The sequence below is a fragment of the Salmo salar genome, chromosome ssa02 (genome assembly GCF_905237065.1).
Source record: "Salmo salar chromosome ssa02, Ssal_v3.1, whole genome shotgun sequence".
In the NCBI taxonomy this organism is placed as follows: domain Eukaryota; kingdom Metazoa; phylum Chordata; class Actinopteri; order Salmoniformes; family Salmonidae; genus Salmo; species Salmo salar.
In genome coordinates this window covers 2,983,869-3,055,000 of record NC_059443.1, presented here as the reverse complement: position 1 = coordinate 3,055,000, position 71,132 = coordinate 2,983,869, and the positions used below count along the sequence as shown (strand labels likewise).

The 71,132-nt window shown below is 44.8% G+C and overlaps 1 protein-coding gene across 1 annotated transcript; it reads left to right on the top strand.

The window, feature by feature from the left end:
- Positions 1–23,885: 23,885 nt before the first annotated feature.
- Positions 23,886–27,617, top strand: LOC123727472 (transcription factor SOX-4-like). The gene has a single exon (XM_045696606.1). It carries the CDS (start codon positions 24,405–24,407, stop codon positions 25,533–25,535), a length of 1,131 nt encoding a protein of 376 aa, XP_045552562.1. The 5' UTR covers positions 23,886–24,404; the 3' UTR covers positions 25,536–27,617.
- Positions 27,618–71,132: the final 43,515 nt, after the last annotated feature.

Below are 71,132 nucleotides of genomic sequence, written 5' to 3'. Positions count from 1 at the left end.
AAGGGAAAAAAGCAGTTGGTACCAAAAAGGATGCTGTATTGTCTGTCCTTAGCTGACTAAGAAGCTGCAGACTGAAAGTCTCGCCGCTCTGCGCTGCAATCCCCAGGACTCTCCACACGATGGCTGGTTGGCTGCTACAGTAGATGCTGGTTTCTGGACTGGAAGTGAAGTGAAGACAAGGCACTGATCTCTCTCTCTCCTCCTCTCACTCTCTCTCTCTCTCTCTCCAAGCCTGTCTGCCCTGCCTCTCTCTCCACCCAGACATGACTGGGGATTGATTTAGGTCAGCAAGTCTGGGGCTCTGCTGCACTCTGTCTCCGCTCGCCATTCATTCGCTCATCTGAAAAGGTCGGTGATGGTGATCGTCGCAGGGACTTGCCAGATGGGTGGTAGCAACAGTGCCCTGGTGGTCTAGCCAGAGCCGAAGTGAGAGGATAGGACGCCAGGACACCGGGCCCGAGTTGATTGGCACCTGAACGACGAAAGAGGAGGAGAGATGAAGACAGGAGGAGAGGAAAGGTTATTTTGTCTACAAGCAGACAAGTGCCATCCAGCCAGAGGGGTCGTCGCCTGTCAGTAGGACTGTGTGTTATTGCTTTAAGGCACCATGGATTTGGCAACCATCTGTCCACCGTCAAAAAACAGTGGGCAAATGCCACATTCTCTCTCTTCCAACCCAGAATATAGATCCACGTTTATTTGTACTTTTCTCTCTCTCTTTCTCTCTCTGGTTCGAATATTCCTTCTTGCAGTCGCACAGGGTATGTCCTCCCAGGTACACGAAGGGAAGTCGACACATCGGGTATGTCCTCCCAGGAACACGAAGGGAAGACGACACATCGGGTATGTCCTCCCAGGAACACGAAGGGAAGACGACACATCGGGTATGTCCTCCCAGGAACACGAAGGGAAGTCGACACATCGGGTATGTCCTCCCAGGAACACGAAGGGAAGACGACTGAGTAAAATAACATTTTGGATTTACGAGAGTCGCTTCACTTTGGCTTTTTCTCCCCCTTTCCCCCAAAAAATCATTTTTCAGCTGTGTTTCTTCCTCTCTTCCTCCCAGCGTCTGTCTGGCTTGGCGCACTGCGACTGGGAAACTGTAGTTTGTAGCACACAGAGCTCTCTCCCTCTCTGCCAGTTGCAAACTGTGGAAGGCAGGCAGCGGCAGCTTCGTGACACAGCAATCAGCTGACATGGTGCTGTCCCTCAATGTCCTGAGCAAGCTGTGGCGGGGGGGGGGGGGCTGGCTAAGACCCAGACTACACCTCCTAGACCAGAGCTGATGATCGACACACCGCGTTCAGACTGGCTCGCTCTGCCACACTGCTGACCAGACTAGACGCCACACACACACACACCACCGCTGACCTGACCACACCGCTCCAGACAACATCGACCACAGTAGAGACAGGATGGAGGGAGGGAGAGGAGTGTGCTCTGTCCGACTTGGCCCCTACCCTCTCTCTCTCTCTTTCTCTCCCTTGCTCTCTCTTTCTCCTCCCAAATCCTCCTCCCTTTTCTCTTACTCCCTCACCAGTGTTCATCTCACCACAGAGACATGTTTCCTCCATCCTTCACCAGTGTTTATCTCACCACAGAGACATGTTTCCTCCCTCCTTACTCCCTCACCAGTGTTCATCTCACCACAGAGACGTTTCCTCCATCCTTACTTCCTCACCACTGTTCATCTCACCACAGAGACATGTTTCCTACATCCTTACTTCCTCACCACTGTTCATCTCACCACAGAGACATGTTTCCTCCATCTTTACTCCCTCACCAGTGTTCACCTCACCACAGAGACATGTTTCCTCCATCTTTACTCCCTCACCAGTGTTCACCTCACCACAGAGACATGTTTCCTCCATCTTTACTCCATCACCAGTGTTCACCTCACCACAGAGACATGTTTCCTCCCTCCTTACTCCCTCACCACTGTTCATCTCACCACAGAGACATGACTCCTTATGCCGGTTAATTTGGGTGAGTTGAGGAGAGGAGTAGAGACGATGAGAAGGACAATACGTGGAGGTCTGAAGCAATTGCATTGCCTTGTGAGTTCAGCTCTGAGGTTCTAGTCTATAAAACCTGCACTCTAGTCTATAACACCTGCTCTAGTCTATAACACCTGGTCTAGTCTATAACACCTACTCTCTAGTCTTTAACACCTACTCTAGTCTATAACACCTGGTCTAGTCTATAACACCTGGTCTAGTCTATAACACCTGTTCTAGTCTATAACAACTACTCTCTAGTCTATAACACCTGCTCTCTAGTCTATAACACCTGGACTCTAGTCTATAACACCCACACTAGTCTATAACACCTGTTCTAGTCTATAACACCTACTCTAGTCTATAACACCTACTCTAGTCTATAACACCTGGACTCTAGTCTATAACACCCACACTAGTCTATAACACCTGGTCTAGTCTATAACACCTACTCTAGTCTATACCACCTGGTCTAGTCTATAACACCTACTCTAGTCTATAACACCTACTCTCTAGTCTATAACACCTGCTCTAGTCTATAACACCTGCTCTAGTCTATAACACCTACTCTAGTCTATAACACCTGGACTCTAGTCTATAACACCCACACTAGTCTATAACACCTACTCTAGTCTATAACACCTACTGTAGTCTATAACACTTGCTCTAGTCTATAACACCTACTCTAGTCTATAACACCTGGTCTAGTCTATAACACCTGGTCTAGTCTATAACACCTGGTCTCTAGTCTATAACACCTACTCTCTAGTCTATAACACCTACTCTAGTCTATAACACCTGCTCTCTAGTCTATAACACCTGCTCTCTAGTCTATAACACCTACTCTAGTCTATAACATCTGGTCTAGTCTATAACACCTACTCTAGTCTATAACACCTGGTCTAGTCTATAACACCTACTCTCTAGTCTATAACACCTGCTCTCTAGTCTATAACACCTGCTCTAGTCTATAACACCTACTCTAGTCTATAACACCTGGTCTAGTCTATAACACCTGGTCTAGTCTATAACACCTACTCTCTAGTCTATAACACTTGCTCTAGTCTATAACACCTGCTCTGGTCTATAACACCTACTCTAGTCTATAACACCTGGTCTAGTCTATAACACCTACTCTAGTCTATAACACCTGGTCTAGTCTATAACACCTACTCTAGTCTATAACACCTGGTCTAGTCTATAACACCTACTCTAGTCTATAACACCTACTCTCTAGTCTATAACACCTGCTCTAGTCTATAACACCTGCTCTAGTCTATAACACCTACTCTAGTCTATAACACCTGGACTCTAGTCTATAACACCCACACTAGTCTATAACACCTACTCTAGTCTATAACACCTACTGTAGTCTATAACACCTGCTCTCTAGTCTATAACACCTACTCTAGTCTATAACACCTGCTCTCTAGTCTATAACACCTGGTCTAGTCTATAACACCTGGTCTAGTCTATAACACCTGGTCTAGTCTATAACACCTGGTCTAGTCTATAACACCCACACTAGTCTATAACACCTGGTCTAGTCTATAACACCTGGTCTAGTCTATAACACCTGGTCTAGTCTAACACCTGCTCTCTAGTCTATAACACCTTCTTTAGTCTTTAACACCTACTCTAGTCTATAACACCTGCTCTCTAGTCTATAACACCTACTCTAGTCTATAACACCTGCTCTAGTCTATAACACCTACTCTAGTCTATAACACCTGGTCTCTAGTCTATAACACCTACTCTGGTCTATAACACCTGGTCTAGTCTATAACACCTGGTCTAGTCTATAACACCTGGTCTAGTCTATAACACCTACTCTCTAGTCTATAACACCTGCTCTCTAGTCTATAACACCTGCTCTAGTCTATAACACCTGCTCTAGTCTATAACACCTACTCTAGTCTATAACACCTGCTCTAGTCTATAACACCTGGTCTAGTCTATAACACTTGCTCTAGTCTATAACACCTGCTCTGGTCTATAACACCTACTCTAGTCTATAACACCTGGTCTAGTCTATAACACCTACTCTAGTCTATAACACCTGGTCTAGTCTATAACACCTACTCTAGTCTATAACACCTGCTCTCTAGTCTACAACACCCACTCTAGTCTATAACACCTACTCTCTAGTCTATAACACCTGCTCTCTAGTCTATAACACCTGCTCTAGTCTATAACACCTGGTCTAGTCTATAACACCTGCTTTACATTGTCTTCATTAGAGTGTGTCTCTCCTACGTGTCGCTCGTCTTGTAGGATTTTTTGTAAATTAATAATTTTTGGGAAGATTAACTCTGACTCTTTTGAGGATGAAAGGGGATTCAGTGGGCGATGTCACCTTGGTAACATTTTCCAAAGTTAGGACAGCATATTGTAGCCAGACTTCTTTCTAGCTATCCCATGAGTGTTTACGAGTTATCAGCTCAGTGCTGACGGCCATCGCGCTGAAGTAAGACAATGAACTGCTCTTTAGTCTAAATATAAATGATGTCATCCCTAAAGAGCACGGATATGAATGATGTCATCCCTGAAGAGCACAGATATGAATGATGTCATCCCTGAAGAGCACAGATATGAATGATGTCATCTCTCTGTTTTCCCCAGTGCTGTACAGTCTGAGGAAAACATAAATCAGTGATGTCGTCGCTCTGTTTTTTTATTGACAATAATGGACAGCAAATAGCATTGTACAGTTTACATTCACCTATAGGTGTTCAATAGCAGTGTACAGTATACATTCACCTATAGGTGTTCAATAGCATTGTACAGTTTACATTCACCTATAGGTGTTCAATAGCAGTGTACAGTATACATTCACCTATAGGTGTTCAATAGCATTGTACAGTATACATTCACCTATAGGTGTTCAATAGCATTGTACAGTTTACATTCACCTATAGGTGTTCAATAGCAGTGTACAGTTTACATTCACCTATAGGTGTTCAATAGCAGTGTACAGTATACATTCACCTATAGGTGTTCAATAGCAGTGTACAGTATACATTCACCTATAGGTGTTCAATAGCAGTGTACAGTATACATTCACCTATAGGTGTTCAATAGCAGTGTACAGTATACATTCACCTATAGGTGTGCAATAGCAGTGTACAGTATACATTCACCTATAGGTGTTCAATAGCAGTGTACAGTATACATTCACCTATAGGTGTTCAATAGCAGTGTACAGTATACATTCACCTATAGGTGTTCAATAGCAGTGTATAGTATACATTCACCTATAGGTGTTCAATAGCAGTGTACATTTCACACACATGCCATTACATGAATTACATTTTTATGTAAAGGCATCTGAAAATATGTAAAGATTCTGGCTACTTTCACAAGGTAATTTTTACCTCCATCTTCTGAAAAAAAAAGAAACCCTTTACCTAGCTTCCTTTCCATCTATCTCCACATTAGATCCATATCACCAGAACCAGAATAGACTCCAGTATGAGCCAGTCCTCTGGGGGCTCTAAATTACATTGACTACTTTCAGAATGGTCTTGTTTTATTGCATATTCTGTCATTAAGTTTAATGTCAAAGTGATCATGGTTATATTTATCATATAGGGTGGGGAATAAGACTGGTGTCAGAGCAATAAAAAAGTAGGAGAACTAGCATATTGATGGATGGAAGAGAGAAGGAGAGAGAGAGAGAGCGAGAGGGGGGGAGAGACAGAGAGAGAAAGAAAGAGAGAGAGAAAGGGGGGGAGAGAGAGAGAGAGACAGAGAGAGAGAGACAGAGAGAAAGACAGAGAGGCAGAGAGAGAGACAGAGAGAAAGAAAGAGAGAGACAGAGAGAGAGAGAGAAAGAGAGACAGGTGCATTGGTGCATAGGTGCATTGTTTATTTCACTTTTGTATATTATCTACCTCACTTGCTTTGGCAATGTTAACATATGTTTCCCATGCCAATAAAGCCCCTTGAATTGAATTGACAGAGCGAGAGAGAGAGAGACAGAGAGACAGAGAGAGAGAGAGAGAGAGAGAGGAGACTGACTAACCCCATTAATTTACTCTGACTTAATGCCTTCTTTATTGTTTAATTTCAACTGTCTTTGATGTAATTATAACGTAATCATGTTTCTAAAGGATTTAGTCTTTGTACCTCCTGTGCCACATATGAAACACGCTAAAACTCATATCTTATACAATACTTGTAACAACAGCATCAAGAAAGCACCGAATTTGTTCACCTGATGAACACTTGAGAAAGTTTGAAAATCGCATGACACCCTCCCCCCTCCTCTTTACAATGACAAACACTTGTTCACATCTCTAGAATCTTTCTCAATGCTTTCTGCTGTCTGACAGGTGTGAGAACAGACTGCTGTTAGCCTGTAATTGGTGTGGCAGCAGTTTGTCAGCTCCATGGATAAATTGGATCCAATGTACTTTTGTCTTTCACATGTTTCCAGTAGAAGGAAGGGATTCTCTAGGGGCATTGCAATCCCTCATGCTCGGAGATGGGCGATGCCTGAAAGCTGTTCACCTAACACCAATCTTTGAAAGAAAAATGTGGACGTTTTCACCTCCATGTACAAAATTAGAACCTGTGGAGTCAATTCGTTTGGGAGATAAAGTGGGAGATAAAGTGGGAGGCCCTGTCAACTGAATTCTACAGTAAAGACAAAAGGATCATTTAACCAAATTGGTATTTTATTCTCAAGTTCTTTAATACTTAAAAGTCAAAAGCACCTCACACCACCTTTAGACTACGCATCACCTAACCCTTATCCTACAATCTAACCATTATCCCATAATCTAACCCTTACCCTACAATCTAACCTTTATCCTACAATCTAACCCTTACCTTACAATCTAGCCCTTATCCTACAATCTAACCCTTATCCCATAATCTAACCCTTACCCTATAATCTAAACCTTTACCCTACAATCTAACCCTTATCCCTACAATCTAACATTTACCCTACAATCTAACCCTTACCCTACAATCTAACCCTTACCCCATCATCTAACCCTTATCCTACAATCTAACCCTTACCCTACAATCTAACCCTTACGCTACAATCTAACCCTTACCCTACAATCTAACCCTTACCCCATCATCTAACCCTTACCCTACAATCTAACCCTTATCCCATCATCTAACCCTTACCCTACAATCTAACCCTTACCCCTACAATCTAACCCTTACACTTCAATCTAACCCTTATCCCTACAATCTAACCTTTACCCTACAATCTAACCTTTACCCTACAATCTAACCCTCACCCTACAATCTAACCCTTATCCTACAATCTAACCTTTACCCTACATTCTAACCTTTACCCTACAATCTAACCCTTACCCTACAATCTAACCCTTACCCTACAATCTAACCCTTACCCTACAATCTAACCCTTACCCTACAATCTAACCCTTATCCTACAATCTAACCCTTACCCCTACAATTTACATTTACATTTACATTTAAGTCATTTAGCAGACGCTCTTATCCAGAGCGACTTACAAATTGGTGCATTCACCTTATGATATCCAGTGGAACAACCACTTTACAATAGTGCATCTAAATCTTTTAAGGGGGGGTTAGAAGGATTACTTTATCCTATCCTAGGTATTCCTTAAAGAGGTGGGGTTTCAGGTGTCTCCGGAAGGTGGTGATTGACTCCGCTGTCCTGGCGTCGTGAGGGAGCTTGTTCCACCATTGGGGTGCCAGAGCAGCGAACAGTTTTGACTGGGCTGAGCGGGAACTGTGCTTCCTCAGAGGTAGGGGGGCCAGCAGGCCAGAGGTGGATGAACGCAGTGCCCTTGTTTGGGTGTAGGGCCTGATCAGAGCCTGAAGGTATGGAGGTGCCGTTCCCTTCACAGCTCCGTAGGCAATCACCATGGTCTTGTAGAGGATGCGAGCTTCAACTGGAAGCCAGTGGAGAGAGCGGAGGAGCGGGGTGACGTGAGAGAACTTGGGAAGGTTGAACACCAGACGGGCTGCGGCGTTCTGGATGAGTTGTAGGGGTTTAATGGCACAGGCAGGGAGCCCAGCCAACAGCGAGTTGCAGTAATCCAGACGGGAGATGACAAGTGCCTGGATTAGGACCTGCGCCGCTTCCTGTGTGAGGCAGGGTCGTACTCTGCGAATGTTGTAGAGCATGAACCTACAGGATCGGGTCACCGCCTTGATGTTAGTGGAGAACGACAGGGTGTTGTCCAGGATCACGCCAAGGTTCTTAGCACTCTGGGAGGAGGACACAAGGGAGTTGTCAACTGTGATGGCGAGATCATGGAACGGGCAGTCCTTCCCCGGGAGGAAGAGCAGCTCCGTCTTGCCGAGGTTCAGCTTGAGGTGGTGATCCGTCATCCACACTGATATGTCTGACAGACATGCAGAGATGCGATTCGCCGCCTGGTTATCAGAAGGGGGAAAGGAGAAGATTAATTGTGTGTCGTCTGCATAGCAATGATAGGAGAGACCATGTGAGGATATGACAGAGCCAAGTGACTTGGTGTATAGCGAGAATAGGAGAGGGCCTAGAACAGAGCCCTGGGGGACACCAGTGGTGAGAGCGCATGGTGCGGAGACAGATTCTCGCCACGCCACCTGGTAGGAGCGACCTGTCAGGTAGGACGCAATCCAAGCGTGGGCCGCGCCGGGAGATGCCCAACCCGGAGAGGATGGAGAGGAGGATCTGATGGTTCACAGTATCAAAGGCAGCAGATAGGTCTAGAAGGATGAGAGCAGAGGAGAGAGAGTTAGCTTTAGCAGTGCGGAGAGCCTCCGTGACACAGAGAAGAGCAGTCTCAGTTGAATGCCCAGTCTTGAAACCTGACTGATTAGGATCAAGAAGGTCATTCTGAGAGAGATAGCAGGAGAGCTGGCCAAGGACGGCACGTTCAAGAGTTTTGGAGAGAAAAGAAAGAAGGGATACTGGTCTGTAGTTGTTGACAATCTAACCCTTACCCTACAATCTAACCCTTAACTTACAATCTAAACCTTAACTTTACAATCTAACCCTTACCCTTCAATCTAACCCTTACCCTACAATCTAACCCTTACCCTACAATCTAACCCGTATCCCATCATATAACCCTTACCCTACAATCTAACCCTTATCCTACAATCTAACCCTCACCCTACAATCTAACCCTTACCCTACAATCTAACCCTTACCCTACAATCTAACCCTTATCCTACAATCTAACCCTTATCCTACAATCTAACCCTTACCTTACAATCTAACCCTTACCCTACGATCTAACCCTTACCCTACGATCTAACCCTTACCCTGCAATCTAATCCTTACCCTATCATCTAACCCTTACCCTATAATCCAACCCTTGCCCCATCCTCTAGCCCTTACCTACAATCTAAACCTTACCCTACACATCTAACCCTTACACTACAATCTAACCCTTATCCCATCATCTAACCCTTACCCTACAATCTAACCCTTACCCTACAATCTAACCCTTACCCTACAATCTAACCCTTATCCCATAATCTAACCCTTACCCTACAATCTAACCCTTACCTTACAATCTAGCCTTTACCCTACAATCTACCCCTTATCCTACAATCTAGCCCTTACCCTACAATATAACCCTTACCCTACAATCTACCCCTTACCCTACAATCTAACCCTTATCCTACAATCTAACCCTTACCCCATCATCTAACCCTTACCAATACAATCTAACCGTTACCTTACAATCCTAACCCTTATCCCATCATCTAACCCTTACCCTACAATCTAACCCGCCTACCCTACAATCTAACCCTTACCCTACAATCTAACCCTTACCCTACAATCTAACCCTTATCCCGTCATCTAACCCTTACCCTACAATCTAACCCTAACCCTACAATCTAACCCTTACCCTACAATCTAACCCTTACCCTACAATCTAACCCTTACCCTACATCTAACCCTTATCCTATCATCTAACCCTTACCCTACAATCCTAACCCTTACCCTACAATCTAACCCTTGCCTTACAATCTAGCCTTTACCCTACAATCCAAACCTTATCCTACAATCTAGCCCTTACCCTACAATATAAACCTTACCCTACAATCTACCACTTATCCTACAATCTAACCCTTATCCCAGCATCTAACCCTTACCCTACAATCTAACCCTTACCCTACAATCTAACCCTTACCCCATCATCTAACCCTTATCCCATCATCTACCCCTTACCCTACAATCTAACCCTTACCCTACAATCTAACCCTTACCCCATCATCTAACCCTTAACCCATCATCTAACCCTTATCCCATCACATCTAACCCTTACCCTACAATCTAACCCTTACGGCTACAATCCTAACCCTTACCCTACAATCTAACCCTTACCCCTACAATCTAAACCTTACACTTCAATCTAACCCTTATCCCTACAATCTAACCTTTACCCTACAATCTAACCTTTACCCTACAATCTAACCCTCACCCTACAATCTAACCCTTATCCTACAATCTAACCTTTACCCTACATTCTAACCTTTACCCTACAATCTAACCCTTACCCTACAATCTAACCCTTACCCCATCATCTAACCCTTATCCCATCATCTACCCCTTACCCTACAATCTAACCCTTACCCTACAATCTAACCCTTACCCCATCATCTAACCCTTATCCCATCATCTAACCCATATCCTGCAATCTAACCCTTACCCTACAATCCAACCCTTACGCTACAATCTAACCCTTACCCTACAATCTAACCCTTACCCCTACAATCTAACCCTTACACTTCAATCTAACCCTTATCCCTACAATCTAACCCTTATCCTACAATCTAACCCTTACACTACAATCTAACCCTTATCCTACAATCTAACCCTTACCCCATCATCTAACCCTTGCCCATCATCTAACCCTTACCTACAATCTAACCCTTGTCCCTACAATCTAACCCTTACCCCATCATCTAACCCTTACCCTACAATCCAACCCTTATCCTACAATCTAACCCTTGCCCCATATCTAACCCTTACACCATCATCTAACCCTTATCCCATCATCTAACCCTTACCCTACAATCTAACCCTTACCCTACAATCTAACCCTTACCCTACAATCTAACCCTTACCCCATCATCTAACCCTAACCCTACAATCTAACCCTTACCCTACAATCCTAACCCTTACCCTGACAATCTAACCTTTACCCTACAATCTAAACCTTACCCTACAATCTAGCCCTTACCCTACAATATAACCCTTACCCCACAATCTACCACTTATCCTACAATCTAACCCTTACCCCAGCATCTAACCCTTACCCTACAATCTAACCCTTACCCCATCATCTAACCCTTACCCCTTCATCTAACCCTTATCCTACAATCTAACCCTTATCCCATCATCTAACCCTTACCCTACAATCTAACCCTTACGCTACAATCTAACCCTTACCCTACAATCTAACCCTTACCCCTACAATCTAAACCTTACACTTCAATCTAACCCTTATCCCTACAATCTAACCTTTACCCTACAATCTAACCTTTACCCTACAATCTAACCCTCACCCTACAATCTAACCCTTATCCTACAATCTAACCTTTACCCTACATTCTAACCTTTACCCTACAATCTAACCCTTACCCTACAATCTAACCCTTACCCCATCATCTAACCCTTATCCCATCATCTACCCCTTACCCTACAATCTAACCCCTTACCCTACAATCTAACCCTTACCCCATCATCTAACCCTTGTCCCATCATCTAACCCATATCCTGCAATCTAACCCTTACCCTACAATCTAACCCTTACGCTACAATCTAACCCTTACCCTACAATCTAACCCTTACCCCTACAATCTAACCCTTACACTTCAATCTAACCCTTATCCCTACAATCTAACCCTTATCCTACAATCTAACCCCTTACACTACAATCTAACCCTTATCCTACAATCTAACCCTTACCCCATCATCTAACCCTTACCCTTACAATCTAACCGTTACCTTACAATCTAACCCTTATCCCATCATCTAACCCTTACCCTACAATCTAACCCTTACCCTACAATCTAACCCTTACCCTACAATCTAACCCTTACCCCATCATCTAACCCTTATCCCATCATCTAACCCTTACCCTACAATCTAACCCTAACCCTACAATCCCAACCCTTACCCTACAATCCAACCCTTACCCCATCATCTAACCCTAACCCTACAATCTAACCCTTACCCTACAATCTAACCCTTACCCTACAATCTAACCCTTACCCTACAATCTAACCCTTACCCTACAATCTAACCCTTATCCCATAATCTAACCCTTATCCCATAATCTAACCCTTACCCTACAATCTAACCTTTACCCTACAATCGAACCTTTACCCTACAATCTAACCCGTACCCCTTCATCTAACCCTTATCCTACAATCTAACCCTTACCCTACAATTTAACCCTTACCCCTACAATCTAACCCTTACCCTACAATCAAACCCTTATCCTTACAATCTAATCTTTACCCTACAATCTAACCCTAATCCTAGAATCTAACCCTTACCCCTACAATCTAACCCTTACCCTACAATCTAACCTTTACCCTGCAATCTAACCTTTACCCTACAATCTAACCCTTACCCTACAATCTAACCCTTATCCCTACAATCTAACATTTACCCTACAATCTAACCCTTATCCTACAATCTAACCCTTATCCTACAATCTAACCCTTACCCTACAATTTAACCATTACCCCATCATCTAACACTTACCCCATCATCTAACCCTTACCCTACAATCTAACCCTTACCCTATCATCTAACCCTTACCCTATAATCCAACCCTTATTCTACAATCTAACCCTTTCCCCATCATCTAACCCTTACACTACAATCTAACCCTTATCCCATCATCTAACCCTTACCTTACAATCTAACCCTGAACTTACAATCGAACCCTTAACTTACAATCTAACCCTTACCCTACAATCTAACCCTTACCCTACAATCTAACCCTTACCCTACAATCCAACCCTTATCCTATCATCTAACCCTTACCCTACAATCTAACCCTTACCCTACAATCTAACCCTTACCATAAAATCTAGCCTTTACCCTACAATCTAAACCTTATCCTACAATCTAGCCCTTACCCTACAATATAAACCTTACCCTACAATCTACCACTTATCCTACAATCCAACCCTTATCCCAGCATCTAACCCTTACCCTACAATCTAACCCCTTACCCTACAATCTAACCCTTACCCCATCATCTAACCCTTATCCCATCATCTACCCCTTACCCTACAATCTAACCCTTACCCTACAATCTAACCCTTACCCCATCATCTAACCCTTATCCCATCATCTAACCCTTATCCTACAATCTAACCCTTACCCTACAATCTAACCCTTACGCTACAATCTAACCCTTACCCTACAATCTAACCCTTACCCTACAATCTAACCCTTACCCCTACAATCTAACCCTTACACTTCAATCTAACCCTTATCCCTACAATCTAACCTTTACCCTACAATCTAACCTTTACCCTACAATCTAACCCTCACCCTACAATCTAACCCTTATCCTACAATCTAACCTTTACCCTACATTCTAACCTTTACCCTACAATCTAACCTCTTGAGCATCTGATCCCGTTAGCGGGATCAAAATCCAAGCGAAAAAATCATATCGCCAATTAGCATTAAAAAATTATCATAATTTTTTACAAAAATAAAAAATATATATTTTTTTTTTATAGATACACCTCTCCTGAATCGACCCACGTCGTCCGATTTCAAAAAGGTTTTACAGGAAAAGCAAATCATTAGATTATATTAGATGAGTCCATCGTAAAAAGCAGCTTCATAGCCATTTTCCGACCAACCACTTCCATCACATATTATCAATAAACAGCTAAATGTAGCACTAACCTTTTACAAACTTCATCAGATGGCACCCCTAGGACATCATGTTATACAATGCATGCATTCTTTTGTTCAATAAAGGTCATATTTATATATAAAAACAGCATTTTACATCTCTGTCTGACGTTGACTACCTAATTTCCCCTTAAAAGCGTCCCGGTAAACAATGCTACGTTTCAATAAATTGCTATACTATAACGATTTTTTAAATGTATATTGTCAATCTAACATTTATAGATGAATATCTCTTGAGAACACCCGTCATACCAGATTTTAAATTAACTTTACTGGGTAATCACACTTTGCGATAAAAGGAGATGCGATACTCAGAAAATCAGCTAATATACAGTGCTCGGCGCCATCTTGGAAGCAACAGTATGAACCATCTCATCTTCTATAATATTGTCAATAATCGCCTACCTTTAGTTGTCTTCATCAGAAAGCATCCCAGGTCCACAACAGATGTATTTTTCGGTCAAAAAGTCCATACTTCACGTTCCATTAGCCTGATGTTGGTAGCGCGTCCTATGGCTCTCTCCAAACGCAGCTCTGCACTTCATAATGAAAGCAATCCTCGCGCATGTAGGTTCGTTCAAACATGTCAAACGTTGTATAAAATAAATGTTCAGGGCCTCTAACACCAAGAGAGCCAATAAGATTCGAGGGGATGATGTCATGGCCTTTAAAACCGTTTCCAAAGGTGGGGGCAGACATGCCGCCGGCGTCATAATGGTGATGGCCCATCCCCTGTGACCAATTTCAAACTCCTGTCATTCACTGAGTTTTGACTCTATAAGGCTCAAACCACTGTGAAAGGACTGGCGACATCTAGTGGAAGCAATAGGAAGTGCCAAAATATTCCTAAACCCCTGTGTTTTTCAATGGGATAGGTTTAAAGTCAATACAACACATCAGGTATCCACTTCCTGTCAGAAAATGTCTCAGGGTTTTGCCTGCCAAATGAGTTCTGTTATACTCACAGACACCATTCAAACAGTTTTAGAAACTTTAGAGTGTTTTCTATCCATATATAATAAGTATATGCATGCCCTATCTTCTGAGTTTGATTAGTAGGCCGTTGAAAATGGGAACGATTTTTTCAAAATGCGCTGTGGCGCCCCTATCCTAGGGTATCCTCAAGAGGCCCTTACCCTACAATCTAACCCTTTACCCCATCATCTAACCCTTATCCCATCATCTACCCCTTACCCTACAATCTAACCCTTACCCTACAATCTAACCCTTACCCTACAATCTAACCCTTACCCCATCATCTAACCCTTATCCCATCATCTAACCCATATCCTGCAATCTAACCCTTACCCTACAATCTAACCCTTACGCTACAATCTAACCCTTACGCTACAATCTAACCCTTACCCCTACAATCTAACCCTTACACTTCAATCTAACCCTTATCCCTACAATCTAACCCTTATCCTACAATCTAACCCTTACACTACAATCTAACCCTTATCCTACAATCTAACCCTTACCCCATCATCTAACCCTTACCCTTACAATCTAACCGTTACCTTACAATCTAACCCTTATCCCATCATCTAACCCTTACCCTACAATCTAACCCTTACCCTACAATCTAACCCTTACCCTACAATCTAACCCTTACCCCATCATCTAACCTTTATCCCATCATCTAACCCTTACCCTACAATCTAACCCTAACCCTACAATCTAACCCTTACCCTACAATCTAACCCTTACCCCATCATCTAACCCTAACCCTACAATCTAACCCTTACCCTACAATCTAACCCTTACCCTACAATCTAACCCTTACCCTACAATCTAACCCTTATCCCATAATCTAACCCTTACCCTACAATCTAACCTTTACCCTACAATCCTAACCCTTACCCTATAATCTAACCCGTACCCTTCATCTAACCCTTATCCTACAATCTAACCTTTACCCTACAATCTAACCCTTACCCTACAATTTAACCCTTACCCCTACAATCTAACCCTTACCCTACAATCAAACCCCTATCCCTACAATCTAATCTTTACCCTACAATCTAACCCTAATCCTACAATCTAACCCTTACCCCTACAATCTAACCCTTACCCTACAATCTAACCTTTACCCTGCAATCTAACCTTTACCCTACAATCTAACCCTTACCCTACAATCTAACCATTATCCCTACAATCTAACCTTTACCCTATATTCTAACATTTACCCTACAATCTAACCCTTATCCTACAATCTAACCCTTACCCTACAATTTAACCATTACCCCATCATCTAACACTTACCCCATCATCTAACCCTTACCCTTAAATCTAACCCTTACCCTATCATCTAACCCTTACCCTATAATCCAACCCTTATTCTACAATCTAACCCTTTCCCCATCATCTAACCCTTACACTACAATCTAACCCTCATCCCATCATCTAACCCTTACCTTACAATCTAACCCTGAACTTACAATCTAACCCTTAACTTACAATCTAACCCTTACCCTACAATCTAACCCTTATCCCATCATCTAACCCTTACCCTACAATCTAACCCTTACCCTACAATCTAACCCTTACCTTACAATCTAGCCTTTAGCCTACAATCTAAACCTTATCCTACAATCTAGCCCTTACCCTACAATATAACCCTTATCCTACAATCTAACCCTTACCCTACAATCTACCCCTTATCCTACAATCTAACCCTTATCCCAGCATCTAACCCTTACCCTACAATCTAACCCTTACCCTACAATCTAACCCTTACCCCATCATCTAACCCTTATCCCATCATCTACCCCTTACCCTACAATCTAACCCTTACACTACAATCTAACCCTTACCCCATCATCTAACCCTTATCCCATCATCTAACCCTTACCCTACAATCTAACCCTAACCCTACAATCTAACCCTTACTCTACAATCTAACCCCTTACCCCATAATCTAAACCCTGAGCCTACAATCTAACCCTTACCCCGTAATCCAACCCTTACCCTACAATCTAACCCTTACCCTACAATCTAACCCCTTACCCTACAATCGAACCCTTATCCTACAATCTAACCCTTACCCTACAATCTAACCCTTATCCCATCATCTAACCCTTACCCTACAATCTAACCCTTACCCTACAATCTAACCCTTATCCCATCATCTAACCCTTACACTACAATCTAACCCTTACCCTACAATCTAACCCTTACCCCTACAATCTCACCCTTACCCTACAATCTAACCCTTACCTTACAATCTAACCCTTATCCCATCATCTAACCCTTACCATACAATCTAACCCTTACCTTACAATCTAACCCTTACCCTACAATCTAACCCTTACTCTACAATCTAACCCTTACCCTACAATCTAACCCTTATTCCATCATCTAACCCTTACCCTACAATCTAACCCTTACCTTACAATCTAACCCTTACCTTACAATCTAACACTTACCCCATCATCTAACCCTTACCCTACAATCTAACCCTTATCCCATCATCTAACCCTTATCCCATCATCTAACCCTTATCCCATCATCTAACCCTTACCCTACAATCGAACCCTTATCCCATCATCTAACCCTTACCCTACAATCTAACCCTTACCCTACAATCTAACCCTTATCCTACAATCTAACCCTTACCCTACAATCTAACCCTTACCCTACAATCTAACCCTTACCCGACAATCTAACCTTTACCTTACAATCTAACCCTACCTACAATCTAACCTACCTACAATCTAACCCTTATCCTTCAATCTAACCCTTACCCGTACAATCTAACCCTTACCCTACAATCTAACCCCTTACCCTACAATCTAACCCTTACCCTACAATCTAACCCTTAGCCTACCATCTAACCCTTATCCTTCAATCCTAACCCTTACCCTACAATCTTAACCCTTACCCTACAATCTAACCCTTACCTTACAATCTAACCCTTACCCTACAATCTAACCCTTACCCTACAATCTAACCCTTACCCTACAATCTAACCCTTACCCCCGTCATCCTAACCCTTGTCCGACAATCTAACCCTTACCCCTTACAATCTAACCCTTACCCTTACAATCTAACCCTTGCCCTACAATCCAACCCTTACCCTACAATCTAACTCTTACCCTACAATCTAACCCTTACCCTACAATCCTAACCATTACCCTACAATCTAACCCTTACCCTACAATCTAACCCTTACCCCATAATCTAACCCTTACCCTACAATCCTAACCCTTACCCTACAATCTAACCCTTACCCTACTATCGAACCCTTATCCTACAATCTAACCCTTACCCTACAATCTAACCCTTATCCCATCATCTAACCCTTACCCTACAATTTAACCCTTACCCTACAATCCTAACCCTTATCCCATCATCTAACCCTTACCCTACAATCTAACCCTTACCCTACAATCTAACCCTTACCCCTACAATCTCACCCTTACCCTACAATCTAACCCTTACCTTACAATCTAACCCTTATCCCATCATCTAACCCTTACCATACAATCTCACCCTTACCTTACAATCTAACCCTTACCCTACAATCTAACCCTTACTCTACAATCTTACCCTTACCCTACAATCTAACCCTTATCCCATCATCTAACCCTTATCCCATCATCTAACCCTTACCCTACAATCTAACCCTTATCCCATCATCTAACCCTTATCCCATCATCTAACCCTTAGCCTACCATCTAACCCTTAGCCTACCATCTAACCCTTAGCCTACCATCTAACCCTTACCCTACAATCTAACCCTTACCCTACAATCTAACCCTTACCCTACAATCTAACCCTTACCCTACAATCTAACCCTTACCCTACAATCTAACCCTTACCCTACAATCTAACCCTTACCTTACAATCTAACCCTTACCCTACAATCTAACCCTTACCCTACAATCTAACCCTTACCCCTACAATCTAACCCTTACCCCGTCATCTAACCCTTGTCCGACAATCTAACCCTTACCCTTACAATCTAACCCTTACCCTTACAATCTAATCCTTACCCTACAATCTAACCCCTTACCCTACAATCTAACCCTTACCCTACAATCTAACCATTACCCTACAATCTAACCCTTACCCCACAATCTAACTCTTACCCCTACAATCTAACCCTTAGCCTACCATCTAACCCTTACCCCATCATCTAACCCTTATCCTACAATCTAACCCTTACCCTACAATCTAACCCTAACCCCATCATCTCTGGCCCCTCATCTTGTTCCCTATACCCCCCAATCTGGTCTCTTAATCATTGCCATCTGAACCTTGATATTGACTAGGACCCATCAAGCCCCTGAGAGGGAGCATTTTGGGACCTATGCCACATTCCCCTTCTGTGTCAGCTCTGCTCTGTGGTGTCAGCCCTGAGCCCTCAGCCTTAAGCCCTATGCTCCTGGGGGGACGACAGGGGTCCCTACTCTTGTCTGGTCTGTGGTCTGAGCCCTCAGCCCCCAGCCAGGAGGCAGTGGACATCAAGTCCCAGAGAGGGAGCAGCTTGTCATTTAAGTCACAGCCTCTGGTCTCCTATCCCCAGCCAGGAGGCAGTGGACCTCGGTGACGACAGGGTCTCTGCTCTTGTCTCTGCCTGGTCTTTGGCCCCAGCCCCCAGCTCTCAGAGCCCAGCCAAGAGGCAGGCGACCTCAGGGACGACAGGGTCTCTGCCTGGTCTATGGCCCCAGCCCCCAGCCTGTAGGCTGCAGACATACAGGCCTCAGGGAGGACAGAGGGCCCTGTGATGCCTCTCTGCTGTCAGACCAAGCGACACAGGTGACATGGTGGTCCCCAAGGCAGTCACTTCTCACTGTTTATGTATGGTTCTCTGTAATGGTGACAGGGTGACACACACACACACACACACACAAAGAAACAGCAGAAACCGATGGTCACCTCTCAGTGCTCTGGTTACCCCGGCCACGACACCGTGACCCAGACATGATATATCTCCCAGGGTGTCACTGTGACTGGACCCTGAAGGTCAACTTCAGTCCCGCTGTTCAATATGGATGTACCACATGATGCGTGTGACGCATGTTAAAATGTTCCACAGTGGAACTAAACGTCCCTCAAACAGGTTGATGTAAGGATGAGGAATTTTTGAAAGTTAACATTTTCTTTTGTATTTATCTGGGTTAGATACACAGGCTTATAAAGGCCCTTTTTCGTTAGCAGAATTAGGAGACAGTCAGTCTTAATTGTATATTTATTTCTAAGTAAACAACAATGTCCTAGAATTGACTAATATATCTTGTGTTTATACTCTGAGAACCTGATCTAATCTCTCTGTGTGTATGACAACACCTCCAACCCCTATCCCAGGTGTCTCGGTGTAGTCCTGTAAAAAGCCCTACAACCTTGAAAACGGACAGATGTTCAAACTAACTCAGCTCAACTTCAGGAATCAGAGTTTGACACTAAACAATGATCTGTTGTCAATGGGCTGCAGGGTAAAGTGTTGACACTGGGGAATCATTAACGGTGCTCTGCTGCCTGGCGGCGGCTCCCTGGATAAGATAAGGCTCATCGGGAACACCTGGTTAAACATGCATATGAATCAATACATTTCATATATGACATGCTGAATGGTGAATGTAGGCGACCATCTGTCCCTTTGCAATGAATAACACAAAGTTGTAAATGATTAAGAGTAATGGTTTTAATGAAAATGTAACAGTTTTTTTATTTTTTTAAACAAAATATAAGAATGTTTTCTATACTCTCTGAGGTGAATCCTAACTTAACATCCATGGGTAAAGGCCTAAAATATATAAATAATTGTTTTGTATCCCAAATACATCAATACAATGCATGAATTTTGCATATGTTAAGTCTGTATATGCTTTAGGATAGGACTTGTTATTTTTCCAATCAATGCTCATCATGACAAAGGTCTCTCTGTATGTGTGGAGACTTGCACAAAATGAGCAGTGGCATTTCCATGCAATATAACCATCTGGTGATATAGATAACATATCAGAAATCATCAAGCGTGTATCTGGCCAATCACATGGCTACACATTCCATGTATATGTCATCAATACGGGAAGTGACGTCGCTGATTGGCTACACATGCCGAGCTTAACTTTTCTCAGTGTATTGTACAAATTCAAAGCAGGTGAAGAGTATATTATTGAATCCGGGCTACACTGGTCAGGATTAATAAAAAAATAAAGATTAATAAAAATATAAAATAAAAGATTAATGGTCAAGAATTTATTTTTTTAAGTAAGCTAATTAATAAAATAATTGACTATGAAATCATAAATATGAATAATAAAAGTGACTAATAAGTCAATGTTCATATACTGTCATTGCTTTGACTACATGTTCATGTTTCTAAAGACATTGGAAACGTTGAGGTTTATTGTTGGAAGAACTGACCGTTTCCAGAACAGAGAATCCGAGCAGCTCGAGGCGCCGAACACCTGTTGCGATTAGACTGGCACGCGACCCATTCTAAGCACTCGCGTGGCAGCTGCGCAAACGTTAAACAAAAGTTGTAAAAGAAAGTTTGAATTGCATTGAAGATTTCTATTCAAATACACACGCACGGACGCGAGCATTGACGCTCGCTCTCTCTCTTTCTCTCTCTATCACATACGCTCACACACACACGCACACACGTTAAAATGAGAGGCTTTTATCCACGACACTACAGTCCACCCACCCCCCCAACGTGTGCTCAATGAAGCACCATAAAAAAAAGTGCAATCAACATACAAAAATATGCTCTTAAAACTGGTAAACTATTGAAACAGGATCTCTGCTTTTCAAGAGAAATACAAAAAGTCGTAATAGTCTTTTCTTTCCCTCTGATGGTGAATGGAACAATGCTGCCACAAGCCATCTGGTCAAGGAGTGGATAAAACACCCGACACCCCCTCAGCCAGGTGCAGGGCTGTAGCCCTGGTCCGACCTCGTCTGAACTGTCTCCATCTATTACTGTTATTATGTTCTATTAAGAGCAGAGAATAGGCTTAGGTTTCGTGGTTTGGGGGCCGGGTTAACCCATAGAAACAACATCTATAGAACAGTGTCGATTGCGAGTGTATAGGCTGCCACCCATGAGTTCACCAGTCAAATTGCCAGGGTTCGAGGTTTCAAGCCCTTTTCTAAATTCTATCGGTTCTATTTCTATGGGTAAGCGTCGAGCTCTTTGGTTTATGAGTTGCCACTCCATTTATATTCCAGTCATGCTCAATGAACCCACAAAACTGGAGCGCAATTACAGCTGCTTTAACTCGCTTTACTTGGATGCTGACAGATATCAGACCATATTAAGCACAATTGTGCTCAGTGACATGCGTATATCTACGTCTAATGTTGCTACTGGGTTGAACTATTACAATCGCTTTTTGTTTCTTCATCTGTAACGCCTCATTCCCTTGATTGGCTGTATCGGTACGTGTGTACTAGGCCTGCCTGTAATGAACAGCACAGTATGCTAAGGTTGATAGCCTACCTGTAATAATAATACCTTGAATGAATTTCACTTTATTGGCCTTTGGCAAAGTCGGACTGGTGATCAGAATTACAAAACACTCTCAGTAGTTACTGACTGTGCAGCAAAACAATGTTCGACAGACTGGCTGAGTGTCTGACTGAGTAACATTATGTAATTCATCTCTCCCACATATGTAAAGTCTGGGAGCGGAGCTGTGTCTGAATCGTTTCATAGGAGCTAACGCTGTCATTTAGCTCCGCGCTGCCATCTAGTGACACACACAAAACGCATCGCTGTTCCTCAGAAGTGGACTTGGCTGTTGTGTGATATTCGCCGTCTGCTTAATACCTGTGTAATATCCAAAACATTGTCAACAAAGGCTACTGGGGGTGATGTTTTAAGTCATTATAATATCTCTCTATTCTAGGGGTAAATGTGAGAACTCAGAATATTGTGTGTTCATGAAATGTTGTGTTTTGTTCCACTCAATGTTCGTGCGCTAAAGCGCTCATGCCATGCGTAAAAGCGCTTTCTCCAGTGTGTCTTATCACCACTCTCTCCGGTCTACCTTGGCCATTTCTATCTACAAAATAAAGTGTACTGTGTAGTCTCAGCTTGTACCTCCACTGCCTCTACCTCTCTTCTTTCTCCTCTCTCCTTTCTCCTCTCCGCCAGCTACAGCAGTGAGCGCGGGGCGTGCGTAATGTGACAAAGGAACGCCCGTGTTGTCCACGGCTCCACCCTCTCTCGGAGTCAGCCTGGTGAAAGTGGAGCCTGCTGAAGAATCTCTTCTCACCAGTACAACAACTAAACTGAGGGAGTCCGCATGCATGTGTCTAGACATTTCCCGTGTTTGCGAGCCGAGCTTGCACTGAATGCACTCGCGCTGGAAATAAAATGAGACTCACTGAACTGTTGAGTGACATTATGCCATGTTTGTTATTGTTATGAACCCGACGAACCTGTAGGGGCTATAAAAAAAATATAAGTATATCATTAAATACAAATGACTATGTTATAAACATCATATTACACCTCTGTATTATAGCAGGGTAAACCAGGATATGTTATTATACATTTGTATAATTACTCATATATAAATATATGCTAGAACCTATTTATATATTCTCTCAAACATTAGCCCGATATCATAATAGATCATTATAGTCCAAACAGGGTTAACAAGTTGTTCCACGCTTCCCTTTATGCAACAGTAGACCTATACTACTCTGAATGATATGATACATTAGACTGGTCTCCATACATACAGCAATACCTTAATGATATAGGTATGGCTGGTTGGTGTAGAAAAAGTCCAAAACATAAGTATGTCTCTTTAAAGCGAAGTTTGTCGTGTAAACTGGAATGAGGTCAGACATAAAGCTCCTCACTGCACGCGCTGATTATTATTAGATTCCTTTTTTTTGGACCAATGAGGAGAAAGTGGGCGTGGTTTTGGCACTAGACAGGGTAGAGACAGCCTCGGATTGGCTGAACTGGATCGCCGTTATATCTCTGGAAAAGGATAAAGCTGAACGGGGGAGAAATTAGAGGCTGCTGAAAGTTACCGAGTGCGCAGAAGAAAGGTGGATCCTAGTTCTAGTGAAACAAGCTTCTTCCCGCATGGTGCTCGGAAGGAAAAGCTATGCAGAAAAAGAGTTACCTTACTTTAGAAACTTTGAACATTTTCAGTGTCAGTGCGCTCACACAGCCACTCAGTTTGCTTTCCGCTGCTTACACGGCACATGTTTAAGTCCTACACGACTGCTAGGGTTGAATAGCTTAGGCTACATAAAGCATTGTCGGAGGAAAGAGAGTGGAAACGGGGGACACTTTTACACCGTTTGTTCTGTATCATATTACAGAGACTCGAAAAAGAACTTTTAACAAATCCAGCATTTTTAACGGCTACCAACGGATTCCTGTTGTTCCGGTTCGGCACATCTCAGGACTGACTTCTATTCACACAGCCAGCTAGAATTGTAAAATTAAATTAAAAAATAAACCTACTGTGTGGAACTGAACTGGAGAGCAAGCAGGCGCACTCTCATTGACATTTATAATCATGGTACAGAAGACAAGTAATGTGGAGAGCTCCGAGGCTGTGTTCGCGGGAGAGTCGTCGGATTCTGGAGCTATGGACCTGGACATGGCTTCCTCCCCGAGCCCCGGCTCCACGGCTTCTTCCGCGGGGGACGGCAAACTGAACCCCGCCTGGTGCAAAACACCCACCGGTCACATCAAGAGGCCGATGAACGCTTTCATGGTGTGGTCACAGATTGAAAGACGTAAAATTATGGAGCAGTCGCCGGACATGCACAACGCGGAAATATCCAAGAGACTGGGCAAGCGCTGGAAGCTGCTGAAAGACTGCGACAAGATCCCCTTCATACGAGAGGCGGAGCGGCTCAGACTCAAGCACATGGCGGACTACCCAGACTACAAGTACCGGCCCAGAAAGAAGGTCAAGTCCAGTAGCTCCAAACCGGGTGAGAAGGAGGGAAAGATCAGCGGTAGCAACTGTAACACCAGCATGAAACCATCTTCTAAAAAGAGTGGCTCAAAATCATCCAGCAAACCTCATAAAATAGTTTTTGGGAACAGCACCAAAACACCATCATTCCCAGAACAAGTAATCGGCACAGATCACCATTCTCTTTACAAATCCAAGTCTGTTTCTGCTGCCAAACAAATACCTGACAAGAAGAAGCGTATGTATGTGTTCGGGGGCAGCAGCCTGAGCCACAGTGTGAGCCCGTCTTCAGCAGCGGTGCCCGCCAGTCCCACGCTCAGCAGCTCGGCGGATTCCAGCGAACTACTCAGCCTGTACGAGGACGCCACAGCCAGCAGCAGGGAGGGCGGCGAGTCTCCCTCCAGCGCCTCGGAAGACTATACAAGCATGCGGGCGTCCTCCCCTACTCCCTCCGCTTCTCACTCCTCGTCCTCCTCCCAATCCTCTTCATCAGATGAGGAGTTTGAGGATGATCTACTGGACATTAACCCTAGCCCTGGTTTTGATAGCATGTCGCTGGGAAGCTTTGGGACCTCGGTTTTGGACAGAGACTTGGATTTTAATTTCGAGTCGGGCTCCGGTTCTCACTTTGAGTTTCCCGACTACTGCACCCCAGAGGTGAGCGAGATGATTTCAGGAGACTGGCTAGAGTCGACCATTTCTAATTTGGTGTTCACGTATTGAGCGAGAGAAATAGAGAACGAGAAAACCACAAGCAGGAAATGTTGTCTTACTATTCTGAGAAAAAAAAGGGATTCCGGTAAAGTGATTTTGTGTCATACCGTAACCTACCAAGGGTCCCTCCCGCCGAGAAAGAGACTGCAAGCCCCAAGCGCTGACTGTTGAACAAAGCGAAAGAATAACTTGCTTTTTATTTCAAGGATCAACTGTCGACTGTTATTATGAGACATGGCTACAAGTAAGCTGAAGTGTTGCCTCGACTGGACAGGAAGAGGAAGATATTGTTGCGCCCTGACTAGGAGTGATCGGGTCCTATTGAAAGAAACACTCGATCAGAACTGGAAAACTGTGATTGATTTGCACGATTATAATGATGGCGGGTTTAGGTCAGCTGTACTTTATTAATCAATGTTAGTTACTTAAAAGGGACATTTTGAGAAACGTTTTATGATCGCCAAGTGAACTTCATAAGACTCACAGAGGTACAGAAATAGGCTGGCTGTCGGGACAGTTTTTTGTTGTCATCGAGACAGATGGATTTATGAACCAGGTGGGTTGTTGACCTAAAAGTCAAACCTTTTTTTTTAAAGATAAACGCATGATGTTACCTGTCCTCTCTTTTACTGAGATGTATGTTAGACTGTCGAACAGTTGAAACTAGTGTTAGGGTTATTTAAATGGATAGATGGCGCTATGTTTGATTCCTTTCTACCTAAAAGGAACAAAAAAAAATCACCAGCTGTTTTAATTCTTAACTTCAGGATTCAAACGCAACTGAAATCTGTGCTGAACTTTATACACTTCTCTACGATTCAGGACCAAAATTATTTTATGTTTTTCTGATGTTATGTATAGAGAAATTCTCACCGATGTTTTTTCATCCTCGAATTTTTTTGTTGTTCATTTTTTCAGAGGACATTTTTATATGATGTATTTATATACTGGCCAAAACATTTTCAACGTAATTATGTTTTGGTTTTCTTGTACTGGTCTTGTTATGATGTTTTCCCTCACCGTCTGTTTCCTTCGCTGAAAGAAGGGCTAGACTTTTCACTTTTGATTTTTTATATTTAAATGTAGACTTTTGACACTTAAAGAGAGGAAACATTTGTTTATTTTGTCAGTGTATTTTTGTACAGATATATATCAAGGGGGTGTCAATCGGTGTATATCGCTGTTTGGATTTCCTAATTTTAAAGATCCAGGTGGCCGGTTATCTCATGAATCGGCCTTCTGTCCATGTTTACAGTATCAATCTGCAGGCTTCTTAAAGACACAGTACCACATTTCAATACCCCTTGTGAACATGCGCTTCAACACACACAGTATTTTGAGCAGCCACACTTCTGCATTTCGTTTTAGAATCTTGCCTAATAAAGAAAGATTGTAGCTTTAAATTACCAATTTCTTGGCGTTTTTATATCGACATTCGGGTTTAAAACCACTGGATGGAACAATATAAAATCATATAAAGCATATTCAAATTGCGTATTTGAGTTCCGCAAACAACAATTATGTAGACCTACTGCTTTTCTCATTGTATTTGAATACGTAATATTTTCTACTTGTTCGCTAACTCTAGTTAATTGTTTTAGTATCTTATGGCATGGTGAATGAATAGTATTTGTATATCAGATTCAGGTTATAGTGTTGTGTTTAAAAATAAAAAATAAAAAAAGAGAAGAAAAATTTGGAAAAAACGTGAAAACATCTTTGTACATTTGACTGTGTATCATAAGCAAAAAGATTGTGTGTTTTATGTGTAGTTAAGCTATACCATGACAGGCACTAGGACTGATCGCTTTCTACTATCTTTACTTACGTTTAAGGTGGTTGTTCAGGATTTTTTTTATATATATATATACAGTTTTAAATATATTAACTTTATTTTCATCCCATTTCTGTGCAATATGCTGTGTAGAATATTGTTTTTGTCTAATCATTGCCATAACAAAAGTTTTGAAAGGGGGGAAAAACTCATGCCAGCTAATCGTGTCAATTCACTGCCTGTCAGATTGTTGATAATCCTGTACATAACTTTTTTTTTTCAAGAAGGAAATAAAAATCAGCTGGAACTGAAACATATCCCTCGTCTCTGTCGACTCATTCTGTCTGATCTATAGACGATTCCTTTTAAATCAAAACACAACTTTAATGTATACATTGTTGTTTACAGTATACAGTCATTGTTATACTGTACTCCTCTCTGTTGATGCATTCTTGACTGATGTTTGTACATGTATAGAAATGCTGCTTTTAAAACCATGAAAACAGGGTGTACATTACTGCACACGCACATAATGTACACGTATACAAAACCTACTAGTGCATTAGAAGTGCTCCTTTAGGTAATGAAAATGGTGTACTGTACACTAGTCAGTGTAGGGCATTAGTGTGAAGGCTACAAGACCTTATTGGTAAGCTGTGCTTGTTTGTGATAGTTTATATGGGGAGTGATAACATGGAAGACCACACTTCACGCATTCTCACAGACATACTGTATAAGAAATAGAATTACCTTTATATGGTCTATAACATCAGTCCATGTATGAATATTTATTTTCATTTTTATTTAACCTTTATTTAACTAGGCAAGTCAGTTTAGAACAAATTCTTATTTACACATTCTACCCTAACTATCGTTACAAATATGTCTCCTTATAATCCTTGGGAGGTGATGTTCTAGTGGTATTACAAGGGTTATGATATTCAGCAGTCAGCATGTATTCACTTCCTAGCTCCATGTCTGTCTCCCAGACAGTGCCTCCCCTCCCCCTTCCCCAGACAGCACAGCGTATTAGCGTATGTGGGGGGATGGGGCCTGGCTGGCTGCATGCTGGCTACATGCAGGATGAGATATCCAAATCAGTACAGCAAACAAGCTGGGCCTGTATTCACATTCAACAGTCTCAGAGTAGGATCAGTTTGACCTTATAAGAGCACAATGAATAAGATGACATGTACGGGGGGTAACCTGATCCTAGAACAGCACTCCTTCTTCTGAGTGCTGATGAATACAGGCCCAGGCTTGTCTGATGAACACAACACTCTCTCTCAGTTTCTAACCTGTTATTTACTACTATATTAATAATGACGCACTAAAATGGTTGTGTTGAGTTCTAGAACCCTAATTAGAATGTACACTCTAATACATTGCTTCATACTAAGTGGTACGCTAGAATGGATATTGGAATAGTCATTTTAGGACTAAAACCTTGACATAATCCCTCTCCATTCTGTATTCGAAATCCTTCTAAGAACCATACAATTAGCCACTTTATTAGCTAACCTGATAGTGGACGTTAGTGCTGCTATCTTATACCTACCCTGCTGTAGCCCCCCCCCTTTTAGCTCAGCTGATTACAGAGAGGGAGGTGAATGAAGGTAGTGGCTCAGTAAAAACCCAGCAGGGGGGGAGGCCAGAGCCTCAGCCACCCCCTCTCCTCTCTTTGGGTGAAGGGGAGGGTGTCAGGCTGGGAGAGAGGAGAGGCAAGACTGCTGGGTTGCCTTCCTGGCTAGTGGGAGTAGGGAAATTACACTGTGGAAATCACTGGATACTGGGGAGTATGGGGGATTTATATAGAAAGGAAATGTATTAAATTGGATAGTCAGTTAGGATCTGAGTGGGTGTGTTTACTGTAATCTCTGCACCTTTTATTTATTGATCTAGGCATATCAGTTAAGAACACACTCTTATTTACAATGACCACCTACACTGGCCAAACCAGGACGACGCTGGGCCAATTGTGTGCCGCCCAATCACAGACGGTTGTGATACAGCCTGGATTCAAACCAGGGTGTCTGTAGTGAAGCTTCTAGCACTGAGATGAAATGCCTTAGACCGCTGCGCCACTCGGGAACCTCACCTGCTCCTTCATCAGTCCAAAGTCAAGGATATACGTTTCAACACCACTCTGGTTGTAAACTGCAGTAAGCTCGTGAGGCTTCCTTTCAGGTAACAACTGTCACCCAGTAGCCAAGCAATCACTCATATTATGACTGACCTACAATGAAGAAACAGACAGAGCATTGAATTGGGTTTTTTGTTAAGATGATTTGTTGACGTCTGTCAACCTGTCCACCTCACCTTACTCACACCGAAAGTACTGTACTTACGGAAATGGGAAGAAACGTCATACTTTGACTTCAATATGTTCAACTGCAAACAAAAATAATCCATCTCCATATGCCTCTCCAATCTTTCTCTACCAGCCTCTAGATACACCAGCCAGACTGTTTCTACCTCTAGATATACCAGCCAGACTGTTTCTATCTCTAGATACACCAGCCAGACTGTTTCTACCTCTAGATACACCAGCCAGACTGTTTCTACCTCTAGATATACCAGCCAGACTGCTTCTATCTCTAGATACACCAGCCAGACTGTTTCTATCTCTAGATACACCAGCCAGACTGTTTCTATCTCTAGATACACCAGCCAGACTGTTTCTATCTCTAGATACACCAGCCAGACTGTTTCTACCTCTAGATACACCAGCCAGACTGTTTCTACCTCTAGATACACCAGCCAGACTGTTTCTATCTCTAGATACACCAGCCAGACTGTTTCTATCTCTAGATACACCAGCCAGACTGTTTCTACCTCTAGATACACCAGCCAGACTGTTTCTACCTCTAGATACACCAGCCAGACTGTTTCTATCTCTAGATATACCAGCCAGACTGTTTCTACCTCTAGATACACCAGCCAGACTGTTTCTATCTCTAGATACACCAGCCAGACTGTTTCTATCTCTAGATACACCAGCCAGACTGTTTCTATCTCTAGATACACCAGCCAGACTGTTTCTATCTCTAGATACACCAGCCAGACTGTTTCTACCTCTAGATATACCAGCCAGACTGCTTCTATCTCTAGATACACCAGCCAGACTGTTTCTATCTCTAGATACACCAGCCAGACTGTTTCTATCTCTAGATACACCAGCCAGACTGTTTCTATCTCTAGATACACCAGCCAGACTGTTTCTATCTCTAGATACACCAGCCAGACTGTTTCTATCTCTAGATATACCAGCCAGACTGTTTCTACCTCTAGATATACCAGCCAGACTGTTTCTACCTCTAGATACACCAGCCAGACTGTTTCTACCTCTAGATACACCAGCCAGACTGTTTCTATCTCTAGATACACCAGCCAGACTGTTTCTACCTCTAGATACACCAGGCAGACTGTTTCTATCTCTAGATATACCAGCCAGACTGTTTCTACCTCTAGATATACCAGGCAGACTGTTTCTATCTCTAGATATACCAGCCAGACTGTTTCTACCTCTAGATACACCAGCCAGACTGTTTCTACCTCTAGATATACCAGCCAGACTGTTTCTACCTCTAGATACACCAGCCAGACTGTTTCTATTTCTACCAGTATTGCACTATAAAGGAAATATGGTGCCATTTGGAGTCTGTGGGTTGTATATCTATTTTTCATTCCCCCTGCTGGCTTCTTGGACTTGTAGTCCAGTCAAGCGGAGAGAAGAACTACAGTGGACTGTCACCATCCCTCCAAATGTGTGTCCCTCCCCCAATGACCATGCTCCACTGGTACCTTATCTGTCTGTATCCCTATGTATCCGTTGCATACCACAGACATTCAATATGTACTTTGGTCCCTTTAAAGAAACAATATGATTCAATGTTCGATGGAATTACTGTCTTGTACTGGAAAAACCTCAACATTATAACTGAACCAAAGCAGATGGAACTTCACAGGTTATGCTGGAAGGCAGTTCAGAACAAAGAACATGTTTTTCAGACTACTGGCTTGTTACACAGCAGGTGATATTTTCAGACTACTGGCTTGTTAAACAGCGGGTGATATTTTCAGACTACTGGCTTGTTATCCAGGCTGTATCACATCCGGCCATGATTGGGAGTCCCGTAGGGCGGCGCACAATTGGCCCAGCGTCGTCCGGGTTTGCCCGGGGTAGGCCGTCATTGTAAATAAGATGGAACTTCACAGGTTATGCTGGAAGGCAGTTCAGAACAAAGAACATGTTTTTCAGACTACTGGCTTGTTACACAGCGGGTGATGTTTTCAGACTACTGGCTTGTTACACAGCGGGTGATATTTTCAGACTACTGGCTTGTTACACAGCGGGTGATATTTTCAGACTACTTGCTTGTTACAGAGCGGGTGATGTTTTTAGACTACTGGCTTGTTACAGAGCGGGTGATGTTTTTAGACTACTGGCTTGTTACACAGCGGGTGATGTTTTCAGACTACTGGCTTGTTACACAGCTGGTGATATTTTCAGACTACTGGCTTGTTACAGAGCGGGTGATGTTTTCAGACTACTGGCTTGTTACAGAGCGGGTGATGTTTTCAGACTACTGGCTTGTTACACAGCGGGTGATGTTTTTAGACTACTGGCTTGTTACACAGCGGGTGATGTTTTCAGACTACTGGCTTGTTACAGAGCGGGTGATATTTTCAGACTACTGGCTTGTTACAGAGCGGGTGATATTTTCAGACTACTGGCTTGTTACACAGCGGGTGATGTTTTTAGACTACTGGCTTGTTACAGAGCGGGTGATATTTTCAGACTACTGGCTTGTTACAGAGCGGGTGATATTTTCAGACTACTGGCTTGTTACACAGCGGGTGATGTTTTTAGACTACTGGCTTGTTACACAGCAGGTGATGGATTTAGACTACTGGCTTGTTACACAGCGGGTGATGGATTTAGACTACTGGCTTGTTACACAGCGGGTGATGGATTTAGACTACTGGCTTGTTACACAGCGGGTGATGTTTTTAGACTACTGGCTTGTTACACAGCGGGTGATGGATTTAGACTACTGGCTTGTTACACAGCGGGTGATGGATTTAGACTACTGGCTTGTTACACAGCGGGTGATGTTTCTGTGCTTTCAATATTCAAGTTCAGGTTTAATATTTCATGATGCTTCTCTTGCTCTTCTTTGAATATTTGTTTAATTTTCTCAACAGTAAATACAAATTTAATACAACCAATTGAGGGCACAGTGTTGATTTATAATGCAATGCTTTGTGTTTGTTAGAGTGGCAGGCAGCCTAGTGGTTAAGAGTGTTGGGCCAGTAACTGAAAGGTTGCTAGTTGGAATTACTGAGCTGACTAGATGAAAAATCTGTTGCTGTGCGCTTGAGCAAGGCACTTAACCCTAATTGCTCCTGTAAGTCACTCTGGATAAGGGTGTCTGCTAAATGTAAACATGTATTTCACACTTTGTATGTTATTTATTCCTAAAAAGTAAGAATGTTGAGGATGAGTATGGTGAATATTGGAAGCTCTGCACAGAGACAGGACATTCTGAGGTTTTGTAGATCAATAGTTTTATTATTAAAAAGTATGTATTTTATAATATAACTATTATATTTTATAAAAGCTTTTAATATTTGAGGTCTAGTAGTTCCATATTGTTATAAATTTTTGTTCCTTCCTCTTATTTATAACAAACATTAATAAAGCTTCATAAACTAACCAACGAAGCCTTATAATCTCTCATAGCTTCTCTATTGTTAGAAAGTTCCACTCCTTTTATTTGAACGGTATAAAGACAACACGTCCATATTAAAGCTGTTATAAAATGTCAAGTTGTATCAGTCATCAGAGTTGTCCCTAATTGATGTGGGAAAGGGACGGCCAGACAAGGACAGACAGTGAGGTCTCTGGACAAAGAGTTACCGAAGTAACGGTCTATATGGAAATATACCGTCTATGCGTAAAATAGCTGGAAAATAAATCAAATAATAATTGAATAATATGTTGTTAGTGTTTATCTTATGAATATACTGTACCTATGATATTCTTTTCTTTGTTGTTGTTTAGTATTATTTAGAGGGCGGGACTGAAACTGAAATGAACAAGGCGCGGCCAAGAATCCCCTTCACACGTGCAGACAAAGAGCGCCAACAACACAACCCAAATATGCACTTTTAAACTTTTTCAAACGCAATGGACGACTTCCACGAACATTGGAAATGCAACGGTAAGTGGCTTTTAAAGTGAATGTTACGCGATGTGTTGTCTTTGATTAGATTTTTTATAGATTTAATTACAATACAAAAAGTTGCTGATAGTTGGTGCGTCAGCTCCAAAGTTGAGAGCACAAAGAGGAGCGTTCCTTTGTCTGATGCAGCGCAGAGACGGGAGAGAGAGACAGCATGGATGCTTTCAAATGTGCTTATATCCTCCCTATATAACTCCTTTATTATTAACATATATAGACAATATGAATGGAAGTTTGTAGTTGTTTCGTTGTGTTTATCTGAAAGGGGATGGGTTGAAGGAGACAAAGCTGTCAAAAGTTGGATGGTGAGGGAAGTTGGCAAGAGAATTACGCGTGACGACGAACTTTCTTTTTAATAATAAATGTTTGGATAAAATACACTTTTGAATACAAAATTCGTAGGCCTATTTATATAAATAATTACATTGTGAAGTTCAGAGTGATATGGACACTTTCTTTTGTGAAGAATTGAGAACAATACAATCAGGTGCATATATGCTTCTTGATTTGGATAATCAAATAGCTGAAATAAGACTAAATGGAACATTCTACAGTCTTCTATTATGATTCCAGAACGCAACAACGTATAAAGGCGGATTCAGTCCTGGTAGTTTTGGGAGTGAGCATTGAGCAACAGGTATAAGACACAGCACAGTGAGTCGGTGTAGTAGACTCTTTGTTACGTTCCCTTTGTTCTGTTCCATACTCCCAAAAAGGAGCGAATACAAGAATGCAAAAAGAAAGTAGAAAATAAGGCTATTTGACTTCAGAAAAGGGATAAACTATTGGAAATACTTGATTACGGTGGTATTAATGTCTTTTATAAGTGGTTATGAAGGGAAAAATACATATTTATGGATGCAAATTTATACGAATGTCTCTCTTTTTTTCAGCATCCATAGAATAGAGTAAATATCTATCTATATATATATTTTTTTTTAGCATATTGGGTTTTTCAAAAATGACTTTAAACTTCTAGTCTAAATTAATGCTTTACACCCCAAGTTGCAAAACGATTATTCTAACGATCTTTTTGTGAAACCATGGAAACTTTTGTTGTAATTTGATGGGCATAGAATGCTCAGGTTAAAACATCTTTAACATGTAGCATGTGTTCCTTAATCTACACTCATTATAAAACACTGAATAACCTTTTAAAATACATTTGTATTGAACTTGTTAAGGATTATCTAAGTAAATACGATAGTTTAGTTTGCATACGCCAAAATGTATTTTTTGTTAGCCTTATTGCATTCGCTTCATCGACCACTTTGCTGGAATGTAAAACAAACAAAAATATGTCTGCCAGTGTTTATCACTAACTTTTCTATCGTTTCAAACTCTATTCTCTTCCCAAACTGAGTGATACAGAGGCCCTCAATAACTTTCATTTTCCTCTGCTATCCTCAGGTGGGTTGAAACTTGTTTTATTTGGAAAGCTTTTTTTTCGGGAGGCCTAAATTGGAAAAAGGACCTTGGAGCCGTACCTTTACAACAGGATTTTAGCTGCAGGTCCTTTGAATAACCATCTACACTGTGGTGGATTTACCCGCGACCCGGACCGGACTCATGGAATCGGAATTGGATTATATCTGCAGGCGCACATCACAACAAAGACTCTCCAAATTGGATAGGCGTCTCATCGGACCCTCAAGGACAACATGGGTAGGTTAACCCGCTTCCACAGCGGTTTCTTCAGGGAAGACTTGTGGAGTGACGCTTGTTTCCCAGTTTGGTGCACAACATCCCATCCTAAAACTAAGTTGCGCTTGCAGTGCGTATTTCAGAGTTGCAGTGCATATTTCAGCGTTGCAGGGCATATTTCAGCGTTGCAGGGCGTATTTCAGCGTTGCAGGGCGTATTTCATAGTTGTAGTGTGTATTTCAAAGTTTCAATGTGTATTCCAGAGGTGCAGTGCGTAAATTGGTGTGGTTGGTTTAGACCTGGCGGTGTTCAGGACGTTATTACCTCGTTATTACCTCATGCTGTCTTAGGCGACAGCATGGATTTTATTAAAATGTTTTATTTATTTATTTTCTGTTGAAATTGCATAGTTAAGTTGATAAAGTTAGAATTTGTTTTCAAACCAGCGTGTTGTCTGTGTTTACAAAGCCATGTGACGGCCAGTTAAATGATTAGCCGGTGAACTATGTTTTTCAGCAAGACTGAAGCTGGACAGCGTCCCTGAAATGTGGGGGAGGGGGTTGAGGACTGAACGATGATGTTGCGCATTGAAGGCCTTGTATATGATTACATTGACTGATTTACACGCATCTGTTCACATTGCTGCCATTTATAGATTACGTTATTACATTTATTATCCACCAGACAATTCGCCTGGAGAGAGAAAGAGAGAGAGAGGGAGAGGGAGAAGTTACCTCACTATACAACCCTTATCCTCAATGATGTCATTGAGAGCCAATGAAAAGATGCGAGGGGGGGCTCGGTAGAATTCAGGCAAAGCCCCCGCCCCCTACGGCGCTCATGGAACCACACATGCACACACCGTGTTGCCATAGTAGTCCTCGGCAGTATCACATTTTTGCCACACTGCATTGCGATAAAGTGGGGGGAGAATAGGCTACGCGAAGCACATGCCCGTTATAAGGCTATTTTCGTTGCAGCTTCTGCTTGTTGTAAATGTCGTTGGGGATTTTTGTCTTATATTAGATTAAATAAAATAGAGAGAATTTTTGAAAAGGCCTATGATTAACATTTATTTGGAACATTTTCCCTGTTTTGTGTCTTTTAGTGAATTGGATTCTCTTTCACGGTCAATAAAAAAAAAAGATCAAATGAGCAATTTGAAGTAACCTGATGTTATCCTTTGGTGATGGTTGTGCCTGTTTTGACACCTCCACCCACAGAGCCTGAAGCCTAGGAGCCTTCAGGAGACAGTCACAGAGTGCACTGCAGACTGCAGAGTAGAAATGAACCACATGCGGTCTCTATCTATTAACAGACACCTCTGAGCAGGGGCCAATAAGCTCACAGTGGAGTAGTGGCCATACCATGATGTCATCTTACCTCACCTCATTCAGTGGGCTGTGCCTCATCATTTTGCCTTAGCATCTCTCTCTCTCTCACTCTCTCTCTCTCTCTCTCTCTCTCTCTCTCTCTCTCTCTCTCTCTCTCTCTCTCTCTCTCTCTCTCTCTCTCTCTCTCTCTCTCTCTCTCTCTCTCTCTCTCTCTCTCTCTCTCTCTCTCTCTCTCTCTCTCTCTCTCTCTCTCTCTCTGAATGATTCCTATTATTTTTCTCCTTTATAACAGTACACATCTATAAGCAGGGTATAGACATGTAGTAGTTATAGATATACTGACAAGGTATAGAGGATATACTCCTACACATTAGGGCCAGCATTACCAATGGCTGTGACAGCTACTACCTCTGAGATACACAATACTGACAAGGTATAGAGGGTATACTCCTACACATTAGGGCCAGCATTACCAATGGCTGTGACAGCTACTACCTCTGAGATACACAATACTGACAAGGTATAGAGGGTATACTCCTACACATTAGGGCCAGCATTACCAATGGCTGTGACAGCTACTACCTCTGAGATACACAATACTGACAAGGTATAGAGGATATACTCCTACACATTAGGGCCAGCATTACCAATGGCTGTGACAGCTACTACCTCTGAGATACACAATACTGACAAGGTATAGAGGGTATACTCCTACACATTAGGGCCAGCATTACCAATGGCTGTGACAGCTACTACCTCTGAGAGCAGAGTGAGTCTCTGTGGTCTGTAAAACACGTCAGGCTTTGTTTTCCTTGTGTGTGCCTGTGGCAAGGAGATAACTGAGGATGTTCAGCCTGCATGTGTATGTTTTTGCTGTGCGTGCGTATGTCTGTGTGTGTGTGTGTGTGTGTGTGTGTGTGTGTGTGTGTGTGTGTGTGTGTGTGTGTGAGATGTGTGTGTGTGTGTGTGTGTGTGTGTGTGTGTGTGTGTGTGTGTGTGTGTGTGTGTGTGTGTGTGTGTGTGTGTGTGTGTGTGTGTGTGTGTGTGTGTGTGTGTGTGTGTGTGTGTGTGTGTGTGTGTGTGTGTGTGTGTGTGTGTGTGTGTGTGTGTGTGTGTGTGTGTGTGTGTGTGTGTCTGTGTGTGTGTGTGAGCGTGTGTGTGTGTGGGGGTGTGGGGTGTGTGTGTGTGTGTGTGTGTGTGTGTGTGTGTGTGTGTGTGTGTGTGTGTGTGTGTGTGTGTGTGTGTGTGTGTGTGTGTGTGTGTGTGTGTGTGTGTGTGTGTGTGTGTGTGTGTGTGTGTGAATGTGCTAGAGCGTCTCCACATTCGAGGGAACAGGAATACATTATTGTGGCTTCACACCAGGAGAGCGTTTTGATAAAAGGGAGAGCTCCCTCACGCTCCTCTTTTCCAGGCTTTCTTCAGAGTTTTATAATTATGTGATCTATCTCATTCAGAAGTCCTCTGTTTAAATGTCAGACCGGTGCCTGGTATGTTCATTTGTGGAACAGTTTGTTGTCTCTATGAACAGATTGCTTTTCCCGGGACACACTAGCTCTTTAGGGCATTACGGTGTGGCGTAGTCAATACACACACACACACACACACACACACACACACACACACACACACACACACACACACACACACACACACACACACACACACACACACACACACACACACACACACACACAACACACACATGTACACACACAGATACACACACACACACACACACACAGTTTAGATGGCTGTTTGTACTGGTAATTTACTGAGACTGTAAATATATCTGGCTGTATCTCCAGTGGTAATCCGTGGATAGACTCAGGGTTCATCAAGTCAAATCTGATATTGTCTATCTGTTCAGAGATTATGTCCTGGCTAACTGAGGGTTTATCTGGTTAGGCTGGTCTGTTCAATGACTTGGGCTGGATGGAATCTACCAGGTGTGATTATTACACACACACACACACACACACACACACACACACACACACACACACACACACACACACACTCAAGGCATTTTAAGTGAAATGAGGTCGACTGTGAAACGTTTCATCTGTTGTCTGACAGACTGATGTTGACTGAAGCAGTTTTACTGAACCGTCATGTCATCAGGAAGCTGGGGAGATTAGGTTATTATCATCAACTGAGATGCAGAACGTGTGTGAAGTTCTAGGCCTGTCTACCGACAATATTATATGGTTTTAATGTTCCTGACAAACTCAGATATTCCAGATTGTCAAATTGATGTTATTTATTTTGTTCCCGTTTCTTCATAGACTTGGACCCATTTATATCTCCTAGAAACATGAAGAAAATGAAATATTCAACATTTCTGTGGATATCCATAACTACAGGATGTTAGTTCAAGAGGAACAGAGCAGAGCACCATAACTACAGGATGTTAGTTCAAGAGGGACAGAGCAGAGCACCATAACTACAGGATGTTAGTTCAAGAGGGACAGAGCACCATAACTACAGGATGTTAGTTCAAGAGGGACAGAGCAGAGCACCATAACTACAGGATGTTAGTTCAAGAGGGACAGAGCAACATAACTACAGGATGTTAGTTCAAGAGGGACAGAGCAACATAACTACAGGATGTTAGTTCAAGAGGGACAGAGCAAGCACATAACTACAGGATGTTAGTTCAAGAGGGACAGAGCAGAGCACCATAACTACAGGATGTTAGTTCAAGAGGGACAGAGCAGAGCATCATAACTACAGGATGTTAGTTCAAGAGGGACAGAGCAGAGCAACATAACTACAGGATGTTAGTTCAAGAGGGACAGAGCAGAGCACCATAACTACAGGATGTTAGTTCAAGAGGGACAGAGCAACATAACTACAGGATGTTAGTTCAAGAGGGACAGAGCAGAGCACCATAACTACAGGATGTTAGTTCAAGAGGGACAGAGCAACATAACTACAGGATGTTAGTTCAAGAGGGACAGAGCAGAGCACCATAACTACAGGATGTTAGTTCAAGAGGGACAGAGCAGAGCAACATAACTACAGGATGTTAGTTCAAGAGGGACAGAGCACCATAACTACAGGATGTTAGTTCAAGAGGGACAGAGCAGAGCAACATAACTACAGGATGTTAGTTCAAGAGGGACAGAGCACCATAACTACAGGATGTTAGTTCAAGAGGGACAGAGCAAGACATAACTACAGGATGTTAGTTCAAGAGGGACAGAGCAGAGCAACATAACTACAGGATGTTAGTTCAAGAGGGACAGAGCAACATAACTACAGGATGTTAGTTCAAGAGGGACAGAGCAGAGCACCATAACTACAGGATGTTAGTTCAAGAGGGACAGAGCACAACATAACTACAGGATGTTAGTTCAAGAGGGACAGAGCAGAGCAACATAACTACAGGATGTTAGTTCAAGAGGGACAGAGCAGAGCAACATAACTACAGGATGTTAGTTCAAGAGGGACAGAGCAGAGCACCATAACTACAGGATGTTAGTTCAAGAGGGACAGAGCACCATAACTACAGGATGTTAGTTCAAGAGGGACAGAGCAGAGCACCATAACTACAGGATGTTAGTTCAAGAGGGACAGAGCAACATAACTACAGGATGTTAGTTCAAGAGGGACAGAGCAGAGCACCATAACTACAGGATGTTAGTTCAAGAGGGACAAGCAGAGCATCATAACTACAGGATGTTAGTTCAAGAGGGACAGAGCAACATAACTACAGGATGTTAGTTCAAGAGGGACAGAGCAGAGCAACATAACTACAGGATGTTAGTTCAAGAGGGACAGAGCAGAGCACCATAACTACAGGATGTTAGTTCAAGAGGGACAGAGCACCATAACTACAGGATGTTAGTTCAAGAGGGACAGAGCAGAGCACCATAACTACAGGATGTTAGTTCAAGAGGGACAGAGCAGAGCAACATAACTACAGGATGTTAGTTCAAGAGGGACAGAGCAGAGCAACATAACTACAGGATGTTAGTTCAAGAGGGACAGAGCACCATAACTACAGGATGTTAGTTCAAGAGGGACAGAGCAACATAACTACAGGATGTTAGTTCAAGAGGGACAGAGCAAGCCCCATAACTACAGGATGTTAGTTCAAGAGGGACAGAGCAGAGCACCATAACTACAGGATGTTAGTTCAAGAGGGACAGAGCAACATAACTACAGGATGTTAGTTCAAGAGGAACAGAGCACCATAACTACAGGATGTTAGTTCAAGAGGGACAGAGCACCATAACTACAGGATGTTAGTTCAAGAGGGACAGAGCACCATAACTACAGGATGTTAGTTCAAGAGGGACAGAGCAGAGCACCATAACTACAGGATGTTAGTTCAAGAGGGACAGAGCAGAGCACCATAACTACAGGATGTTAGTTCAAGAGGGACAGAGCAACATAACTACAGGATGTTAGTTCAAGAGGGACAGAGCAACATAACTACAGGATGTTAGTTCAAGAGGGACAGAGCACCATAACTACAGGATGTTAGTTCAAGAGGGACAGAGCAGAGCACCATAACTACAGGATGTTAGTTCAAGAGGGACAGAGCAGAGCACCATAACTACAGGATGTTAGTTCAAGAGGAGACAGAGCAACATAACTACAGGATGTTAGTTCAAGAGGGACAGAGCAGAGCACCATAACTACAGGATGTTAGTTCAAGAGGGACAGAGCAGAGCACCATAACTACAGGATGTTAGTTCAAGAGGGACAGAGACACGACAGGATTTACAAGCATAACTACAGGAGTGTTAAGAGAGAGGACAGAGCAGAGCACCAATATATTACCAGCTAATTATATGATATAATTATATAATTATATGATCCACTCAGGCTGAACACAGTTCCAGGCTGTATTAACCTAGAAACCCTGTGAGTTTGTCTTTAAGTCTCTGTTTGTCCACTCAGGTTGAACACAGTTCCAGAGTCCTGCTGTCCCTGTGTGTGTGTGTGTGTGTGTGTGTGTGTGTGTGTGTGTGTGTGTGTGTGTGTGTGTGTGTGTGTGTGTGTGTGTGTGTGTGTGTGTGTGTGTGTGTGTGTGTGTGTGTGTGTGTGTGTGTGTGTGTCTATTCTGTAATGCGTTGTGTGTGTGTGTGTGTGTGTCTATTCTGTAATGCATTTTGTGTGTGTCTATTCTGTAATGCGTTTTGTGTGTGTGTCTATTCTGTAATGCGTGTTGTGTGTGTGTGTCTATTCTGTAATGCGTGTTGTGTGTGTGTGTCTATTCTGTAATGCGTGTTGTGTGTGTGTGTGTGTGTGTGTTTATTCTGTAATGCGTTTTTGTGTGTGTGTGTGTGTGTGTGGTGTGTGTATGTGTGTGTGTCTATTCTGTAATGCATTTTGTGTGTGTGTGTGTGTGTGTGTGTGTGTGTGTGTGTGTGTGTGTGTGTGTGTGTGTGTGTGTTGTTGGTGTGTGTGTGTGTGTGTATGTGTGTGTGTGTGTTTATTCTGTAATGCGTGTTGGTGTGTGTGTGTGTGTGTGTGTGTGTGTGTGTGTCTATTCTGCAATGCGTTTTGTGTGTGTCTATTCTGTAATGCGTTTTTTTGTGTGTGTGTGTGTCTATTCTGTAATGTGTTTTGTGTGTGTCTATTCTGTAATACGTTAGTCCTGTCAGAAACTTCAGACAGTACCCGCATTCACAGCACTTCATCTCCTTCTCACAGGACAGGGGCCTCAGACAGTGTGGAATCTTCAGCTCTTCACAGGTCAGGGGCCTCAGACAGTGTGTATGTGTCCTTCCATCTCTTCACAGGACAGGGGCCTCAGACAGTGTGTATGTGTCCTTCCATCTCCTCACAGGACAGGGGCCTCAGAAAGAGAGCATGGCATGCAAAGATTGATACTGTCACAGAGGAATGTACACACAGACAGACAGGGTAGACAGAGTAGACATGCAGGCCTGGGAGACTGTCTGGCACTTACAGTATGGAGCCTGCCAGGAGGGAGGGAGAGGGGAGGAAGGAGGGAATGAAGGAGGGAGGGAGGAAGGGAGGGGAGGGAAGAGAGAGAGAGAGAGAGAGAGAGGCAGGGAAGGAGGGAGGAAGGGAGGGGAGGGAAAGAGAGAGAGAGAGGCAGGGAAGGAGGGAGGAAGGGATTTGAGGGAAAGAGAGAGAGAGAGAGGCAGGGAAGGAGGGTGGAAGGGACTGGGGGAGAGACAGAAACACATCCAGCCGGCTTCCTCTCCTTTCAGTTCACCAACAATTCAGCCATCCCTCCCTCCCTCCCTCCCTCCCTCCCTCCCTCCCTCCCTCCCTCCCTCCCTCCCTCCCTCCCTCCCTCCCTCCCTCCCCACCTCCCTCCCTCCCTCCCTCCCCACCTCCCTCCCTCCCTCCCTCCCTGTCTGCTTGGCTGTCTCATCATTTCACAGCCTAAATAGAACTGGTCATGAGGAATAAAAGCTCTTCTCTTTTAATGCAAAGTGTTCTCTTTTGGAACTTGGACACAGTCTCTCCCCAGGAATGTAGCATTAGGAATTCCTTTCAGACGATTTTCAAGTTCATTCTCGTAAGGGGTCATTGTTAGATTCATAAGGGCTCATTGTTAGACTCATAAGGGGTCTGACTCATTGTTAGACTCATAAGGGGTCATTGTTAGACTCATAAGGGATCTGACTCGTTGTTAGACTCATAAGGGGTCTGACTCATTATTAGACTCATAAGGGGTCTGACTCATTATTAGACTCATAAGGGGTCTGACTCATTGTTAGACTCATAAGGGGTCTAACTCACTGTTAGACTCATAAGGGGTCTGACTCATTGTTAGACTCATAAGGGGTCTGACTCACTGTTAGACTCATAAGGGGTCTGACTCATTGTTAGACTCATAAGGGGTCTGACTCACTGTTAGACTCATAAGGGGTCATTGTTAGATTCATAAGAGCTCATTGTTAGATTCATAAGGGGTCAGACTTGTTGTTAGACTTATAAGGGGTCTGACTCATTGTTTGACTCATAAGGGGTCTGACTCACTGTTAGACTCATAAGGGGTCTGACTCATTGTTAGACTCATAAGGGGTCTGACTCACTGTTAGACTCATAAGGGGTCTGACTCATTGTTAGACTCATAAGGGGTCTGACTCACTGTTAGACTCATAAGGGGTCATTGTTAGATTCATAAGAGCTCATTGTTAGATTCATAAGGGGTCCGACTCATTGTTAGACTCATAAGGGGTCTGACTCATTGTTAGACTCATAAGGGGTCTGACTCACTGTTAGACTCATAAGGGGTCTGACTCATTGTTAGACTCATAAGGGGTCTGACTCCTTGTTAGACTCATAAGGGGTCTGACTCCTTGTTAGACTCATAAGGGGTCTGACTCACTGTTAGACTCATAAGGGGTCTGACTCATTGTTAGACTCATAAGGGGTCTGACTCCTTGTTAGACTCATAAGGGGTCTGACTCATTGTTAGACTCATAAGGGGTCTGACTCCTTGTTAGACTCATAAGGGGTCTGACTCCTTGTTAGACTCATAAGGGGTCTGACTCATTGTTAGACTCATAAGGGGTCTGACTCACTGTTAGACTCATAAGGGGTCTGACTCCTTGTTAGACTCATAAGGGGTCTGACTCCTTGTTAGACTCATAAGGGGTCTGACTCCTTGTTAGACTCATAAGGGGTCTGACTCCTTGTTAGACTCATAAGGGGTCTGACTCATTGTTAGACTCATAAGGGGTCTGACTCCTTGTTAGACTCATAAGGGGTCTGACTCCTTGTTAGACTCATAAGGGGTCTGACTCCTTGTTAGACTCATAAGGGGTCTGACTCCTTGTTAGACTCATAAGGGGTCTGACTCATTGTTAGACTCATAAGGGGTCTGACTCACTGTTAGACTCATAAGGGGTCTGACTCCTTGTTAGACTCATAAGGGGTCTGACTCCTTGTTAGACTCATAAGGGGTCTGACTCCTTGTTAGACTCATAAGGGGTCTGACTCATTGTTAGACTCATAAGGGGTCTGACTCCTTGTTAGACTCATAAGGGGTCTGACTCCTTGTTAGATGTAGAGAGTTTCTCATTTGATCCACATATCTATTTCAAGTTTGTTTAGTTTTTTCCCGCCTGATAATCTCAATGGAAGAAAATATATGTTTTGCTGTAAAAGGTAATCAAATCCCAAATTCTCCAGGATACAGTTTAAAAATCTATTTATTTTATTGAGGAATAGTACTGTTAAGGACTATGCTTCGTAGCCCTTTCTGCAGTCAAATGACCTAGTAGCCTCATGGTGGAATGGTATTCATATTTCTCATCATTTCATAATTAATAAACATTATTTTAAAATCCGGTGTTTGTATGTCAGACAGTTTTGTTATATTTCAGTCTTCTGTGATGTATATGAAGTGTAATATTGGGATGCAAACTCTAAATGTAACACATTTCAACTCTATATCTGAATTGGTACAGGGGTCTTCTTATTGTTAAGCCCATAACCATGTGTGTGAGGTGAATACTTTTGTTTGAAATCAGATTTAGACTACCAAGAACCACTGTGTGTGAGCCTGATTGAACCCCCTGCAGTAAATGAATGGATTAAGGAATGCTGCTGTCCACCTGTGTTCGCTCTAACAGACCTTATTGCTAAACATGTCTGTTTGGACAGTTGGACAGCAGACGGACTAGCGTGATATTTACTTACAGTGTTGTAGGCCCACGGTGACGACGACGAGGACAATGATGATGATGATGATGATATTTACACATTTTCACTCCAGGATTTCAAGACAAAAACAATTGTCGACCATAGTTCAAAAGATTTTAAGTTGACAAAAAAAGACAGGACAAAAATTACCCAAAGCACCCTAGTTACTGTAGCAACCTGGGATACAAGGGCAGAACGGCCCAACACTGCCAAGCTGCAGAGAGACTGTAGCGACCTGGGATACAAGGGCAGAACGGCCCAACACTGCCAAGCTGCAGAGAGACTGTAGCGACCTGGGATACAAGGGCAGAACGGCCCAACACTGCCAAGCTGCAGAGAGACTGTAGCGACCTGGGATACAAGGGCAGAACGGCCCAACACTGCCAAGCTGCAGAGAGACTGTAGCGACCTGGGATACAAGGGCAGAACGGCCCAACACTGCCAAGCTGCAGAGAGACTGTAGCGACCTGGGATACAAGGGCAGAACGGCCCAACACTGCCAAGCTGCAGAGAGACTGTAGCGACCTGGGATACAAGGGCAGAACGGCCCAACACTGCCAAGCTGCAGAGAGACTGTAGCATACCTGGGATACAAGGGCAGAACGGCCCAACACTGCCAAGCTGCAGAGAGACTGTAGCAACCTGGGATACAAGGGCAGAACGGCCCAACACTGCCAAGCTGCAGAGAGACTGTAATACCTGGGATACAAGGGCAGAACGGCCCAACACTGCCAAGCTGCAGAGAGACTGTAGCGACCTGGGATACAAGGGCAGAACGGCCCAACACTGCCAAGCTGCAGAGAGACTGTAGCGACCTGGGATACAAGGGCAGAACGGCCCAACACTGCCAAGCTGCAGAGAGACTGTAGCGACCTGGGATACAAGGGCAGAACGGCCCAACACTGCCAAGCTGCAGAGAGACTGTAGCGACCTGGGATACAAGGGCAGAACGGCCCAACACTGCCAAGCTGCAGAGAGACTGTAGCGACCTGGGATACAAGGGCAGAACGGCCCAACACTGCCAAGCTGCAGAGAGACTGTAGCGACCTGGGATACAAGGGCAGAACGGCCCAACACTGCCAAGCTGCAGAGAGACTGTAGCGACCTGGGATACAAGAGCAGAACGGCCCAACACTGCCAAGCTGCAGAGAGACTGTAGCGACCTGGGATACAAGGGCAGAACGGCCCAACACTGCCAAGCTGCAGAGAGACTGTAGCGACCTGGGATACAAGGGCAGAACGGCCCAACACTGCCAAGCTGCAGAGAGACTGTAGCGACCTGGGATACAAGGGCAGAACGGCCCAACACTGCCAAGCTGCAGAGAGACTGTAGCGACCTGGGATACAAGGGCAGAACGGCCCAACACTGCCAAGCTGCAGAGAGACTGTAGCGACCTGGGATACAAGGGCAGAACGGCCCAACACTGCCAAGCTGCAGAGAGACTGTAGCGACCTGGGATACAAGGGCAGAACGGCCCAACACTGCCAAGCTGCAGAGAGACTGTAGCGACCTGGGATACAAGGGCAGAACGGCCCAACACTGCCAAGCTGCAGAGAGACTGTAATACCTGGGATACAAGGGCAGAACGGCCCAACACTGCCAAGCTGCAGAGAGACTGTAGCGACCTGGGATACAAGGGCAGAACGGCCCAACACTGCCAAGCTGCAGAGAGACTGTAGCGACCTGGGATACAAGGGCAGAACGGCCCAACACTGCCAAGCTGCAGAGAGACTGTAGCGACCTGGGATACAAGGGCAGAACGGCCCAACACTGCCAAGCTGCAGAGAGACTGTAGCGACCTGGGATACAAGGGCAGAACGGCCCAACACTGCCAAGCTGCAGAGAGACTGTAGCGACCTGGGATACAAGGGCAGAACGGCCCAACACTGCCAAGCTGCAGAGAGACTGTAGCGACCTGGGATACAAGAGCAGAACGGCCCAACACTGCCAAGCTGCAGAGAGACTGTAGCGACCTGGGATACAAGGGCAGAACGGCCCAACACTGCCAAGCTGCAGAGAGACTGTAGCGACCTGGGATACAAGGGCAGAACGGCCCAACACTGCCAAGCTGCAGAGAGACTGTAGCGACCTGGGATACAAGGGCAGAACGGCCCAACACTGCCAAGCTGCAGAGAGACTGTAGCGACCTGGGATACAAGGGCAGAACGGCCCAACACTGCCAAGCTGCAGAGAGACTGTAGCGACCTGGGATACAAGGGCAGAACGGCCCAACACTGCCAAGCTGCAGAGAGACTGTAGCGACCTGGGATACAAGGGCAGAACGGCCCAACACTGCCAAGCTGCAGAGAGACTGTAGCGACCTGGGATACAAGGGCAGAACGGCCCAACACTGCCAAGCTGCAGAGAGACTGTAGCGACCTGGGATACAAGGGCAGAACGGCCCAACACTGCCAAGCTGCAGAGAGACTGTAGCGACCTGGGATACAAGGGCAGAACGGCCCAACACTGCCAAGCTGCAGAGAGACTGTAGCGACCTGGGATACAAGGGCAGAACGGCCCAACACTGCCAAGCTGCAGAGAGACTGTAGCGACCTGGGATACAAGGGCAGAACGGCCCAACACTGCCAAGCTGCAGAGAGACTGTAGCGACCTGGGATACAAGGGCAGAACGGCCCAACACTGCCAAGCTGCAGAGAGACTGTAGCAACCTGGGATACAAGGGCAGAACGGCCCAACACTGCCAAGCTGCAGAGAGACTGTAGCGACCTGGGATACAAGGGCAGAACGGCCCAACACTGCCAAGCTGCAGAGAGACTGTAGCGACCTGGGATACAAGGGCAGAACGGCCCAACACTGCCAAGCTGCAGAGAGACTGTAGCGACCTGGGATACAAGGGCAGAACGGCCCAACACTGCCAAGCTGCAGAGAGACTGTAGCGACCTGGGATACAAGGGCAGAACGGCCCAACACTGCCAAGCTGCAGAGAGACTGTAGCGACCTGGGATACAAGGGCAGAACGGCCCAACACTGCCAAGCTGCAGAGAGACTGTAGCGACCTGGGATACAAGGGCAGAACGGCCCAACACTGCCAAGCTGCAGAGAGACTGTAGCGACCTGGGATACAAGGGCAGAACGGCCCAACACTGCCAAGCTGCAGAGAGACTGTAGCGACCTGGGATACAAGGGCAGAACGGCCCAACACTGCCAAGCTGCAGAGAGACTGTAGCGACCTGGGATACAAGGGCAGAACGGCCCAACACTGCCAAGCTGCAGAGAGACTGTAGCGACCTGGGATACAAGGGCAGAACGGCCCAACACTGCCAAGCTGCAGAGAGACTGTAGCGACCTGGGATACAAGGGCAGAACGGCCCAACACTGCCAAGCTGCAGAGAGACTGTAGCGACCTGGGATACAAGGGCAGAACGGCCCAACACTGCCAAGCTGCAGAGAGACTGTAGCGACCTGGGATACAAGGGCAGAACGGCCCAACACTGCCAAGCTGCAGAGAGACTGTAGCGACCTGGGATACAAGGGCAGAACGGCCCAACACTGCCAAGCTGCAGAGAGACTGTAGCGACCTGGGATACAAGGGCAGAACGGCCCAACACTGCCAAGCTGCAGAGAGACTGTAGCGACCTGGGATACAAGGGCAGAACGGCCCAACACTGCCAAGCTGCAGAGAGACTGTAGCGACCTGGGATACAAGGGCAGAACGGCCCAACACTGCCAAGCTGCAGAGAGACTGTAGCTACCTGGGATACAAGGGCAGAACGGCCCAACACTGCCAAGCTGCAGAGAGACTGTAGCGACCTGGGATACAAGGGCAGAACGGCCCAACACTGCCAAGCTGCAGAGAGACTGTAGCGACCTGGGATACAAGGGCAGAACGGCCCAACACTGCCAAGCTGCAGAGAGACTGTAGCGACCTGGGATACAAGGGCAGAACGGCCCAACACTGCCAAGCTGCAGAGAGACTGTAGCGACCTGGGATACAAGGGCAGAACGGCCCAACACTGCCAAGCTGCAGAGAGACTGTAGCGACCTGGGATACAAGGGCAGAACGGCCCAACACTGCCAAGCTGCAGAGAGACTGTAGCGACCTGGGATACAAGGGCAGAACGGCCCAACACTGCCAAGCTGCAGAGAGACTGTAGCGACCTGGGATACAAGGGCAGAACGGCCCAACACTGCCAAGCTGCAGAGAGACTGTAGCGACCTGGGATACAAGGGCAGAACGGCCCAACACTGCCAAGCTGCAGAGAGACTGTAGCGACCTGGGATACAAGGGCAGAACGGCCCAACACTGCCAAGCTGCAGAGAGACTGTAGCGACCTGGGATACAAGGGCAGAACGGCCCAACACTGCCAAGCTGCAGAGAGACTGTAGCGACCTGGGATACAAGGGCAGAACGGCCCAACACTGCCAAGCTGCAGAGAGACTGTAGCAACCTGGGATACAAGGGCAGAACGGCCCAACACTGCCAAGCTGCAGAGAGACTGTAGCGACCTGGGATACAAGGGCAGAACGGCCCAACACTGCCAAGCTGCAGAGAGACTGTAGCGACCTGGGATACAAGGGCAGAACGGCCCAACACTGCCAAGCTGCAGAGAGACTGTAGCAACCTGGGATACAAGGGCAGAACGGCCCAACACTGCCAAGCTGCAGAGAGACTGTAGCGACCTGGGATACAAGGGCAGAACGGCCCAACACTGCCAAGCTGCAGAGAGACTGTAGCGACCTGGGATACAAGGGCAGAACGGCCCAACACTGCCAAGCTGCAGAGAGACTGTAGCTACCTGGGATACAAGGGCAGAACGGCCCAACACTGCCAAGCTGCAGAGAGACTGTAGCGACCTGGGATACAAGGGCAGAACGGCCCAACACTGCCAAGCTGCAGAGAGACTGTAGCGACCTGGGATACAAGGGCAGAACGGCCCAACACTGCCAAGCTGCAGAGAGACTGTAGCGACCTGGGATACAAGGGCAGAACGGCCCAACACTGCCAAGCTGCAGAGAGACTGTAGCGACCTGGGATACAAGGGCAGAACGGCCCAACACTGCCAAGCTGCAGAGAGACTGTAGCGACCTGGGATACAAGGGCAGAACGCCCAACACTGCCAAGCTGCAGAGAGACTGTAGCGACCTGGGATACAAGGGCAGAACGGCCCAACACTGCCAAGCTGCAGAGAGACTGTAGCGACCTGGGATACAAGGGCAGAACGGCCCAACACTGCCAAGCTGCAGAGAGACTGTAGCGACCTGGGATACAAGGGCAGAACGGCCCAACACTGCCAAGCTGCAGAGAGACTGTAGCGACCTGGGATACAAGGGCAGAACGGCCCAACACTGCCAAGCTGCAGAGAGACTGTAGCGACCTGGGATACAAGGGCAGAACGGCCCAACACTGCCAAGCTGCAGAGAGACTGTAGCGACCTGGGATACAAGGGCAGAACGGCCCAACACTGCCAAGCTGCAGAGAGACTGTAGCGACCTGGGATACAAGGGCAGAACGGCCCAACACTGCCAAGCTGCAGAGAGACTGTAGCGACCTGGGATACAAGGGCAGAACGGCCCAACACTGCCAAGCTGCAGAGAGACTGTAGCGACCTGGGATACAAGGGCAGAACGGCCCAACACTGCCAAGCTGCAGAGAGACTGTAGCGACCTGGGATACAAGGGCAGAACGGCCCAACACTGCCAAGCTGCAGAGAGACTGTAGCGACCTGGGATACAAGGGCAGAACGGCCCAACACTGCCAAGCTGCAGAGAGACTGTAGCGACCTGGGATACAAGGGCAGAACGGCCCAACACTGCCAAGCTGCAGAGAGACTGTAGCACCTGGGATACAAGGGCAGAACGGCCCAACACTGCCAAGCTGCAGAGAGACTGTAGCGACCTGGGATACAAGGGCAGAACGGCCCAACACTGCCAAGCTGCAGAGAGACTGTAGCGACCTGGGATACAAGGGCAGAACGGCCCAACACTGCCAAGCTGCAGAGAGACTGTAGCGACCTGGGATACAAGGGCAGAACGGCCCAACACTGCCAAGCTGCAGAGAGACTGTAGCGACCTGGGATACAAGGGCAGAACGGCCCAACACTGCCAAGCTGCAGAGAGACTGTAGCGACCTGGGATACAAGGGCAGAACGGCCCAACACTGCCAAGCTGCAGAGAGACTGTAGCGACCTGGGATACAAGGGCAGAACGGCCCAACACTGCCAAGCTGCAGAGAGACTGTAGCGACCTGGGATACAAGGGCAGAACGGCCCAACACTGCCAAGCTGCAGAAAGACTGTAGCGACCTGGGATACAAGGGCAGAACGGCCCAACACTGCCAAGCTGCAGAGAGACTGTAGCGACCTGGGATACAAGGGCAGAACGGCCCAACACTGCCAAGCTGCAGAGAGACTGTAGCGACCTGGGATACAAGGGCAGAACGGCCCAACACTGCCAAGCTGCAGAGAGACTGTAGCGACCTGGGATACAAGGGCAGAACGGCCCAACACTGCCAAGCTGCAGAGAGACTGTAGCGACCTGGGATACAAGGGCAGAACGGCCCAACACTGCCAAGCTGCAGAGAGACTGTAGCGACCTGGGATACAAGAGCAGAACGGCCCAACACTGCCAAGCTGCAGAGAGACTGTAGCGACCTGGGATACAAGGGCAGAACGGCCCAACACTGCCAAGCTGCAGAGAGACTGTAGCGACCTGGGATACAAGGGCAGAACGGCCCAACACTGCCAAGCTGCAGAGAGACTGTAGCGACCTGGGATACAAGGGCAGAACGGCCCAACACTGCCAAGCTGCAGAGAGACTGTAGCGACCTGGGATACAAGGGCAGAACGGCCCAACACTGCCAAGCTGCAGAGAGACTGTAGCGACCTGGGATACAAGGGCAGAACGGCCCAACACTGCCAAGCTGCAGAGAGACTGTAGCGACCTGGGATACAAGGGCAGAACGGCCCAACACTGCCAAGCTGCAGAGAGACTGTAGCGACCTGGGATACAAGGGCAGAACGGCCCAACACTGCCAAGCTGCAGAGAGACTGTAGCGACCTGGGATACAAGGGCAGAACGGCCCAACACTGCCAAGCTGCAGAGAGACTGTAGCGACCTGGGATACAAGGGCAGAACGGCCCAACACTGCCAAGCTGCAGAGAGACTGTAGCGACCTGGGATACAAGGGCAGAACGGCCCAACACTGCCAAGCTGCAGAGAGACTGTAGCGACCTGGGATACAAGGGCAGAACGGCCCAACACTGCCAAGCTGCAGAGAGACTGTAGCGACCTGGGATACAAGGGCAGAACGGCCCAACACTGCCAAGCTGCAGAGAGACTGTAGCGACCTGGGATACAAGGGCAGAACGGCCCAACACTGCCAAGCTGCAGAGAGACTGTAGCGACCTGGGATACAAGGGCAGAACGGCCCAACACTGCCAAGCTGCAGAGAGACTGTAGCGACCTGGGATACAAGGGCAGAACGGCCCAACACTGCCAAGCTGCAGAGAGACTGTAGCGACCTGGGATACAAGGGCAGAACGGCCCAACACTGCCAAGCTGCAGAGAGACTGTAGCGACCTGGGATACAAGGGCAGAACGGCCCAACACTGCCAAGCTGCAGAGAGACTGTAGCGACCTGGGATACAAGGGCAGAACGGCCCAACACTGCCAAGCTGCAGAGAGACTGTAGCGACCTGGGATACAAGGGCAGAACGGCCCAACACTGCCAAGCTGCAGAGAGACTGTAGCGACCTGGGATACAAGGGCAGAACGGCCCAACACTGCCAAGCTGCAGAGAGACTGTAGCGACCTGGGATACAAGGGCAGAACGGCCCAACACTGCCAAGCTGCAGAGAGACTGTAGCGACCTGGGATACAAGGGCAGAACGGCCCAACACTGCCAAGCTGCAGAGAGACTGTAGCGACCTGGGATACAAGGGCAGAACGGCCCAACACTGCCAAGCTGCAGAGAGACTGTAGCGACCTGGGATACAAGGGCAGAACGGCCCAACACTGCCAAGCTGCAGAGAGACTGTAGCAACCTGGCAACCCCATTATTTGTTATATTTTATTTTATTTTATTTAACCATTTAACCAAGGTGTCTTTATTTAGACAGGGAGTCAATGCTGAGACCAAGGTCTCTTTATTTAGACAGGGAGTCAATGCTGAGACCAAGGTCTCTTTATTTAGACAGGGAGTCAATGCTGAGACCAAGGTCTCTTTATTTAGACAGGGAGTCAATGCTGAGACCAAGGTCTCTTTATTTAGACAGGGAGTCAATGCTGAGACCAAGGTCTCTTTATTTAGACAGGGAGTCAATGCTGAGACCAAGGTCTCTTTATTTAGACAGGGAGTCATTGCTGAGACCAAGGTGTCTTCATTTAGACAGGGAGTCAATGCTGAGACCAAGGTCTCTTTATTTAGACAGGGAGTCAATGCTGAGACCAAGGTCTCTTTATTTAGACAGGGATTCAATGCTGAGACCAAGGTCTCTTTATTTAGACAGGGAGTCAATGCTGAGACCAAGGTCTCTTTATTTAGACAGGGAGTCAATGCTGAGACCAAGGTGTCTTTATTTAGACAGGGAGTCAATGCTGAGACCAAGGTGTCTTCATTTAGACAGGGAGTCAATGCCGAGACCAAGGTCTCTTTATTTAGACAGGGAGTCAATGCTGAGACCAAGGTCTCTTTATTTAGACAGGGAGTCAATGCTGAGACCAAGGTGTCTTTATTTAGACAGGGAGTCAATGCTGAGACCAAGGTGTCTTCATTTAGACAGGGAGTCAATGCTGAGACCAAGGTGTCTTTATTTAGACAGGGAGTCAATGCTGAGACCAAGGTCTCTTTATTTAGACAGGGAGTCAATGCTGAGACCAAGGTCTCTTTATTTAGACAGGGAGTCAATGCTGAGACCAAGGTCTCTTTATTTAGACAGGGAGTCAATGCTGAGACCAAGGTCTCTTTATTTAGACAGGGAGTCAATGCTGAGACCAAGGTCTCTTTATTTAGACAGGGAGTCAATGCTGAGACCAAGGTGTCTTCATTTAGACAGGGAGTCAATGCCGAGACCAAGGTCTCTTTTCCAGAGGGACCCTGTAAAGCACCACAAGACACATAGAAAAAACACATTAAACTACACATTCATATCCACAATACAATACATGTTATTATACACAACAATACAGGAAAAGCAGGGATGTGATCTACGTGACTTCAAAGAGGTCCAGCCAACCTTTTGGTAAAGAATACAGTGATGAGTAATTAAACTGTCCTGTGGTAAACCGTAAGGTGCTATGAAGAATGGCATCGAACGGAATCAGAATAGAGGCAGCTACACTTTGATGAATAGAATTATCATAATCAATAACAGGTAGAAAGATTGATAAATATAATCACCATAATCAATAACAGGTATAAAGATTGATAAATAGAATCACCATAATCAATAACAGGTATAAAGATTGATAAATATAATCACCATAATCAATAACAGGTATAAAGATTGATAAATATAATCACCATAATCAATAACAGGTATAAAGATTGATAAATATAATCACCATAATCAATAACAGGTATAAAGATTGATAAATATAATCACCATAATCAATAACAGGTATAAAGATTGATAAATAGAATCACCATAATCAATAACAGGTATAAAGATTGATAAATATAATCACCATTATCAATAACAGGTATAAAGATTGATAAATAGAATCACCATAATCAATAACAGGTATAAAGATTGATAAATAGAATCACCATAATCAATAACAGGTATAAAGATTGATAAATATAATCACCATAATCAATAACAGGTATAAAGATTGATAAATAGAATCACCATAATCAATAACAGGTATAAAGATTGATAAATAGAATCACCATAATCAATAACAGGTATAAAGATTGATAAATAGAATCACCATAATCAATAACAGGTATAAAGATTGATAAATAGAATCACCATAATCAATAACAGGTATAAAGATTGATAAATATAATCACCATAATCAATAACAGGTATAAAGATTGATAAATATAATCACCATAATCAATAACAGGTATAAAGATTGATAAATATAATCACCATAATCAATAACAGGTATAAAGATTGATAAATAGAATTATCATAATCAATAACAGGTATAAAGATTGATAAATATAATCACCATAATCAATAACAGGTATAAAGATTGATAAATATAATCACCATAATCAATAACAGGTATAAAGATTGACTGGACAATCTACTTCCTGTTGACTAGAGAGACAAGATCTGTTTCTCAAAAAAAAAGAGCCCAGTTTAAATCTTAGTTTCTTAACAATCTCAGTTGTATATTTTTTTAAATGATAAATCCTTGTCAATCCAAATACCAAGGTTTTTTGTATGCAGGGACTCGTTCGATTATAGAACCATCCGATGAGTAAAGAAGTAATCCATCTGAGACAATCTTAGGAAAAACTTGAAAACAACATTATATTTAGTTTTGACTGTATTAAGTAGGAGTTTTGTAAAAACTTCAAAATGGGACTGTAGCCTTGTCTCAACCAGGTCAGCAGTCAGGGTAGTTACATACATAATAGTATCATCCCAAGATTAAATACAATTTATGTTTAAAATGGTTTAAATAACCTGAAACAGGAAATGGTCCCATAGGACAGGAAGTTCTCAAAGTAGAGTTCGAGGTACTGCAGGGGGTCAGTTGACAGATCCCCCCCAAAACTAAAACTAAATTACTTCATTTTTTAAAATGAATGTTACTAATAAGATTAAACGACTTTTGGCCAAGGGATCTGTGGAATAAGTTTAAAGTGTGTAATACAATACAATACAATACAACACAATACAATACAATACAATACAATACAATACAACACAATACAATACAATACAATACAATACAATACAATACAATACAACACAACACAACACAACACAATACAACACAACACAACACAACACAACACAATACAATACAATACAATACAACACAATACAATACAATACAATACAATACAACACAACACAACACAATACAATACAAAATTACAACACAACACAACAACACAACACAACACATTACAATACAACACAACACAACAATTACAATACAACACAACACAACACAACACAACACAACAAACACAAAAATACAACACAACACAACACAACACAACACAACACAACACAACACAACACAATACAACACAATACAATACAATACAACACAATGTTTCTTTTTTATGTTATTTTTTTTTAACATAAATGCACTGTAATTGAATCTTTAAAACTTAAATGTTTTCTCTCGGCCTCGTGGAAAAATGTGTAGAATTACAGGATATTAACTTTAAAGCTGCAACAACAAAACATCTCTGCTGACAAAAAGTGTAGAACTGCAGGAAATGAGCTTGAAAACTGTAAAAATGTATCTCCGGTGCCAAGAGATGAGCCTTTAAAATGTTCCTTCGCAGGGCCCGAGCTGTGGTTTGTTCGGCCATGCACTGCCGAAGCCATAGTGGTATGCTATTTTTTTTTTATCTCACTCGAGAGACTATGATGGGGTCCCTGGTGAATTTGCTATCACAACAGGGGTCCCCGGCCCTGAAAAGCTTGAGAAGCCCTGCCGTAGGACACACCAACGACAGGTTGATCCACACATGAAACAAACAAATGAAACAATATGCAATAAACATTTATTTTCCATCAACAAATACAATGGAAATTGGAAATAGTATAATGCATTTCAATTATCACAAAATATAATATTATGTTATTGACATTTCAAAATGGATTATCCCAAATATCACCCAACATCACAAGACTCAAGCCGTTGACAAGAACAATTCGTTTATATTTTTTTTACAAACGAACCAGTGTGTTTTTTTTTAGGCAAAAGTACCAATGTAATGACTTGGTCTAAGCACTAAGGTCAGGAATCATGCAAGTTCTCATCTTCACATTGATAAATTGGCAACTTTAATCACATGCTACAGCACTAGAGACGAACTCTATGGAGAATGCATGTAGCATTCTGCTTCCTGCTTCACTGTAGAAACAGCTGGGTTAGGAATGTCCAGTGTTGCCATTCAGTTGGCATGGTTTGACTATGGTATTATTGGGAGACCAGGCTGTAAACTTTCAATTTGATATTTTGCCAAGCAATACGTTTGAATGAAAGTATAGCATACTTCAAATTAGAATGTCCATGAAACAATGATTTAATTTCTAAACACCAATTCAGCCCTTCACCTTACATCATTACTACAGACTTAATATTTAGTCATATTTAAAGCATCAAACATACATACAACAGAATCGTATAACTACTGTTAGGCTTCTCTAAATGAACAATGGTATAAACACATATCCAACAGAATCGTATAACTACTGTTAGGCTTCTCTAAATGAACAATGGTATAAACACATATTCAACAGAATCGTATAACTACTGTTAGGCTTCTCTAAATGAACAATGGTATAAACACATATCCAACAGAATCGTATAACTACTGTTAGGCTTCTCTAAATGAACAATGGTATAAACACATATCCAACAGAATCGTATAACTACTGTTAGGCTTCTCTAAATGAACAATGGTATAAACACATATTCAACAGAATCGTATAACTACTGTTAGGCTTCTCTAAATGAACAATGGTATAAACACATATTCAACAGAATCGTATAACTACTGTTAGGCTACTCTAAATTTGTACCAGTAGCTGATGGTCTGTATCAGTAGCTGATGGTCTGTATCAGTAGCTGATGGTCTGTATCAGTAGCTGATGGTCTGTATCAGTAGCTGATGGTCTGTATCAGTAGCTGATGGTCTGTATCAGTAGCTGATGGTCTGTATCAGTAGCCGATGGTCTGTATCAGTAGCTGATGGTCTGTATCAGTAGCTGATGGTCTGTATCAGTAGCTGATGGTCTGTATCAGTAGCTGATGGTCTGTATCAGTAGCTGATGGTCTGTATCAGTAGCTGATGGTCTGTATCAGTAGCCGATGGTCTGTATCAGTAGCCGATGGTCTGTACCAGTAGCTGATGGTCTGTATCAGTAGCTGATGGTCTGTATCAGTAGCCGATGGTCTGTATCAGTAGCCGATGGTCTGTATCAGTAGCTGATGGTTTGTATCAGTAGCTGATGGTCTGTATCAGTAGCTGATGGTCTGTATCAGTAGCTGATGGTCTGTATCAGTAGCCGATGGTCTGTATCAGTAGCTGATGGTCTGTATCAGTAGCCGATGGTCTGTATCAGTAGCCGATGGTCTGTATCAGTAGCTGATGGTCTGTATCAGTAGCCGATGGTCTGTATCAGTAGCCGATGGTCTGTATCAGTAGCCGATGGTCTGTATCAGTAGCCGATGGTCTGTATCAGTAGCCGATGGTCTGTATCAGTAGCCGATGGTCTGTATCAGTAGCTGATGGTCTGTATCAGTAGCCGATGGTCTGTACCAGTAGCCGATGGTCTGTATCAGTAGCTGATGGTCTGTATCAGTAGCCGATGGTCTGTATCAGTAGCTGATGGTCTGTATCAGTAGCTGATGGTCTGTATCAGTAGCTGATGGTCTGTATCAGTAGCTGATGGTCTGTATCAGTAGCTGATGGTCTGTATCAGTAGCTGATGGTCTGTATCAGTAGCCGATGGTCTGTATCAGTAGCCGATGGTCTGTATCAGTAGCCGATGGTCTGTATCAGTAGCTGATGGTCTGTATCAGTAGCTGATGGTCTGTATCAGTAGCCGATGGTCTGTATCAGTAGCTGATGGTCTGTATCAGTAGCCGATGGTCTGTATCAGTAGTTGATGGTCTGTATCAGTAGCCGATGGTCTGTATCAGTAGCTGATGGTCTGTATCAGTAGCCGATGGTCTGTATCAGTAGCCGATGGTCTGTATCAGTAGCCGATGGTCTGTATCAGTAGCCGATGGTCTGTATCAGTAGCCGATGGTCTGTATCAGTAGCCGATGGTCTGTATCAGTAGCTGATGGTCTGTATCAGTAGCTGATGGTCTGTATCAGTAGCTGATGGTCTGTATCAGTAGCTGATGGTCTGTATCAGTAGCTGATGGTTTGTATCAGTAGCTGATGGTTTTTATCAGTAGCTGATGGTCTGTATCAGTAGCTGATGGTTTGTATCAGTAGCAGATTTATTCAGGGGTTCTTTGTGTGGTCTGTTAACCTGAGTGGAGGGTAAAGGCCTGTCTGAAGTGGTCTGTTAACCTGAGTGGAGGGTAAAGGCCTGTCTGAAGTGGTCTGTTAACCTGAGTGGAGGGTAAAGGCCTGTCTGAAGTGGTCTGTTAACCTGAGTGGAGGGTAAAGGCCTGTCTGAAGTGGTCTGTTAACCTGAGTGGAGGGTAAAGGCCTGTCTGAAGTGGTCTGTTAACCTGAGGGGAGGGTAAAGGCCTGTCTGAAGTGGTCTGTTAACCTGAGTGGAGGGTAAAGGCCTGTCTGAAGTGGTCTGTTAACCTGAGTGGAGGGTAAAGGCCTGTCTGAAGTGGTCTATTAACCTGAGTGGAGGGTAAAGGCCTGTCTGAAGTGGTCTGTTAACCTGAGTGGAGGGTAAAGGCCTGTCTGAAGTGGTCTATTAACCTGAGTGGAGGGTAAAGGCCTGTCTGAAGTGGTCTGTTACATTTACATTACATTTAAGTCATTTAGCAGACGCTCTTATCCAGAGCGACTTACAAATTGGTGCATTCACCTTATAATATCCAGTGGAACAACCACTTTACAATAGTGCATCTAAATCTTTTAAGGGGGGGTTAGAAGGATTACTTTATCCTATCCCAGGTATTCCTTGAAGAGGTGGGGTTTCAGGTGTCTCCGGAAGGTGGTGATTGGCTCTGCTGTCCTGGCGTCGTGAGGGAGCTTGTTCCACCATTGGGGTGCCAGAGCAGCGAACAGTTTTGACTGGGCTGAGCGGGAACTGTGCTTCCTCAGTGGTAGGGAGGCGAGCAGGCCAGAGGTGGATGAACGGAGTGCCCTTGTTTGGGTGTTGTGCCTGATCTGTGCCTGAAGGCACGGAGGTGCCGTTCCCCTCACAGCTCCGTAGGCAAGCACCATGGTCTTGTAGCGAATGCGAGCTTCGACTGGAAGCCAGTGGAGAGAGCGGAGGAGTGGGGTGACGTGAGAGAACTTGGGAAGGTTGAACACCAGACGGGCTGCGGCGTTCTGGATGAGTTGTAGGGGTTTAATGGCACAGGCAGGGAGCCCAGCCAACAGCGAGTTGCAATAATCCAGACGGGAGATGACAAGTGCCTGGATTAGGACCTGCGCCGCTTCCTGTGTGAGGCAGGGTCGTACTCTGCGAATGTTGTAGAGCATGAACCTACAGGATCGGGTCACCGCCTTGATGTTGGTGGAGAACGACAGGGTGTTGTCCAGGGTCACGCCAAGGCTCTTAGCACTCTGGGAGGAGGACACAAGGGAGTTGTCAACCGTGATGGCGAGATCATGGAACGGGCAGTCCTTCCCCGGGAGGAAGAGCAGCTCCGTCTTGCCGAGGTTCAGCTTGAGGTGGTGATCCGTCATCCACACTGATATGTCTGCCAGACATGCAGAGATGCGATTCGCCACCTGGTTGTCCGAAGGGGGAAAGGAGAAGATTAATTGTGTGTCATCTGCATAGCAATGATATGAGAGACCATGTGAGGATATGACAGAGCCAAGTGACTTGGTGTATAGCGAGAATAGGAGTGGGCCAAGAACAGAGCCCTGGGGGACACCAGTGGTGAGAGCACGTGGTGCGGAGACAGATTCTCGCCACGCCACCTGGTAGGAGCGACCTGTCAGGTAGGACGCAATCCAAGCGTGGGCGGCGCCGGAGATGCCCAGCTCGGAGAGGGTGGAGAGGAGGATCTGATGCTTCACGGTATCAAAGGCAGCAGATAGGTCTAGAAGGATGAGAGCAGAGGAGAGAGAGTTAGCTTTAGCAGTGCGGAGAGCCTCCGTGACACAGAGAAGAGCAGTCTCAGTTGAATGCCCAGTCTTGAAACCTGACTGATTAGGATCAAGAAGGTCATTCTGAGAGAGATAGCAAGAGAGCTGGCCAAGGACGGCACGTTCAAGAGTTTTGGAGAGAAAGGAAAGAAGGGATACTGGTCTGTAGTTGTTGACATCGGAGGGATCGAGTGTAGGTTTTTTTCAGAAGGGGTGCAACTCTCGCTCTCTTGAAGACGGAAGGGACGTAGCCAGCGGTCAAGGATGAGTTGATGAGCGAGGTGGGGTAGGGGAGAAGGTCTCCGGAAATGGTCTGGAGAAGAGAGGAGGGGATAGGGTCAAGTGGGCAGGTTGTTGGGCGGCCGGCTGTCACAAGACGCGAGATTTCATCTGGAGAGAGAGGGGAGAAAGAGGTCAAAGCACAGGGTAGGGCAGTGTGAGCAGGACCAGCAGTGTCGTTTGACTTAGCAAACGAGGATCGGATGTCGTCAACCTTCTTTTCAAAATGGTTGACGAAGTCATCCGCAGAGAGGGAGGAGGGGGGGAGGGGGAGGAGGATTCAGGAGGGAGGAGAAGGTAGCAAAGAGCTTCCTAGGGTTAGAGGCAGATGCTTGGAGTTTAGAGTGGTAGAAAGTGGCTTTAGCAGCAGAGACAGAAGAGGAAAATGTAGAGAGGAGGGAGTGAAAGGATGCCAGGTCCGCAGGGGAGGTGAGTTTTCCTCCATTTCCGCTCGGCTGCCCGGAGCCCTGTTCTGTGAGCTCGCAGTGAGTCGTCGAGCCACGGAGCAGGAGGGGAGGACCGAGCCGGCCTGGAGGATAGGGGACAGAGGAAATCAAAGGATGCAGAGAGGGAGGAGAGGAGGGTTGAGGAGGCAGAATCAGGAGATAGGTTGGAGAAGGTTTGAGCAGAGGGAAGAGATGATTGGATGGAAGAGGAGAGAGTAGCGGGAGAGAGAGAGCGAAGGTTGGGACGGCGCAATACCATCCGAGTAGGGGCAGATTGAGAAGTGTTGGATGAGAGCGAGAGGGAAAAGGATACAAGGTAGTGGTCGGAGACTTGGAGGGGAGTTGCAATGAGATTAGTGGAAGAACAGCATCTAGTAAAGATGAGGTCAAGCGTATTGCCTGCCTTGTGAGTAGGGGGGAAGGTGAGAGGGTGAGGTCGAAAGAGGAGAGGATTGGAATGAAGGATGCAGAGAGGAATGAGTCGAAGGTAGACGTGGGGAGGTTAAAGTCACCCAGAACTGTGAGAGGTGAGCCATCCTCAGGAAAGGAACTTATCAAGGCGTCAAGCTCATTGATGAACTCTACAAGGGAACCTGGAGGGCGATAAATGATAAGGATGTTAAGCTTGAAAGGGCTGGTAACTGTGACAGCATGGAATTCAAATGAGGAGATAGACAGATGGGTCAGGGGAGAAAGAGAGAATGTCCACTTGGGAGAGATGAGGATTCCAGTGCCACCACCCCGCTGGCTCGATGCTCTAGGGGTATGCGAGAACACGTAGTCAGACGAGGAGAGAGCAGTAGGAGTAGCAGTGTTATCTGTGGTAATCCATGTTTCCGTCAGCGCCAGGAAGTCTAGGGACTGGAGGGTAGCATAGGCTGAGATGAACTCAGCCTTGTTGGCCGCAGACCGGCAGTTCCAGAGGCTGCCGGAGACCTGGAACTCCACGTGGGTCGTGCGCACTGGGACCACCAGGTTAGAGTGGCAGCGGCCACGCGGTGTGGAGCGTTTGTATGGCCTGTGCAGAGGAGAGAGAACAGGGATAGACAGACACATAGTAGACAAGCTACAGAAGAGGCTACGCTAATGCAAAGGAGATTGGAATGACAAGTGGACTACACGTCTCGAATGTTCAGGAAGTTAAGCTTACGTTGCAAAAATCTTATTGACTAAAATGATACAGTACTGCTGGCTGGTGGAGTAGGCTAGCTAGCAGTGGCTGCGTTGTTGACTTTGAACGTGTAGCTGGCTAGGTAACCTCGATAGTTTCAGTACTACACCTTGTCATGATACAAAGCAACTTTGTAGCTAGCTAGCTAACATAACACTAATCAAGACGTTCCTTGTAATGTATTTAGTTTCTACAATGCTGCTCGTCGGTAATAGTTGGCTGGGTTAGGAAAAATGGCGTTGCGGGGGACGGAAATAGCTGGCTAGCTAACCTCGATGGCTGGCTAGCTAACAATTATCAAGCTATGACAAAGACAACTAAGTAGCTAGCTAGGTAACACTGCACTAGTCAAATCGTTCCGTTGTAAAGTATTAGTATCTACAGCGCTGCTAGTCGGTAACGGTTGGCTAGCTGGCAGTGGGTTAATGATGACTAGGTGTGTTGACTAAGTCAGGCGCCGCGTCGCGGCTGGCTAGCTCACCTCGATAATACTCAAACCCAAACTACACAATTATCTTAGATACAGAGACAGCAAAGACAACTATGTAGCTGGCTAACTAACACTAACACCACACTAATCAAGTCGTTACGTTGTAATGTAATAGTTTCTGCAGTGCTGCTAGTCGGTAGAAGTTGGCTAGCTAGCAGTGATGACTAGCTAGCTAGCAGCTAGCAGTGTTGACTACGTTAGGAGGACGAAGATAGCTAGCCTCGATAATTACTCAATTACTCTAAACTACACAATTATCTTTGATACAAAGACGGCTATGTAGCTAGCTAAGAAGAATTGCTCAGATCAAACAAATCAAGCCGTTGTAATGTAGTGAAGTGTGTTAACCTGAGTGGAGGGTAAAGGCCTGTCTGAAGTGGTCTGTTAACCTGAGTGGAGGGTAAAGGCCTGTCTGAAGTGGTCTGTTAACCTGAGTGGAGGGTAAAGGCCTGTCTGAAGTGGTCTGTTAACCTGAGTGGAGGGTAAAGGCCTGTCTGAAGTGGTCTGTTAACCTGAGTGGAGGGTAAAGGCCTGTCTGAAGTGGTCTGTTAACCTGAGTGGAGGGTAAAGGCCTGTCTGAAGGAGACACTTTGCTGGCCTGGTTGCATCCCAAATGGCACCCTATTCCCTATATACTGCACTACTTTAGGCCAGAGCCCTTTGGGCCATTTGACACAGCCTGCTGTTACTGCCCCAGGTGTGTGTGTGTGTGTGTGTGTGTGTGTGTGTGTGTGTGTGCTGTCACTACCCTAGATGTGTGTGTGTGCTGTCACTACCCCAGGTGTGTGTGTGTGTGTGTGTGTGTGTGTGTGTGTGTGTGTGCTGTCACTACCCCAGGGTGTGTGTGTGTGTGTGTGTGTGTGTGTGTGTGTGTGTGTGTGTGTGTGTGTGTGTGCTGTCACTACCCCAGGTGTGTGTGTGTGTGTGTGTGTGTGTGTGTGTGTGTGTGTGTGTGTGTGTGTGTGTGTGTGTGTGTGTGTGTGTGTGTGTGTGTGCTGTCACTACCCCAGGTGTGTGTGTGTGTGTTGTGACGGCCCTGAATGTTTCTGAACAGTCTCAGTGCTTCTCCTTCAAATAGGGCGCTTTCCCTTTAATTCTCAATTAGTGCTTCTCCTTCCAATGGGGCGCTTCCCTTTAATTCCCAATTAAATAGCCAGCATCAGCTGCGCAAAAGTGGAGTTGTGATGGAAACATGAATGAGGATGTGTTTGACCCTCAGTTCTGAAGCTTCTCTCTTCCGTTTGTTGTGTTGCTGTAAAAGTGTGCTTTGTGTAGCCTAATAGAAAATCTACCCAGGATCGGATCCACTCTTGCATCTGTGGACTACACCTCCGTTGGTTTTCGTGGCCTTTCTTCGCTGGAGATCTGTCGGCGGATTGGCTTCTCTGACTGACCGACTGACTACAACCTTTTTTGTATACGGTATTTCATTTGTTTTGGGGTGATGTATACCGTGATGATTTAGGTAGTTAGTTGTAGTTGAGGATTTATTGAAATGTGTGGTAAAATATTTGTTCTTTTCATTGTATGATTGACACCGGGTTTACACTACACTGTATGAACGGACAACCATTGCGTGACTAAGGTCACTTGAGTTCCCTGAACTTGTTTACGGGCTGGACTCTTTTTAGGCCCGAGGTACAGGACATTTCTGGAGGAACCAGAGCTGTTTAAAGCTCATTATTGCATATTGTTATATGTGTGGGTGTGTGATCATTTATGTTGTTAATACAACCACGCAAAAGAATACAGTAGTTCTGAAGTTATTTCCATTGTTTTAAGGGTTTATGAAAAGTGTATTTCCATCCTGACTTTTACGAGTCCTTTGTATTGGTGTAGACTTGACGGACCAGATGGGACTCATTCCCTATCAAACTGAAAGGAGAAACTAATATTTTCTCTGGTAGGCACAACCTACCTGGCACCCCTATAAATTATAACCTCAAGTCAAAACCGTTAGTGTGTGTGTGCTGTCACTACTCCAGATGTGTGTGCTGTCACTACTCCAGATGTGTGTGCTGTCACTACTCCAGATGTGTGTGCTGTCACTACCCCAGATGTGTGTGCTGTCACTACCCCAGATGTGTGTGCTGTCTCTACCCCAGATGTGTGTGTGTGTGTGTGTGTGTGCTGTCACTACCCCAGGTGTGTGTGTGCTGTCACTACCCCAGATGTGCTGTCACTACCACAGATGTGTGTGTGTGTGTGTGTGTGTGTGTGCTGTCACTACCCCAGTTCTGGCCCTGAGGCTCTGAGTCATCTTTCTGCTAGAGGTCACCCTGGGTTGTTCACTTTTAAGGCGAATTTCCTGCAATTCAACACATTTTGCCATGGCTTATGCTATCTGAGTGCCGTGTCTTGACATTTTGGGAATGTCAGATTCTCCCTGACTGTCTAGTTTTATTTTGGTGATTGTTAGTTCTCAAAGATGATCTTATTAAAATATATTGCCATATTATCTTTTCTACATATTTTATATCTGGTTATAGTCGTTTAAGTTTACACTGACAATGTTTTACCATCCCGAAAATTATATACATTTTATATCCGTATATGAAAGTAAAAAGACATGAGAATTTACCCCAATCCTGCTATCAAACTATTAAACCAGGCTGACAACAGAATCCCACATGTGATTAATGATTTTGTGAGTGTTCCAGGGTAACCCAGTGATGTAATGATGTCGTGAGTGTTCCAGTGTAACCCAGTGTTGTAATGATTTTGTGAGTGTTCCAGGGTAACTCAGTGTTGTAATGATGTTGTGAGTGTTCCAGGGTAACCCAGTGTTGTAATGATGTTGTGAGTGTTCCAGTGTAACCCAATGTTTCCCTATATTAATTTATCATATACAGTGCATTCGGAAAGTATTCAGACCCCTTGACTTTTTCCACATTGTGTTACGTTACAGCCTTATTCTAAAATGGATTAAATAAAAAAAGAATCTTCATCAATCTACACACAATACCCCATAATGACATCACAATACCCCATAATGACATCACAATACCCCTTAATGACAAAGCAAGATGTTTCTTTGCAAATGTATTAAAATAAAAAAACAGAAATACCTTATAAGTATTCAGACCCTTTGCTATGGGACTCAAAATTGAGCTCAGGTGCATCCTGTTTCCATTGATCATCCTTGAGATGTTTCTACAACTTGATTGGAGTCCATCTGTGGTAAATTAAATTGATTAGACATAATGTGGAAAGGCACACACCTGTCTATACAAGGTCCCACAGTTGACAGTGCATGTCAGAGCAAAAAACAAACCGTGAGGTCGAAGAAATTGTCCATAGAGCTCCGAGACAGGATTGTGTCGAGGTACAGATCTGGGGAAGGGTACCAAAACATTTCTGCAGCCTTGACGGTCCCAAAAACACAGTAGCCTCCATCATTCTTAACTGGAAGAAGTTTGGAACCACCAAGACTCCTCCTAGAGCTGGCTGGCCGCCCGGCCAAACTGAGCAATCGAGGGATAAGGGCCTTGGTCAGGGAGGTGACAAAGAACCCGATGGTCACTCTGACAGAGCTCCAGAGTTCCTCTATGGAGATGGGAGAATAGTCAGGATGGAGGGAAAGATAAACGTAGCAAAGTACAGAGAGATCCTTGATGAAAACCTACTCCAGAGTGCTCAGGATCTCAGACGGAGGTGCCGCTGCTCAAAGAATATAGAGGAAACACTGGGTTACACTGGAACACTCACACCATCATTAATCACATGTTGTCAGCCTGGTTTGATAGTTTGATAGCAGGGTCGAGGGTCAATTTCCATTTAATTCCAGTCAATTCAGGAAGTACATTCAAATGTATATTCTCTTCAATGCTTTTCAATTGGAATTTGGTTTTATTTCTGAATTGACTGGAATTAAAATGGAATTGACCCCAACCCTGTTTGATAGTGACTGTATTGATGTTGGGGCCAGGGTTTTGGTTTCATTGAATATCTAAGAAGTCGTTATTCCTTCTACACAATAAAATATGACACAGACAGACATACACTGGTTTTTTGATTCATCCTCTTTTCACTGAATTTGTGATAAAGGTAGTTAGAATTGTGCTGTAGTATTTCTGTGATGGTCTGACACCTTGTCTAACTCTTCGGGGGACAGGAGACGTGATGCTATGCCTTCTCTCATTATGGCCAGTCTACACGACCTACCATATAGTTACCTAGTAGCTCCAATCCCCCTAGTCCTTCACGGTGTGTCGGCCTCCCCTCTCTCCCACCACCACTAGCCCATCCCCAGATCCCAGTTTACAGGGAGCAGACAGACATGTATCTCTAATGTATCTGTAGCGTTGCCTTACGGGCTGATCCTCTCCTTGTCTACCACTCTGTAAAAACAGCCAGTGATGTGTCACACTACAAAGTCAATGAGCTGTGTGAAATACTGGAGGCACTCTGTTAAAGCTGCTGCTGCCACGCGCAACACACACACACACACACACACACACACAGCGCAGAAAGGCGATAGCTGTCACTACCACTGCTGGTTTGAATAATTAAAAGAGATAAATTATACATCATGTAGGTGTGGTGGCAGACTGGCAGGTGTAATGAATACCATTGTGTTTCATTGACACAGTGGGCTGTGTGTGTGGGGCAAAGAGTGACACCTCTTCTTCTCCCTCTCTCTCTCTCTCTCTTGCTCTCTCCCTCCCTCCCTCCCTCTCGGCTCAGGACCCTCTGTAGCTGCCAGGAGGCATCTTCACCATTTGTAGTTATGCTCTTGTTTAGCAGTTACAACACATCTATCCTAGTAGTGAGTTGCATTTACCCAACACCCCATATTTCCTCATTAGTGGTACCTACAAGTCACCTGTATCAGCCAATCACAGTCCGCCATTCCCCGTGCACCTCACTGAACCCTGCTCCTGTCGTGTTCAGAAGTCAGTGGACTTGTTGGACTGCTGGGTTTGTTTAGTGGACTTGTTGGACTGCTGGGTTTGTTTAGTGGACTTGTTGGACTGCTGGGTTTGTTTAGTGGACTTGTTGGACTGCTGGGTTTGTTTAGTGGACTTGTTGGACTGCTGGGTTTGTTTAGTGGACTTGTTGGACTGCTGGGTTTGTTTAGTGGACTTGTTGGACTGCTGGGTTTGTTTAGTGGACTTGTTGGACTGCTGGGTTTGTTTAGTGGACTTGTTAGACTGCTGGGTTTGTTTAGTGGACTTGTTGGGCTGCTGGGTTTGTTTAGTGGACTTGTTGGACTGCTGGGTTTGTTTAGTGGACTTGTTGGACTGCTGGGTTTGTTTAGTAGACTTGTTGGACTGCTGGGTTTGTTTAGTGGACTTGTTGGACTGCTGGGTTTGTTCAGTGGACTTGTTGGACATGCTGGGTTTGTCTAGTAGACTTGTTGGACTGCTGGGTTTGTTTAGTGGACTTGTTGGACTGCTGGGTTTGTTTAGTGGACTTGTTGGACCGCTGGGTTTGTTTAGTGGACTTGTTGGACCGCTGGGTTTGTTTAGTAGACTTGTTGGACCGCTGGGTTTGTTTAGTGGACTTGTTGGGCCGCTGGGTTTGTTTAGTGGACTTGTTGGACTGCTGGGTTTGTTTAGTGGACTTGTTGGACTGCTGGGTTTGTTTAGTGGACTTGTTGGACTGCTGGGTTTGTTTAGTGGACTTGTTGGACTGCTGGGTTTGTTTAGTGGACTTGTTGGACTGCTGGGTTTGTTTAGTGGACTTGTTGGACTGCTGGGTTTGTTTAGTGGACTTGTTAGACTGCTGGGTTTGTTTAGTGGACTTGTTGGACTGCTGGGTTTGTTTAGTGGACTTGTTGGACTGCTGGGTTTGTTTAGTGGACTAGTTGGACTGCTGGGTTTGTTCAGTGGACTTGTTGGACTGCTGGGTTTGTTCAGTGGACTTGTTGGACTGCTGGGTTTGTTTAGTGGACTTGTTGGACTGCTGGGTTTGTTCAGTGGACTTGTTGGACTGCTGGGTTTGTTCAGTGGACTTGTTGGACTGCTGGGTTTGTTCAGTGGACTTGTTGGACTGCTGGGTTTGTTCAGTGGACTTGTTGGACTGCTGGGTTTGTTTAGTGGACTTGTTAGACTGCTGGGTTTTTTTAGTGGACTTGTTGGACTGCTGGGTTTGTTTAGTGGACTTGTTGGACTGCTGGGTTTGTTTAGTGGACTTGTTGGACTGCTGGGTTTGTTTAGTGGACTTGTTGGACTGCTGGGTTTGTTTAGTGGACTAGTTGGACTGCTGGGTTTGTTTAGTGGACTTGTTGGACTGCTGGGTTTGTTTAGTGGACTTGTTGGACTGCTGGGTTTGTTCAGTGGACTTGTTGGACTGCTGGGTTTGTTCAGTGGACTTGTTGGACTGCTGGGTTTGTTTAGTGGACTTGTTGGACTGCTGGGTTTGTTTAGTGGACTAGTTGGACTGCTGGGTTTGTTTAGTGGACTTGTTAGACTGCTGGGTTTGTTTAGTGGACTTGTTGGACTGCTGGGTTTGTTTAGTGGACTTGTTGGACTGCTGGGTTTGTTTAGTGGACTAGTTGGACTGCTGGGTTTGTTTGGTGGACTAGTTGGACTGCTGGGTTTGTTTAGTGGACTTGTTGGACTGCTGGGTTTGTTTAGTGGACTTGTTGGACTGCTGGGTTTGTTCAGTGGACTTGTTGGACTGCTGGGTTTGTTCAGTGGACTTGTTGGACTGCTGGGTTTGTTTAGTGGACTTGTTGGACTGCTGGGTTTGTTTAGTGGACTTGTTGGACTGCTGGGTTTGTTTAGTGGACTTGTTGGACTGCTGGGTTTGTTTAGTGGACTTGTTGGACTGCTGGGTTTGTTTAGTGGACTTGTTGGACTGCTGGGTTTGTTTAGTGGACTTGTTGGACTGCTGGGTTTGTTCAGTGGACTTGTTAGACTGCTGGGTTTGTTTAGTTGACTTGTTGGACTGCTGGGTTTGTTTAGTGGACTTGTTAGACTGCTGGGTTTGTTTAGTGGACTTGTTAGACTGCTGGGTTTGTTTAGTGGACTTGTTGGACTGCTGGGTTTGTTTAGTTGACTTGTTGGACTGCTGGGTTTGTTTAGTGGACTTGTTGGACTGCTGGGTTTGTTTAGTGGACTTGTTAGACTGCTGGGTTTGTTTAGTGGACTTGAGGCCTTTCCTTTGTTTTGGAGTCTTTAGTTTGGTATTTTCCTTTTTGTACATATTAACATTTCATCATCATCTGAACTAATAATAGTCTGCTTAGATTGGCTGACCCAGAGGTCTAGACGGAGTTGGCACTGGATTGCTGTGTCCTGGGAACATGTGCGTCATACACGGTCCTCAAATGCTGATTTCTCACATAAATGCACACATTGATTCAGGTTATAGACCATGTAACTAGGTCTAAGACCCACTAGACAATGCCAGTGCAACAATACCAGAAGGCTAGTTCTGGGTTTCGTAACACTACCGTGTGTGTAGCCTTATGTAGGTTATGGTACATTTAGGCGTTCCTCGTGGCGCAGTCACTATTCCACATTGGTCATGCACTATTCCACGTTGATCAGTCACTATTCCACGTTGGTCAGTCACTATTCCACGTTGGTCAATCACTATTCCAACTTTGGTCAGTCACTATTCCATGTTGGTTAGTCACTATTCCACGTTGGTCGGTCGCTATTCCACACTGGTCAGTCACTATTCCATGTTGGTCAGTCAGTATTCCATGTTGATCAGTC

Bases quoted from the DNA above. Each gene is read 5' to 3' on its own strand.
- LOC123727472 (XM_045696606.1), top strand. From the start codon at position 24,405: ATGGTACAGAAGACAAGTAATGTGGAGAGCTCCGAGGCTGTGTTCGCG.